The following is a 70,000-nucleotide window of genomic DNA, read 5'->3' on the forward strand; positions in this document are numbered from 1 at the left end:
CACTTTACCGCCTCTCCCTCCTTTAGTTATGGTCCTTAACTTTCTTCCACCTTTTTTGTTAAAAATGTATTAGTACTTTCCCATTGAAATGATTATGTTTACCAAAGTATGTGTACACATGTGAACAGAAGACTAGATGTAAACATAACTTTAAAGTAGTAAGAAACATAAGAATTTACGATAATAAAGAAAGAAAAAATTCCCATTATTATAGATCATTTGAGATCAATAACGTACTTCTTTCTTGAGGTCCAGAGCCGATCGTGATTTTACGCTATATCGAAGATTTAGTAGTATGTCTCCGCTTACAGACTGGCTTCTAGAGCATTCCGGATAGCAACGTAATCTAGGATGTAGAATGTCTCTTAAAAAGATAAAAAGATATTTTCAATTATATTGCAGACCCTGTAGTTTACCTGTTCCTATCCTTAAAACCTAAAAGTTTCAAAGTGGTATTTGGGAATATGTTCATTACTTAGAGAGACAGCCAGACAGCTAGCCTAAAGGAGTTAATGTATGACAATTAACCTCTTCGCTTTTAAGTATAAACTCTCTACATTACTTAGGGACTAAAAGTGACGACCTTATCCTATCTCTCTTGCAAAGGAGACACTTAAATGACGACTGTCTTCACTATCGTTTTAAAAGGGTACATTCGTGAAGAAAGACGAATTAGAACAAACCAGGAGGGCAGAAGTTAATGGAAATGACTGTATTTTTCGGATTTATCGACTCTTTGTAGAACAGCTAGAATGTATACACATTAAAACAAGTAAGAAATTATAGTAGGGCGAGGCCGACCACATAATACCCTACACCTGTTAGAAAAATAAAATGTGATTTAGTTTTCATAATAAAGCATTTAAGTTGAATTGTACCTTGCCTTGAATTATACTTAAGCAATTTATTGTTGAATTTGAAGGGGACTTTAAATAGGGGCTATGGTCAAATGAGACCCTATAATTATAAAATTCATCAAGGCTAGTATAGAACTTGGTTTTGCAGCTTTTTGTCAAGACACGAGTATATAATTATGAACTTTAAAACACCATTCGTCGGGATCAGTTGTATGGGGGCTAGGTGAAATAATAGACCGACGTTAACCATTTTCAATAGGCGTCGTCTCCGGTACTATAGAAGATCATCTGCCGAATTTCATTGAATTATCTTCAAAATTGCGACCTGTAGTTTGATTACAAGGTTTACATGTACGGACGGACATAGCTAAATCGACTCAGAAAGTGATTCTAAGCCGATTGGTATACTTTAAGGTATTATTATTGTGCGTTATAAACATCAGCACAAACCCAATATACCCTCCCCACTAAAGTAGTGTAGGGTATAAATGTAAATAATCTACAACTAATTTTCTGTCCACATGTAGTATATATTTACACAGTAGTTAATATGTATTTGTTTTGTGTCTGCTTTAGTCTACTCATCAAAAATGAATAAAAACCCATCAGTATACAGTTATGATAACAAAATAAAGAATTTTGGAATAGTCTTGACTATTTAATCACTTCGATAATCCTGTTTTAACAGGTTCTCTGTAGACTTTTTCATAGTGACAGTTGAGCACAATTATAGTGGCTAGTACACCTTTCTTGAAGTCGTAAGTAATAAGTGTAGGAGATATTGCTTCTAACAAAAATACCTTTTGTATTCGTTTTCCTTAGGGTATATAATATATGCGTTTTTAATGTCTCTGTCAAATTTAATTAAAATTTTTATTGACTGTGGTTATTCCTAAAAATATGGACTATTAAAATTTGTTTTAGAATATTTAATTTGTAATACTTATGTATACGTATGCATATAAGAGTACATTAGACTAGCTTTTAAGAAACAGGAGCTTGAGAAATTAAATTTTCCACAATCTGTTTTAATGTTTCATCAGTATCATATGTCCAGTATTGAAAATAGGTAAAATTTCTCGTCTCGAAAAAAAATACCTGAATATAATTTGGCTTGGATGGATCTAATGTACATGAATAATTATGAAGTACATTTATTTTGATTAACACTCATTGGCGCCATTTACATAAACCAACTGCAGTCCAATTAAAAAAATATATATTTCAAAATTTGTGTTAACAATTATTATCACACAGCCAAATCACAGACAATTGTAAATTTGTATGTATTTATGTTATACAAAATATATTTAAAGGATTTCCTGGCGCCTGGGAAAACAAGGCGTATATTTTTTAAAGTTGTCTACTTTTTATCAGACGTCTAGTTATAAAAAATTTATGTTTCAAGTAATATTATACAAATTTTAATAATAGGCGAGGTGGTAAGTTTTTAAAATACATACATAGGTAGTTAGTTAATTAATTAGTTAGTTAGTTAGTTAGTTAGTTAGTTAGTTAGTTAGTTAGTAGTTAGTTAGTTAGTTAGTTAGTTAGTTAGTTAGTTAGTTAGTTAGTTAGTTAGTTAGTTAGTTGGTTAGTTAGTTAGATAGTTAGTTAATTAGTTAGTTAGTTAGTTAGTTAGTTAGTTAGTTAGTTAGTTAGTTAGTTAGTTAGTTAGTTAGTTAGTTAGTTAGTTAGTTAGTTAGTTAGTTAGTTAGTTAGTAGTTAGTTAGTTAGTAGTAGTTAGTTAGTTAGTTAGTTAGTTAGTAGTTAGTTAGTTAGTTAGTTAGTTAGTTAGTTAGTTAGTTAGTTAGTTAGTTAGTTAGTTAGTAGTTAGTTAGTTAGTTAGTTAGTTAGTTAGTTAGTTAGTTAGTAGTTAGTTAGTTAGTTAGTTAGTAGTTAGTTAGTTAGTTAGTTTAGTTAGTTAGTTAGTTAGTTAGTTAGGTTAGTTAGTTAGTTAGTTAGTTAGTTAGTTAGTTAGTTAGTTAGTTAGTTAGTTAGTTAGTTAGTTAGTTAGTTAGTTAGTAGTTAGTTAGTTAGTTAGTTAGTTAGTTAGTAGTTAGTTAGTTAGTTAGTTAGTTAGTTAGTTAGTTAGTTAGTTAGTTAGTTAGTTAGTTAGTTAGTTAGTTAGTTAGTTAGTTAGTTAGTTAGTTAGTTAGTTAGTTAGTTAGTTAGTTAGTTAGTAGTTAGTTAGTTAGTTAGTTAGTTAGTTAGTTAGTTAGTTAGTTAGTTAGTAGTTAGTTAGTTAGTTAGTTAGTTAGTTAGTTAGTTAGTTAGTTAGTTAGTTAGTTAGTTAGTTAGTTAGTTAGTTAGTTAGTTAGTTAGTTAGTTAGTTAGTTAGTTAGTTAGTTAGTTAGTTAGTTAGTTAGTTAGTAGTTAGTTAGTTAGTTAGTTAGTTAGTTAGTTAGTTAGTTAGTTAGTTAGTTAGTTAGTTAGTTAGTTAGTTAGTTAGTTAGTTAGTTAGTTAGTTAGTTAGTTAGTTAGTTAGTTAGTTAGTTAGTTAGTTAGTTAGTTAGTTAGTTAGTTAGTTAGTTAGTTAGTTAGTTAGTTAGTTAGTTAGTTAGTTAGTTAGTTAGTTAGTTAGTTAGTTAGTTAGTTAGTTAGTTAGTTAGTTAGTAGTTAGTTAGTTAGTTAGTTAGTTAGTTAGTTAGTTAGTAGTTAGTTAGTTAGTTAGTAGTTAGTTAGTTAGTTAGTTAGTTAGTTAGTTAGTTAGTTAGTTAGTTAGTTAGTTAGTTAGTTAGTTAGTTAGTTAGTTAGTTAGTTAGTTAGTTAGTTAGTTAGTTAGTAGTTAGTTAGTTAGTTAGTTAGTTAGTTAGTTAGTTAGTTAGTTAGTTAGTTAGTTAGTTAGTTAGTTAGTTAGTTAGTTAGTTAGTTAGTTAGTTAGTTAGTTAGTTAGTTAGTTAGTTAGTTAGTTAGTTAGTTAGTTAGTTAGTTAGTTAGTTAGTTAGTTAGTTAGTTAGTAGTAGTTAGTTAGTAGTTAGTTAGTTAGTTAGTTAGTTAGTTAGTTAGTTAGTTAGTTAGTTAGTTAGTTAGTTAGTTAGTTAGTAGTTAGTTAGTTAGTTAGTAGTTAGTTAGTTAGTAGTTAGTTAGTTAGTTAGTTAGTTAGTAGTTAGTTAGTTAGTTAGTTAGTTAGTTAGTTAGTTAGTAGTTAGTAGTTAGTTAGTTAGTTAGTTAGTTAGTAGTTAGTTAGTTAGTTAGTTAGTTAGTAGTTAGTTAGTTAGTTAGTTAGTTAGTAGTTAGTTAGTTAGTTAGTTAGTAGTTAGTTAGTTAGTTAGTTAGTTAGTTAGTTAGTTAGTTAGTTAGTTAGTTAGTTAGTTAGTTAGTTAGTTAGTTAGTTAGTTAGTTAGTAGTTAGTTAGTTAGTTAGTTAGTTAGTTAGTTAGTAGTTAGTTAGTTAGTTAGTTAGTTAGTAGTTAGTTAGTTAGTTAGTTAGTTAGTTAGTTAGTTAGTTAGTTAGTTAGTTAGTTAGTTAGTTAGTTAGTTAGTTAGTTAGTTAGTTAGTTAGTTAGTTAGTTAGTAGTAGTTAGTTAGTTAGTTAGTTAGTTAGTTAGTTAGTTAGTTAGTTAGTAGTTAGTTAGTTAGTTAGTTAGTTAGTTAGTTAGTTAGTTAGTTAGTTAGTTAGTTAGTTAGTTAGTTAGTTAGTTGTTAGTTTGTTATTTACGACCATGTTGCGGACCATATATTCCCATCATTTCAGAAAGGGGCTACTCTTACGATTACTCCCTTGTAATGCGTTGATGTATTGCGTGGTCCTCACGTAGGACAGCACAATGTTAAATGAAGTATTTTTTCTATATATTTGTAATAGTTTTGGAAAATCTTTTAAATCTTCTTAAAAATCAAACAAAAACAAGTGAGAGTGTTATATTCGGCTGTGCCGAATCTCATTTACCCACCATCAAACCGTATGCCTTAAAAGGAATGCTCCCCCATAAACATCAGGGTGATATTACTCATCAAATTAACTGAAGAGGACCTTATATGAGAGATAATATAGTTGACCGTTTTTCATAAACATATTTTATACCAATTTAGGTTCATACAAAACATCTTTACATCGAATATCACTTCCCGACACTTTCCGCACGAAATTCGGTGCGAAGATTTACGTTCCTATAAACGTTTCTTATATAAAATTTCATAACTGTTCACGTATTTTTAAGTCAGCAAAGATCGTTAAAGTAATTTTCTTATGGACCGATCCTCAATACATTTGGTAGAGAGGTTTTAACTCGTATAAAAAATATGTGTGCCGAATTTCATTACTTTTCTGTATTCTGTATTTTTAAGCCAGTAATGATCGGTTAAGTAATTTTTTGAAGGGCATCTTATATGGGAAGTAGGGTCAATTATGGACCGATCCACATAAAGTTTGATAGAGAGATTTTGGCTTCATTGAAACTTATGTGTGTCGCATTTCATCACTATACTCGTATTAAGCCAGTAATGAGCGTAAGTAATTTTCTGAAGTCATATTCTGAAGGGGACCTTATATGGGCGTTAGGGTCAATTATGGACCGATCAACATAAAATTAGGTAGGGAGATTTTGGATCATATGAAACTTATGTGTGTTAAATTGTATCACTATACTCGTATTTTTAAGCCAGTAATGAGCGTAAGTAATTTTCTGAAGGGGGCCTTATATGGGGGGTAGGGTCAATTATGGACCGATCCTCATAAAATTTGGTAGGGAGATTTTGGATGTGTTACAAACTTAATGACAACATCAATATACCCCCCATCTTTTTTGATGGTGGGTATAAAAATCAAGCATACAGCGAATGAGTAATATTTAATTGTTTTAAATAATATTTATTACGTATACGTTGAGGAGATAAACAATTTCTTGGTATCACCAAATATTCCACTCTCAAATATGTAATTAGAAATTCAAGGACTTAGTAATAAAATGACAATTTTTATTTAATTATCACTTTTATGACCATATTCCCTTTTAACAAGTTAATATTTTAAGTTACACATTCAACACATATGTATGCTAAATTATTTAAATAATCAATATGCAAACCGAAAAACATGCTGATGCCCTTGAGCAATTACAAATCAATTAAATAATGTTTAAATAATTGTATGTATTTATGCTTGCACAAGACATCGTTAATTTAAAATAAAAAAATTAAATTAAAAAATATTGCAATTAAATTAATATTTAAACACCTCCAGAGTTTCTGATTTAACATTTTACAGCAACAACTGCAGTTTTACACCAACACGTGCCTTCATAACATTTAAACTCTCTCACACACACACTTATAAATTCTCGTACATATTTGACCATTACAAACAATGTTTAACTGCATTTAGTTAAAAAAAAAAACAATACAGTAATTTTCAGTTTTACTATATACATATGTACATATGTATATTATTGCTACTGGTCGGTCCATGCTGTTTATCTTCCAAAAAATGCGTCTACTGTTGAAATTGATTGTGTGAGTGAGCGAGCAAGTAAATGTGACATCTGCATCGGTTGCAGAATGTGTGTGGGATTTTAGGATTTTTTAGCTTTAACACATTGGTTTGTATGTTTTTTTTTTTTTCATACGAAAACTCACAATTTGTTTCGCACGAAGGTGGTTTCATTCATGTGGCCTTTATCTTGATTTATATCAAGTTAAAAGTATTCATTTCACTTTGGACTTTTATATTTGTGTGTGTTCGTGTGTTTATCTGTCTGCTTGAATGTATGTACGTTTATTTGTAATTGTATAAGTGAGAGTTTCCGGTTTATATGTGGGTTTTGTATTGCAATCATTTGCATAAGACTACATAATATGTAACTGTAAAAACTTTTTTACAACAGTGCTGCATATATGTTGGGGTAAATGGTACAATGTATTTTTGTATCTTTGCCCAATAAAAGAAAACCACTATGCAATATGGCTATTCTGTATATTAATGGTCGTTGGATTAAACAGATACAGTCGACAATTGAAAAAGACGAAAAGGGCAACTTTTCCCATATAAACGCATTTAAACACTTTGGCGACGATGCGTGGTCTATTGCCCTCAAATTGAATAAGTAATGTTACAGTCACTATTAGAAGTTGAACCGAGAGAAAAGCTTATTTTCGACCCACCCTGGATTATTTCAGAAACTGAAAATTGTATTCCAAAGTAATCTATAATTTAAAATCGTCAATAATTACTAGAGTCCGACCGAACTCAAAATTTCGCCGAACACCGAACATTGACCGAACCTCACATTTTACCGAACTCCGAACCCGTACCCGAACGTTCGGTCGGACACTTATAATTACTTTTAAAAAGTACTTAACATCATTATCAGTTGAACATTTAAATACGCTCACATAGTTTTTGTTTTAAAACTCTCACTCCCTTGGCGCAAAACCGGATAATATGCAATTAATTGCATGATATTTTGGGTCAATGAAATATGGACTTTTGTTTTAAATAAACATTTTATTACAAAAATCCCACACACATTTGAACAATTTATACCATTTAAACCAACTTACATGCATATTGTATCTGTGTGTGAGTTTGTACATATGTATGCAAGTGTATAAACACGTTTACATGAATAAAATATCCATCCTCACAATGGTCATGTATCTGATATGTCATAGTAAGTTGTAATTTTGTTTTTGTTTTAATAAATGTTATTTTAAATGCAGCGATAATTAAACATGACACTCAATTATTGTTAATTAGAGACTGTGTTAATTAACTTATGGGTTTTTTTTTTAATAGAATTTATTATTAGTTTGTTACATATTGTATCATAAAGGTCCCAGTCGAACTCTAAACAAATTATTTAAAATTGAAATTTAAGTTTCAATCAGTTAGATACATTTTTCTTCAAAAATATAATTTTGATAATTCTGGCCAACAAGTTTTTCCAGATGTTTAGGTCTCTAATTTGAATACGAAATATTTTTAGAATCAGTTCATTATTTGACCCTATCCACTCTAACACTTTCAGAAACAATTTTAAACAATTTATCGGATTTTTAAAAACATAGTTACGTTTTACTTCTATAAGTCATAATCTTAGATTTAAATTTATCATCTGATATCGCCCTAATTGCCATCTGACTGTCGGTAAATACATATGCTAAGCCCTGTGTGCGCAATATTTATTCTAATCCAATTTACGCATTCCGTTACTGCTCGGACTTCTGCTTGGAAGCTAGTGTTGTGATAAGGTAAACGGTGGTATATTTCTATTTCTGGGTCTTCAATGTAGAACCGCAGGCCCACGTTGTCGCCCAATTTAGAGCCATCCTTGTAGCAACGGATTCCCACAGGTATTGCTCTTATGTACCGCTTGCCCAAGACATTCTATCTGGGATCAGTGTTTCAAAGTTACCGACATATTCTGTGTCTGGTATGCGATCGGACACACACGATGATTGTGTATAGCCTTCCAATGTGTCCAGTATACATTGATGACGTTTCCTATATAGTTCGCCTAAAGTCGTTAGGTTGTAAGTGTCGCCTCACATATTATATATGTTTCAATGGGTGGAATATCTAGCAACGTTTCCATAGCCTTGATAGACATAGTATTCATGGCAGCACTTATATACAAAGAAGTCCACCAGATTATTGAAGCACAAGTTAGAATTGGTCTAATTACACTTTTATAACGCCAATGTGTCATAGTAGGACTAAATAAGACCGCATTGATCCTATCCTCTATGTGGTATCTCTATCTTAATTTCCGGCACTTAACTCTATGTGTCACCGTGATCTTCTTGCCCAGGAAACAGGGTTCAGTATTCATACTTAGAAATTTTTGTCTATATTGTGAAAAGACAGATTTTCGTCTTCGCCGGGTTGACATTGAGGCCTCTCGGTTAAGTCCAGCTCAAGGCCGTATTCAGAGCCTCTTCAGCACACAAGTAATTTATAGTTGACCCTTTATTGAAGGCGCCTTCAATGTCAATGCATACCTCCTGTGTATACAGTATGCCATCGAAGGATTCACCTATATAGTGGACATATTTTAACGCGGTTTCCACCGATCGTCCCTTTACATAAGCATGAGTCTTATATTTGAGGTCTTTGTCTAGTATACTGATTTTAACCAAACCATCAACTATCTGTTTCAAGTTCTCGAACTAACCTTGGTGTAAATTTCATCCCGCTCGGAAGACATCAGTTTTAAAAGTATGGTCACTTAACATGAAATCTCCTATATATGACAACTTTCCGAAATTCGCTCTAAATTTACTATACTTGCTCTTAGTTCCGACATTGCTGAATATAAAGCTTTTACATGTTTAAATTGAAAACGTTTATATTAAATTTAACACTTCCATCTTACAATGATATTATTTTAATAACTATAATAAATAACACAAAATTATATAAATTTTTAACAGTTTCCGTTTTATGTTAACTCCAATCAGAAAATCAAATTACGATTGCATCATGTAAAATTAATCGAAATTACATTATAAAAGTACAAGCTTGTTCAGAAAATTATTTAGAAATTGTTTAGTATAAAGATCCCCATAGACATGGAACTAAAATTCATTATTTTTACTGGATTTTTGTTGTTTACCATAGTTTCAAATACATCGGCCGATGAAGAAAAGAAAAAACTAAAATTGGTGCTAGACAAGTTGGATAAAGTCAAGGATGCTGAACATATATTAAAAACGGATATAACTTTTGATAAAGTCGGAGAAGATGAGGTCAAGATCAATGGTCAAGTTGAGCAGTCCGTAGATTTGGATGATGAATATAAGGTAAGTACTTATATACACTACTACTCAAGTATACAACTTTAGTACTGAGTTCTTTTATTTCCTTTTCAGATAAATATGGATGTTTTCCATTGCTCCGAAGAAGATGGCGAGTTTAAGAAAGTAATTGGAGTGGCTAATGTCGGTGTCTGTCAAGTCATGGCAAATCAATATAAAAAATATTTCTATGACTCGTTGAAAAATCATTCCAACGCTCCTGATCCTGACAAATGTCCGGTTACACAGGAAACCTATGTTATAAAGGATTATCCTCTAGACTCAAGCAAATTTCAGAAATTCTTACGGCCGGGATTTTATAAAATTTTAGTTTCTTTAATTCACCAGGAAGAGGAAGTCTTACAATATACAATCGAAGGTCATACAGAAGATGAGTAACTTTTTAGGAGTTTTTTATTATTTATATTTGCAAAAAAAAATCAAATAAAAAGTCGACCACACCATAAAGAAGTGAATGTCGTATTTTAAGTTTTAAAAATTCTGTATTGAGTTAACAATTTGCAGGTATGGATAGTAGATCCGAGATCAAAAAAAATGTATCACAACTGTAGCAAAGATATTCCAAATGATATACCCAACATAATATTGATATATTGGAAGACAAACAAATGGATGGTTAGAACGTTTAATGGATTGAAGCTTAAATTAGGAAATTAGTAAGTTTAGTTACACAGTTCGCTCTCAATCTAAAAGTTTCAGAATCGTGTTTAGCCCTGAAAGCTATATAAAATCCTGTTAGTGTGGAGTCTAATTAGACCCAATTCCTGGAACAAGTTCTGGGTCATTCTGATTCTGATACTACTAGCGGTTATAGGACACGTCATTAATGTATACTATACATAATGTACAACTACACAGAAACATGAGAAGTGTTTGATCGGATATCAGAGACCCAAAACTGTGGGTAATTATGAACACCGATCCCAAGATCATGGCAGAGAAAAACATTGAAGCAAATACCTGTGTGAATCCAATGCTACTAAACAGGGAAATAAAACGCTCCTGAGGACCTACATTGGAATATCAGAAACCGAGATTTACTACAATCTAACTAATCACAGGCGGAATTCCATGTTATAACGAAATGTTTAAAAGATATTGGATTACTTAGAAAAACTTAAGCGAGATAGTGCGAAAACTATCTAATATAATATAACGGACCACAAAGATCCTTTGGGGTGATACAAACGGATCCTTGTCACCGTTAAGCTTATGCAGATTAAGGAAGTCCGCGGTTATCGTAATTATACATAAACAATATTGGACGTGCAGATTCTCATGAAAGTAAATGTGGAACACTTTCTGTTATACCGATATTACATTCTTCGGATACACTAATTAGAACACTACTAGATAACGGAAGACAATATCTTTTTTTTAGATAAAATTTTCTATGAACAATAGACCCTATGACGGACTAAGTATATTCCTTCAGATCTGATGTTGTTTTCAGAGCAGACATGGAACATTTAGAGCGGGTTTTTGAGATGATAATCAAATGCCAATTAATAATCAGATTAGTTAATCTAAAAATAAATTAAATATTATGTTAATCCCCTTTGATGTTTTTGAGTACAAGATTAAACTTCGCAGTGTTGCCATACAAAACAACAGAAAACTTCACTGTTTGTTATCAAAACAATGCATATTTTATAAAAAAGAAGAAGACAATTGTAAATTTAATATGAAAATTAATGAAAACTTTAATTAAAAACAAAAAAATGTATTTTGAAGTGTCCATAATTTATACTAATCAAAAAAAAGAACATTTTAATGTTTATATTTATAAAAATTGTATTAATTTTTTTGCATCAGCTATTTACACTTTTGCATTTCGTGCTTAAGATTAAACCACCTCCATTGGGCGCTTAAACTTGCAAACAAAATTAACTAATTGAGTACTCAAAAACATCTTTCGAGGATTAATTTTAATTTAATCGCTAATCTTTCACCTAAAGATTAGCCCTTAATAGTACTTTTTATAGATTAACCGTCATTTTCACAATGTATAGTTATTTTTTAACTTTAAGATATTTTGACAGTTATCATACAAAAATTGTCTTAACTGGAAGAATAACTACCAGTTAAACGATAACGGGAGGTGGTGAAATTCGCGGTAAAAGTAAATTAGACTAATCTATAGTGTAGACAAGCTAGTCTATACACCAGTCTATTGACAAGTTTATTGACTACTTCATCGACTGATCTATTGACTAGCCTATGCACAAGTCTATATACTACCCTATGGACTAGTCTATTGACTAGTACACGCATTAAAATATGGACTAGTTAATGGACAAGTCTTTAGAGTAATGTGTAGACTACTGTATGCACTGTTTATGAAAACTTGTAATAGGTATGAAAAAGTACTTAGATTTAAATATCTGAGTACATATAAGCATCTTCTTTTTAACCTAACATAACCTACGCAAATAATAAATTTTCAATTAATTTTCAAAATTTCCATTTATTTTAATTTAAATTGTTATGTATATAAATAAACGAAAAACAATTATTCTTATATAATTGAATAATTTTACCAAAAATAAACACAATTTAAAAACATGCAACGATATAACATGATTTAATAAAATAAACAAGGATAACATTTAATAATATGAAAATTAAATTAAGTTTCAAGGACAATTTTATTAAACAAATTTGTCACTTATTAAATGTACGTATGTATATTTGTAAATATTTCTTTTTATTTTTTAAATACTTATTTAAATTATACTTATATTTTTCAATATTATTAATAATATTTGAATGCAATTAGGTATACTTTTTTTTGTAATATATTTAAATTTTTTAAGGCAATGCAATTTGATTTGTATGTTTATAGTAAGCTTGAATAAAAATCGAGTACAGTTTTAAATTTAAATATAAAATATTCTAGCTAAGAGGTAACAAACTAAAAAAAAATTATTTAAAGGAACAATCAATGGTTAAGTATATCAATTAAAATATGTTTGAAAGTAATGAAAAAATAAGGAATAATTTAAAATTAAACACATAATTTTGTTTATTATTAATTGAGCCATATTTTTAAGTTTCTAAAAATATAAAACAATAAATTCAATTTCAAATTAAATTTTTAATGTATCTTTAAACGTTCGTAAACAATTAGAATTATTTGGATAATATTATGTCTTGTTACATCGATACCTAAAAATCATTCAGAAGAGCTGTTTCATAGTGGAATTACGACGTCTAGATTTACAGATTATGACAAGTATCTAAAAAGAATTTCCTTATGTTCGAATAATTGGTAATAAGTTATTTCTAACTAACAATTTCAAACTTGTGTGTTAATTACATTACATTTTGAAAGCTTTTTCTTTCGATTTGAATTTTTAAATTGTTTTCTGAAAGATCTTATAGAAAAGTTCTAAAAATGATTTTATAATTAAATCATTTAATCTAGACTGAAATCAATTAATTTGCTTTCATTAAACTAAAATGTAATAAAATTTTAATCAACCAAATTATTTCCAGAAAACGAATTTAAAGAAATCTATAAAAAATGTCTTTTTTGAAGAAAATATTACCGGTAAGGCGGGGATAATAGATAAGAATATAAGCATATGTCTACTGAGTCTAGTAAATTGATCTTTTATTGTTCTCAAGATGATTTAATCTAAACTACAAATCTCTATTGAATTATTTATATCCTATCTTTCCTTTATTATACTGTTTTTTCATCATACTTCCTATAGTAGAAGTTAGGATATACCCAGTTTAGGTAAACTTTGATGTAGAAGATACGTTAAAGTCAGTTCTTATATTCCCAATTTCCTTTACTAACGCTAATAACAACACTATCGACAACTTCAACCATTAGCTAAACAAGTTTAAAAACATTTGTTAAAGTTTAATAAAAAATTAACAAATTTTACTAAAACAAAAGAAAAATTATTTGAAAATAAAACTAAAATTTAATATAAATATTGTCTTTATGATGTAGAAACATTAAATAGAACGAAATGAAATAGTTTAGAAATAGAAAGTAATTAATATGTTTAACAAATTTCACTACGCCTGCGATTCACTGGAATCCGAAGAACCTACAATGCTTTGCATACTTGGTTCGGACTCAGATCTTTTGTGCGTACGTCTGCCCAACATCGTTTGACCTGTAGTGGTTGTCGATTTAGGACTACTGGTGGTAGGTGTTGTGGTGACATTGGAAGTTTGTTGCAGGTCTGGTTCACTTTTTGCTAAGGCTTCTTCTACAAAACCAGCTGTAGACGAAGTAGTATTTGGTTCTAAAATGTGTTCATTTAAACAAACATCATCTAAATCCACATCACTATTGGAAAATAAGGCAGTGGCACCCAATTCCAGAGAACTCTTTACATCCAAGTCCATTTCATTGTGTGTTAAATTGGTGCCAGAAGTAGGGGTATTTGAGGAGGTTGAAGACATGTTACGTGATGATTTATTCAAGACACCCGGTGCACTGTTGCAAGATGTATTGGATAAAGTTTTGCTTACTTGTTTAGGGGTAGAAGTGTTGGCTGAAATATTTAACATATCTGTGGGTGTTAAGTCCACGGTAAGTGATCTTTGCAAGGAATAATTTCCAACACTACTACCACCTCCAACATTATCAGCAGAAGAGGGATGTGTGGGTGATGTAGCCATATCTGAACGATTATGTTTATTGACAGGCGGTGAGCTGGGTAAATTCTCCACACCCGGCATACCCATAGTGGCGGTATTTGTATTGCTACCCACAGGTGGCACATTAGTCATGGAACTTGGAGTCGATGAATTACATTTCTCATCTTGATGTTCTTTCATTAATTTACAAGCTTTACCCAAAGCACAGATAGTAAGGCATATTCTCAGACCCAAAGCAAAACCATATGCCAACAAAAACAATATCCAAGCTCCTAAATTATTAAATGACACCGCTGAGTAAATAGCTTTAATCAGCACCACAGCCAGAGGAAAAGGTATAAAACCCATACGTCTAGCCACCAAATCTGAATGATCCGAAAAGGCATGCTTCTGTCGTGTTTGAGTCATGTCATAGGCCAAGCTTGTTGTATATTCACGATAAATATATTCAGGCAATTCATTAAATCTAGTTATAAATGCATGTTTTATCCAATCTATTAGAATTTCAGTTATTAGCACCGAAAAGCAATCGGGTAACATTACACAAAACTGTGTAAAGCTCCAGTCGAACTCTTTCATTGTCTGTATCATCACTATGAAAAGTAAAACGGATAAATGGAATCTTTCACGTACATCACTGCAAGTCAATTGAAATAAATTATTCTTATCGAATTTTTTAAATACTGATCCTTTAAGTTCCACAAAATTGTTCGATATCATAATGGTTAAAAGTCCTTTGTTGTTGGAGTTTACTGCAACATTTAAAGTGGTGGCCTGGAAAAAAAAGAAATTAATTACGAGTAAAAAAATAACTAAACCACTATAGGTTAAATGATCCAACTATCAGGCCTGTCACAGAATTCCATTTCGATCGAAAGTGGAATTATCTTTCTTAATTTTCTTCTTCAAAAAAGGAAAATTACAACTTTTTCAGAATAAAACCATTTCACATTTTCAACGTGGAATTGACAATAGTGACAATAGTTTAAAGTTTTTAAGTTCTTATTGATTTATTTACAAGTTATAATTCCACTTTCGATCGGAATGGCATTATGTGGCAGGCCTGTATATTGAGAGAGATAGAGAGATGAGAGATAGAGAGACAAAAGTCATATATTAAGATTTCGGTGGTGTTAATTAATCATAATTGAATATACATCAACTCACCTGAAACATTATCAGAAAACTATGCAAGACCACATATATCAATGTAAAAATGATGTGTGTTATTAAACCAAAATGTTCACGTTTCGAGTTTTTCGGTTCTGTAGCTGTCCAAAATAATGCATCTATAGTATCCTGACCAAAAGCGGATAACAATCTATCACCCACTTCCAGCATATTATAGAATAGATATAATTTAATTATAGATTGCGATTTAATTATGTGATACACTCGATTCGTATCGACCGATAGCATTAGAAGTGTAACTGCAATCCATATAGTGCCCTTAAGTAAGTCACATATTTCCGCCGGTGTCAAAAGACGTTGTGTACGCCTCCTTAAACCCAAACAGCTGGCAATAGGACGTGTCAACATGCCCCACACAGCCAGAGCAAAACGTACCGGCAAAAATGTGTGTATGTACAGAAATGAGTCGGCACATTGCATGATGCCATAAACCATAAAACGTTCCAGGTCTCGAGGTATACGCATAAATGAATAAATCTTTTTACGCCTGGCCGTATAGCGTTCCTCATCGTGTTCAAGTAGATAGCCTCTTGTCATTTCCAATTTGAAAAAATCCATAAACGAAGGAGCTTCTGCAACAGAAATTCACTGCATTATTTTTTATGGCTTACTGATTCTTTAGTATATTCCTTTCACTTTAACCAGTCTATTAAAGTGCGACTCAAAGCAACAACAGGTTTTCTGCATTTTTCCTCACCCATAACGCACGGCACACAACTTACCCTTTTCCCCCTCTTCTGATTCTTTGGCTACTTTTGTCGCTGTATCGTTGCTGTCTTTATTATTTGTATTTACACTCCCACTAGAACGTCTGTGACTGAAGCCAGCAATTGCTGCACCGCCACCATCCACCTCATCGTACAAGTCATCGATGCGATTTTGAAAATTTAAATCACCCCGAAATCTTAACTTTTTCGATGTCATTTTCGGTTTTCTTTAGAAAAAAATTTAGCTATTCAATTATTTAATTACATTAGTACTTTTTAATGTTTTAAAAGTTGAGCAATATTAATAATTTTATAATTTTTTTATTATTTTCCAAGTTTAATCGCGAATTTATTTGTTTTTATTGAACGAGTCACTGTTTTTTTGGGGAGCAAGAAATGTTTACGAAGAAAGTATTCACAATAGAGATCAAAACAAACGTCATTGTTATTTTTCCATTCACAAACACTGTTTCCAATTAGAATAGAAATGAGTAAGTGTACTAGTGATGGGCAGGTGACAAATATTATAATAGATATTAATTTAATTCAACACAGACTATTTGTAATATTTTCATAATAATTTAAAAAAAACGTCGTTTTGGTGATTTTCGATGCGTGATAACAGCAAAATAAATAGGTGTAATCTCTCTTATATCTTCTTCCTTCTTCGATATATTAATACTTAGTTTAAAACAAATTATATATTGCCTTTATTTTACCGCAAAAACTTCAATTGTCGATATCCCAGGACATGCAAGAGATTTTTAGTATTATTGGAAAATATATGAGAAATTGTGACACATAAGTTTGTTATAAAATAAATGTTTGTTTCGAGCTTTAAATTAAAATATCTCGACTAAAAAAGAAGTAGCAGAGATTAAAAACTTATTTTAAAGTTGAGGGATTGGATAGATCATGTGATATAACAAATTTAAATAAAATATGAAAATGTCTTCGAGCTGTAATATATATCGAAAACTTAATGTGTTGGAGAAATCCTGAACCCAGATTCGGATTCAGGTTTGCTCAATTTTTAATAAAAGAATACAATGGTGCTTGTTTTAAAAATTTGGTATTATACATTAGGGTTCTATAGATGAAACGAAAAGTCGACTTTTCGACTTTTTTCATTTAGTTAAAAGTCGACTTTTCGACTTTTTTCATTTAGTTAAAAGTCGACTTTTCGACTTCTCGACTTTTTGCATTTTATGAAAAGTCGATTTTTCGACTTTCCGACTTTTTACATTTAATTAAAAGTCGACTTTTAGACTTTTCGACTATAAGTATTTTATAAATAGTCGACTTTTCGACTTTTCAAATTTTTTTTCGACTTTTTTCGACTTTTTCCGACTTTTTCCGACTTTTTTCGACTTTTTGACTTTTTTCGACTTTTCGATTTTTTCGACTTTTTGACTATTTCGACTTCTTTCGACTTTTTTTTCGACTATTTTTTGACTTTTTTTCGAGTTTTTCCGACTATTTTAGAGTTTTAGACTTTTTTTCAATTTTTTTTAAGATTTTTGACTATTTTTGACTTGTTTCTACAATTTTCGAGTTTTTGACTTTTTCCGACTTCTCGACTTTTTCCGACTTTTTACGACTTTTCAACTTTTTTCGACTTTCTTCGACTTTCTTCTACTTTTTTCGACTTTATTCGACTTTTTTCGACTTTTCGACTTTTATTAACAAAGTCGACTTTTCGACTTTTTTCACAGACCATAGTCGAGTTATCGACTTTTTTGGAACAAAATAGTCGACTTTGACTTTTTTCGACAAAAAGTCGATTGTTCGATTATTCGAAAGTCGATTTATAGAACCCTATTATACATGTATACTGCTCCGAAACCTATAATCTTTGATTCTTTGATTCTTTCTTCAAATATAGCAGTTCACATTTAATATTTTTAATATTTTTTTTCTTTTTTTTTTTCAATATTTCTCCAAATTGTGTTTGACTCATGCATGGTCTGAATTTTAAATCGAAATTATGAATTTTTAGTTACATACCTTTTTAACGGATATTTTCAGTCGCTTTAATCACAATTACACGAAATGTCAATGTACCCTATTGTGAATGATTAGTCTTTACTTATAAATGAAAGTTGAAAACAAAATAGCAAAAATATTTGACAGATTGATTTTAGATTTTTCTTTGCTGGCGAATTGTAGAATAAAATTCTCGTGTAAAAATTGCTTTTAAATATTTAAATTCCTATAAATACTTAAATTTGCTTAACAAAGTTAATAAAATTTACAGACTTCAGTTTTAAATACACAAATTCAATCAATGTGATTAAGCAAATCGCCGGTTAATGTTACGTGATAACATAACAAGAAGAAGCATAAATAAAAACACAAGTAAGGGTGGGGGAGCTGAAAATGAACAACAATAAATGAATCAAAACAAACATTAAGAAAAATTTACCAACAAAAGAGAATACCACAAACACGATTGCGCAGTCTGCTCCACCACAAAAAATAAGACCAAAAACAGAAATCAAGAAACACGCCAGAGACACCAGTCGCTACAAATATTTTGACATTCAGTGTCTATCAAAACGGAGTACATACGACGAGAGAAGAAGAAAAACGAATCGAAAAAGAAAAATCCATACGGGAAACAACCACAAAGTGAAATTATTAAAGAAATAAAATCGAGTGTGTGTGTAGTGAGTGCGTGAAAAATTTTCTTGCACACCAAAAGAAAAAGAAACACTCACTTCTATTTTCGATTAAAATTAAATAAATCAAAGTAATTAAATGTATTAAGGAAAATTAGTGGGAAAACGTGATTAAATTTGTGTAAAAATCTAACCACAATGGGTGAAACTACCCCGCATACACCAGCTCCATCACCTACTGATGAACATGCTGCTGCTATGGCTGCTGCAGCCAGTGGCACCACCACACAGCCAACACATTTTAAGGTGATAATTATTGGAGCTGGTATGTCTGGTCTATCGGCTGCCAATCATTTGCTGCAAAATGGCTGTGACAGCTTTTGTATATTGGAGGGACGTGGTCGCATTGGTGGTAGAATCGTCTCAATACCATTGGGACAACAGAAAGTAAGTTAAAAAGGCAATAATAAGGCCAACACCAGCAAATCTTATGTAAGACACTTTGTTTTATTTTTGCAATAATCATCATCGCTTTGAAAAAGAAGAATTACATATTTGTCTAAAAGGGATGATGATGATGGCACAATAAATAAATAAATAATGCATGTTGTATATCGAAAGTTAATTTTGTGTTATGGAATCTTCTCCCTTTTTCCTTACGAAACCAACTTGACATATTTTCAGTGTTTTATACTCAGTTTTCTTTATTATTTAGTCAGTCCACTTCTGTATATATTTTTTTTTCACTTTTCCCTTTTATAAATCTTTGTATGTATTTTTATCGCTTTCCCAAAATTTAAAATTGCGAATCTTTGGCCAGCTCTTTCTATGGCTATTTTTATAAGCATTAAAAGGGTCATATACAATATTTCCTTTTAATTTTTTTATTTAGAACAATTGTCAAGAGTTTAGATATGAAATCGCCTTCTCCGTCTGTATGATTTGTGTCTTCCGTATACGTTGTTGAATTTAATTTTAAATTACAATTTTCATCGACTGTTGCTCCACTTCTGTCTCCTTAAATGTATTCCCCTCCCATAGCATTGTGGGCTTGAAATTCTGTTGCATTTCTCACTGCGTGTATATTCGTTCAACACACATTTATTCGCACTTTTTATTGACGTCCTTGTTGTGGGTTTATTTTTCGGCAAATATGTAATCGTTTCAGTTTTCACTTTGTTGCCAATTTAATCATATACACCATTTTCTGTGTGAACACAATTTCCATTTAATTTATTTATCAACAATTAGTTTGAAATAGGGTTTTGATCTTAGGGTTATATATTAGGTATAAAAATTGGTTAATTTTTATTATTATAATGTTGCAATTGCAATAAACAAAATCGAAAACTCGGACTTATATTCGAAATATGGCTAAAATAATGTCTAAATCATCACTTTTCAGCATTAAAATCCATAATTTATATCAAAAATTTCATGAATTTGAGCTTTATTTAAAAATCTAAAATTTTAGTTAAGAATATAGATTTTTGGAAATGGTGTAGAAACCTTAAACTTGATTGATTTGTTGGTGTAATTTTGGGAAGGTTTATGACATGTGTGTCTGCTTAATATGACCTTCAGCAAAAAATATTTGTAAACTATTGTTAAATAATATAAAAATTTACCTTTTACACCTTATTATACACAGGTATATCTCTCTACAATTAAAAACAAAAACATTTAGTATTAAAGCTAACTTTCTCAAATGTGGTTTAGTAACAGTCTTGGTAATTCGATAATGTACAACATCTGTACGAGAAAAAGTTTCCTAAGGAAGATGGAATACTAACCTGTTCTTGATTGAATGTGTAGATTTGAGTTTGAAATCTAATGTAAGTCGCCTGCATGTTGAGGTTGTAATGGAGTAACATTTTCAGTGGCTATTCGTCTGATAGTACCATGTAATAGGACATTGTTTTAGATATCAAACTATAATGAAAGTTGAATGGCAACAATAAAGCATTAAAAGCAGAAATTGAGATTTATAGACAAAGAATGGACACGATTCCCAAAAGTTGTGAGTTATAACATCTACATATTAACAGGAGTTAAAAAAAGTTTCCTTGGCTAGTCCATTTTTGCACAATTAATTTGTTCTATCGAGAATTGGACCATAGATCTAATATTTTACCACAACTTCTTAGAGCTTATATATACTGCCAATAGCCCATCATTAACTTTTGACATATTGTCATGACTCCATTCTTCTTTCCCAGTAGAGGTCAGACTCACCTATGTCTCTTCGGTCTCTTTACTTTGTACACCAATTCTCAGTAGTAATACTACAGTTTAGTATTTACATCTATAGTCTTCACTTTATACTCACCAGATGTTGTTTTTGTATCCTGTTGCATCATACCAGATCTACCTTTTTGAAATTTAATAAAAGTGTCAATAATATAAATTAAATTTCCCGAATTAAATTCTTGATTGCTCTATTTCAATATTAATTTAATGTATTAAATAAACAAAACATTGTGATATTTTTAAGACTTAAGTATAAAACCACATATTTCGTAAACACAGTACCGGCCTTATAATAAATAAAAAATATGTACAATGTATCTTAAAAACCCAAAATTCCAAACATTTCAAAATGTTCTTTTAAAAATACTTAAGACATTGGCTAAAATTTTATCAAAAATACAGCTGTTTGTACTTTTCAATAATCTATCGATTAATCAAAAACTGTCATTAAATTTTAAATAGATTTCTTAATATGTTCATATATCTTCTACGAGTGAATTAACCCTTTATGGATATGAGTACACCTTGCTTTGAGGTGTTTTGAAAATTTTTTGTTAAAAAAATTGTGAAATATGTTGCGTTTTCCTTTTGAACTATAAGTAACCAGAAAGTGGTAACTGTGAACTTAAAATAACGTTCTTGCGCTCAATTGCGTGAAAGAATTAAAGATTTTGAAGTAAATCGAATGAAAATTTTCAATTCAAAAGGAATTATTTCATTAGATATAAATAGGTATAAGCTTTTATTTGCGGTTCCCTAGAGCCCAATAATAAAGGTCTCTGGAGCTCACAGTTCGCTCGTGTTCATGACTGTTGTAAATGTTTAGTCATACAATAGTCTCGGTGTAACAGCATTGGGCATTTTTCCAATGAATTGACAATAATTGTTTTCACTAAATTTTGTCTAAATGCTTGTTTGTTTACTATTTTACAATTTCTCGCTTTACTATTTATATTTTATTATTATTTTCTACGCAATAAAAAAATATTTTAAATGCGTTAATCATTTCCGTAAACATAATTGCATCTAAGATGTTTTGAATCTAAAACAACTATGTCGTAGTGTTTTATCGAATGTTTTTTATTATTCCCAGTATTTTTTGTTTACATTTATAGAGAAATACTAGTTTTTTACTTTCAATGGAATTTATAAAGACATTTGGTAACAAAACATACTGTAATTCCAATTTTTTATAGGTTTCTGTAGCAAGTTTCTATGAAAAATAGAATTTTTTATTATTTACGTTCCTCAAACTATTATACGCATAATTCTTCAAATATCCCACTTACGAATAAAAAACTGAACTTTTATTAATTTAAAAAATATAGCCTTATTTAGAATATTTTTTGCTAGAATAAAATGCCTTTAGACTTTTAATAAAAGTATAATAAATAGAAGAATACAAAAGTAGACAAATTCATTGCTAAATTTGTGGGAATAAAATGCACAAGATCGGAAAGGGGTAATAACTCGTATAATTGTCAAACGTAAAGATGTTCTAAATATTAAATAACAATAAAAAAATTATAAAATACTAATTTTTATACATACATACATATAAACAAGAAGCCTAAAATAATTCTCTGTATAAAGTAAAATGATCAACAAAATTCAAGAGTATATATTATATATAGAAAAAAAGTTTCTTGTTTTATATCAATAACAACAAACACATCGAACACTCATTGTCTGCAAATAATATGGGGTGTATAAAAAAATTAAAGCAAAAAATACAAAAAAAAACTTGTTATAAAATTTTTATATAAATAATTAGCAGTTGCCTAGGTTGTATTTCGAACATGCAATTAGGAAAGCAAAAACAAAAAAATGCAAACGATTATTTTATAATTTATATTATTTTTATTAAAAATTTGTTTTATTCAATTATCAACAACAAAATTGTGATAATTTCTTTAGTAATTAAAAGCTTGTAGTGTAGGAATGCTAAAAATTATAATCAAATAATGCAAATTAATGCTTTTTATGCGAGAAAAAAACTGAACATGAAATTGTTGACTCTCCATAACTTTACGATATTTGAAAGGGTATTTCGAAATAGGTTGTTATATAGAATTGTCTGTTTTACTTTTCACAGATTTTATTTTTAAAATATAAATACATATAAGAAATTCATTGTAAATGTACTTTTTATTCAGGTATTTTTTATTAAAATAATATTATATAAAATAATATTAAAAAAAAAACAAATAAGAAAGTATAGTCGGGCGTGACCGACCATATGATACCCTACACCAGTTATGAATATTAAATGTGATTTATTTTCATAATAAAGCATTTATCTTTTATTACCTTGTACCGATACATTTAAGCAATTTATGGATGAAAAACTAATTTTCTGAAAGAGGCTTTATATGGGGGCTAGGAGCAAATATGGACCAAGCCTGATAAAATTTTGTGGATATATTTATATGTACATAATATTTTATTGTGCTGAATTTCATCGCGATATTTGTGTTTATAAGTTAATTTTGGACATTCAAGTAATTGTTCCGATACATTTAAGCAATTTATGGATGAAAAACTAATTTTCTGAAAGAGGCTTTATATGGGAGCTAGGGGCAAATATGGATCAAGCCCGATAAAATTATGAATATATTTATATTTACATAATATTTTATTGTGCTGAATTTCATCGCGATATTTGTGTTTATAAGTTAATTTTGGACATTCAAGTAATTTTCTCAAGGGGACTTTGTATGGGTCAAATGAGGCCCGATCTCTATGAAATTTGGCAAGGTCATCAAGGCATGTATAAAACTTATTTGTGCCGCTTTTTATCAATATAAAGGTATATTTAACATAATTACGAGCTCAGAAGCCCTTTTCGGGGGGTTCTGTTGTATGGGGGCTAGGTGAAATAATGGACCGATTTTAACCATTTTCAATAAGCTTCGTCCTTGGACCAAAAAAAGCGTGTGTGCCAAATTTCATTCAATTACCTTGAAAATTGCGACCTGTACCTTGCGCACAAGGTTTACATGGACAGCCAGCCAGCCAGACGGACGGACAGACGGACATACCTTAATCGACTCAGAAAACGATTCTAAGCCGATTTGTAACATACAAAAACGAATATTTTTGTATGTTACAAACATCAGCAACAAACCCATTATACTCTGCCCACTAAAGTGGTGTAGGGTATAAAAATACTATTAATAAGTTAGCTTTTTAAATTTTATGTCCTTTTTGCCAATATGATTGTAGCAAGTACTTACCCAACTCCTTATTTGTAATCGAGCGTGCTTCCAATGTCATCTCCTTGTTAAAATAATGACTTAAAATGCTATGGTCTAAATAAATTTTAGCATCTTAACCCCTTACTTTTCAATGTAAGTTTTATACACACAGATTCAACAAATATTTTGAAATATCAAGAAATTACTTTGTAATTGATTGTACAATATTAAAAAATAGTTAAGAAGCTCTATTGGTTCTGTTACATGACCAATGTATGATACATCTATTAACTAGATAATCATTGGAAGAGACTCCAAATTAGACCATAATTTTTGATGTTAAAATGAGCTTAATAAGTTAAGCTGCAAAAACCAAAGTTATCGGTTAATCAATTAAGACCCCAAGATGTAGCCCTATGTCAACTATCATTAAGCTCCCTAATATTCCCAAGTTTGCTCATATTTTTACTAATTTTCCTGGGCTATTTATCAAAAAATAATACGAGTCTGTTCCTCAACAACAACAAATTTAGAATTTATTTTTTGTTTTCAATATAACATAAGAATGAACATTTTTGTTCGCATTTAGAGGAAGAGACCCTAATTTATTTAATAAATTAGTTTTTGTTTAGTAAAATAAACAGGTTTTTTGTTATTATTTTTGAAAAAGAAATAAAATTTTCTTAAAGACCAAACAAAGTTATTTTAAAATAATTCCATGTAATTTTTGACGATCCATTTTTCAAAATTTGTTTGTTCATTAAAGTTTTTATATATGTCCCAGCAAAAAATAATTGATGTCATACTTTACAAACGACATCTTAATCACATCTAAAAATGCGATTGCATACTTTTCGCTTTTATAAACCAAACATATACTTACAAATTAAAACACAGTTAAAAATGAGAAAAGAGTTGTAGAAAAGTCACTACAAACAACATATTCGAAGTACTTCAAATTTTGATGAAAAATCAATGAAATTTACATAAGCGTTTCATTGAAAGAATGTGGTTTATTTTTGACATACAAATATCGGATTTTTACAGCTTCTAAAGATAAGATTAGATGTAGTTCAAAGTTGTCAAAAATGAACAACATCCCTCCAATGACACACTAATGTAAAATTCATAGGTTTTTCACCTGAATTTGAAGCACTTCGGGTTACTAGTTGTGATGAAAATTCTACATCTTTTTCCACACTTTTTTTGCTGGGGTACTTTACTTTTACCACGTTTTTATATATATATTTAGCACGTATGAACTTAATATAAAATAATTTTAATTTGCCGACAACCTGATCAGCTGTTTTACGAGTATTCTTTAGTTGCTTGACTATAGGTTGATAAGCAACAGGCGCGTTAAAGCTATTATATACCCAGCAAAAAATAATTGATGTCATACTTTACAAACCACATCTTAATCACATCTTAAAATGCGATTTAATATTTTTCACTTTTATAAACCAAATATTTCCTTACAAATGAAACCCCAGTTAAAAGTGAGGAAAGAGATGTGGAAAAGTCATTAAAAATAACATATTTGAAGTACATCAAGATTTGGTGAAAGAGTAGTGAAATTTACATAAGCGTGTCATTAAGAGAATGTGTTTTATTTTTGACATCCAAATATCGGATTTTTACTGCTTCTAAAAATAAGATTAGATGTAGTTCAAAGCTGCCAAAAATGAACAACATCCCTCCAATGACACGCTAATGTAAAATTCATAGGTTTTACACCCGAATTTGAAGCACTTCGGGTTACTAGTTGTGATGAAAATTCTACATCTTTTTCCACACTTTTTTTGCTGGGATCATTAAGAGAATGTGTTTTATTTTTGACATCCAAATATCGGATTTTTACTGCTTCTAAAAATAAGATCAGATGTAGTTCAAAGTTGCCAAAAATGAACAACATCCCTCCAATGACACGCTAATGTAAAATTCATAGGTTTTACACCCCAATTTGAAGTACTTCGGGTTACTAGTTGTGATGAAAATTCTACATCTTTTTCTACACTTTTTTTGCTGGGCTATAAGTGAATTCAAAACTTTTTCTTCTCGAAATCTTCTCAAAAACTTATTTTTTAGATAATTTAACCATTAGAAGTAATTTCTTTCACTATCTGAACTTTTTATTTAAGAAAACTTGAAAGTCGGTCCTTTGATTCAGCTGTCAGGATCCATATGGTCAATCAAGCTTCGAAAAAACAAATGTTTACATAAAAATTTAAGTAAAAAGTATACTTTTCTATTACGAATTTCATTTATAATTAAAATTTTTAAAAATAAATACAAAACGCAGTTTAATAAATCTCAGCATGTGTCCCCAGTGTAATACTGTGAATCGTTTCTAATCTTATTCATAGATGCAGTAAAAATCCGATATTTGGATGTCAAAAATAAACCACATTCTTTCAATGACACGCTTATGTTAATTTAATTGGTTTTTCACCAAAATTTGATGTACTTCGAATATGTTATTTGTAGTGACTTTTCTACATCTCTTTCCTCACTTTTATCTGGGTTTTCATTTGTAAGGAAATATTTGGTTTATAAAAGCGAAAAATATATAATCGCATTTTTAGATGTGATATATATATATATTAGTCTATTTATATATATACATATGTTATTGTTATATGCATTTATTTTTAAACAACTTAAAAATGGCGATTTTTCGCTATTTTTTGGGAAAAAAGTACATTTTTTAGTTACCCAGCAAAAAAAGTGAGGAAAAAGAAGTAGAATTTTCACCACAAATAACATACTTGAAGTACTTTCGAATTTGGTGAAAAACCTATGAATTTTACATTAGCGTGTCATGCTGGGATCAATTATTTTTTGCTGGGTATCTTTAAAAATTTCTAAGATATATGTGCAAAGAGTTTACTTTTGGAAAAGCTAACATTACATGAAATATTTTAAGTAAAAAAAATTAAAAATTTTGTATATCGTAGGGACCAGGTTCATACCAGAGAACTGCAAAACTGAATTTCTTTTCCTGACTTAACCATACAATAAAATTTTTATTCAGTTCTGTGCATTCAAAAAAATTCAATATTGAATAAAATCAAATTCAAATATTTCAAAGCAACACATTTGTATAAACAAATCAAACAAAGAAAAAACAATTTGAATTATTTTATGTTCTAACACAATTTTTTATTCACACATTTGAATGAAAAAATATGGTTTTGAATAAAATCAAAACATTTAAAAATGAATGAATATAATCAGAACGTTAGGATTGAACTGATTAATGTGAATTTAAGATATACGGACATGAAAAAACTACTTTTAAAAATGTTAAATGACCAATATTAAGGGCGGGTTTTTCTGATAAAGATAATCTACATTCTTTGTTTAAACCTAGCTTAGTCTATATTTTGTGTTTTTCAGTAATTAGTTACGTTACATATAATCCCAGCAAAAAATAATTGATGTCATACTTTACAAACTACATCTTAATCACATCTTAAAATGCGATCACATATTTTTCACTTTTATAAACCAAATATTTCCTTACAAATGAAACCCCAGTTAAAAGTGAGGAAAGAGATGTGGAAAAGTCATTACAAATAACATATTTGAAGTACATCAAGATTTGGTGAAAGAGTAGTGAAATTTACCCAGCAAAAAATAATTGATGTCATACTTTACAAACCACATCTTAATCACATCTTAAAATGCGATTTAATATTTTTCACTTTTATAAACCAAATATTTCCTTACAAATGAAACCCCAGTTAAAAGTGAGGAAAGAGATGTGGAAAAGTCATTAAAAATAACATATTTGAAGTACATCAAGATTTGGTGAAAGAGTAGTGAAATTTACATAAGCGTGTCATTAAGAGAATGTGTTTTATTTTTGACATCCAAATATCGGATTTTTACTGCTTCTAAAAATAAGATTAGATGTAGTTCAAAGCTGCCAAAAATGAACAACATCCCTCCAATGACACGCTAATGTAAAATTCATAGGTTTTACACCCGAATTTGAAGCACTTCGGGTTACTAGTTGTGATGAAAATTCTACATCTTTTTCCACACTTTTTTTGCTGGGATTTTATGGTGGCTTTACAAGTAATTGGAAATGTTATAAATTTATGTGAAGAATATAATAGACAAAACGTAAATCATAATGCCACCGGTTTCATTAGAAAATACGAATGAAATTATTTTATGAAAATATTAAAGTTCTAACACATTTTATTAGATCAAATAGAATAAATATATTTGTAAACAAAGTAGTCCGACTCTTTGACAGCAGTACCTAACTCTTAGCATGTGTTAGTGTACTTTGTAAAATTGTTATTCATGTAAACTAATAAAAAATAACACAACATTTATTATTACTCTATATGTATTTACTTACTGGTATATTATCTAAAAACTAAAATAATGTAAACATTGCAAAAATCATACAATAAAAGAAAAAAAATATGATCATCTATCAGAAATATAAAAATATACAATATAAACACAGAACCATAAAAAACACCAACCTACATTTTGCATTAAATGTGGAAATAATGAATATGCGCCGCATACGCCAGCAAAATTGTTGAAGCGAAGCAAAAATATAACAGAAAACTTAACAAAAAAGTAGCTAATGACAGGTCGTTGTTTATATCAGAAGTCTGAAAGTATTTAAATTTTTATAAATAATATTTATTTTTATAAATCAAAAACTTTACATGCATTTATTAACTAAAGTGAAACTGTTTTTTCTATTATAAAAACATTCTACTAATGCTCTGCATTTTTTCATTCTCATATAATATTTTACCTCTATTTAGTGGGACGATCATTTTTTGTTCTTATTCTACAATTGTTGACTTACCTTGTTTTTAATACACTGACACTGAATTGAAGTCATCACATATTTAATAATATGATCATTAAGAATAATTAAGTCGATAACAACGTAATAAATAATCAAACAGACCAAAAAAACAAAAAAACGACGTATTAAACCGTAATATTATTTGTTCTAAGTGTTATATGCAACTAAGTCAAGAAAATATGTAAGAATATTCTTACTGGACTTTTCTTGAATATGTTCCTGTACTCAAGTCAACCTACAACAATCAATCTAATCCTTTATGATTGGACATTTCTAAGAGAGAATGCGATACATTAGTACTCACCTAGATATCATGTTACTAATATCTATACCTGAGGACTAACTGGCAACATAATACTACATTACCATCATCGCAACGGCAGTTCCCTTTATTCCTGCGGGTTGGTTATACGTAGTGCGACCTGACTTTCCGGCAGAGACATCAAGAATAGCAGATTCGAAGAACCAACCGCGATTACCGATGTATTGACACATTGTGTTCCCACGACAATTAGATCTTCGCTACGGAACGACCAGAGTCGTTCTCGGCCAAAGATTGTCATCCCAGTGACAATTGCATCAAACAAAAGTTCTTCCCTAGTAAAGAACTATTTGCCATCATGATATCATCAGGTGGGCGGGGTAGGATAACAGTAATCGCGTGCCGGCTTTTTATTGAGCTCCCAGAGATAAAAAGCGAAACGATGTGTTCCACTTTTTTGCATTCTACTGTTGTACACTACTTCTGAAGTTTCCGAGCCATCAACGTAGCCAAACCTTATTTTAACACAACTTGGCAAGCGGGGAGTAGAGTTCTTAACAATGACTTTCAATCTGTCAAAGGAAAAAGGATCGAGTCATCCCGGTACTTAAACAAGGGAAGAACGCTGTAGAGGCACTATACAACAGACCGATATATCTGCTTTAGACAGTCGCGAAGACTCTTTAGGCACTCTTCTTCCACCGGCTGTCCTGCCACTGCACAGTACAACCACAGCATTAACTGTCAAAAGAACAATTTCACATTCCTCCATTACATCCTGCAGCCCATTGAGCTCCCAGAGATATAAGGCGAAGTGTTGTTTGCAATCTTCCAGTTTTTTGCATTCTATAACACTACATGAAGTTTCCGAGCCATGAATTTAGCCAAACATTCCAAGGCAGTTGGTTCTGACGGCATGCTTATTTTAAGTTAAAATAAGCATGTGTTAAAAAATTAAAACATCTTGGCGAGCGGGGAGTCGAATTCTTAACAATGATTATCAACCTGTCAAAGGAAAAAGGGTCGAGTCATCCCGATACTTAAACAAGAGAAAAATGTGTTAGAAAAACTATACTAGAGACCGATATCTCTACTATAGGCATTCGCGAAGACTCTTTACGTTTTCTTCCTCCCTCATCTGTCCCGCCACTCAACAGCAGCTCGCCACCAGCATGGATTCCGTAAAATGCATAGTAAAACCACAGCATTAATCGCCATAAGTAATTTAGAGACAAAACCTTGAGTTGAACAAGTTGTGTAATGAGTTCTATCGTCGCACTTTTTTAACTTCTACCATCACTATTGACGGCATGTTTACCTCTTTAGCTCAAGTCACTGCAATTATGCACAAAAACAACGTCCTCAAAGTGCTAATCTTGTTGACCCTCAACAAACAATTAGCGCATCAGTAGTCAATTATACTGCTCCTCTTCGCTGGGTTATACTCTGTAGAGGAATGTTCAAAGCTGTCAAAATGTTGCACTACGGACTGTAATTGTCTGTATGCAAATAACTACTGAACTCCAGTTACACTAGGAAACAAAGGTACTCTCAGTCAAGTAACATTGTCATGCTGACTAATCAGTTCTTCCTGGGATGTCCATGGACTAATCTATTAGAAGTAGCCCAATTACTAAGCTTGACCCATGAATGTATTAAATCACTTTGAACGTATTGATAGGTAAGAAGAAAAGTGCCTAACTTATTTCGTTCAGTTTCCAGAGCGAGCAAGTTTCATGTAACATCTCCTCTTTATCTTCATTATAAATATATGGAAACTTATGTATTCCAAATAAAATCAATGATATGTAATAAAATAGGCAAATTTACAATATCCCTTTTTCTGATTTAACACATAAACCACAATTTTCTACTGAGTATTTTTTAGTCATAATTATTCGTTCTATTTATGAGCCTGTCTAATAAAAAACTTATTTAAAAACCATATACCGATGTGCATACACTTTGACATAGAATTTACTGTAGATTCATTATACCTTTGTTTAATTACTTGTTGCTCGTTATTGTGTTTATTTTTATATAGTATTTCTGTTGGGTGAAATCAGAATTCCAACATGAAATCATTGTTGCAAGTTTTCTACACTCGTATCTTAAGAAAAATTATTGTTTTATATAAAATTATTTTTATTTTAAACTTTTGATATAAGAAAAAGTTTAATGAACCCCATTGTATAAAAGTAAATATGTTTACATATAAACTTATTTTTTAATGCAATAAATGCATTAATAATTCCCTTCTTTTCTAATTAATCTCTCTGTAACATTTTTTAAAGTTTTTGTAGTTGTTGTTTTTATAAGTTTTTTTTTGTAATTTTAAATCTTATAAAATGAATGTGATTGCAGTGTATTACGAAGTCAGCGTTTAATTTATTGTTTGTTAAATAATTATATTTAATGATAATTTTTTCCGCTGATTTGTGTGTTTACTTTGAGGCAATGACAATTCGTTTTTATGCTTCAACAAATACTTTATTTACAAAGTTTAATTTAGTAGATTGATGAGAAAGATTGTACATTTCATACCTAAATTTGTTTTTAGAAAAAAGACAGAGGCTTGGCCTCCTTCTCGCAACCGCAACAAAGAATAAATTGTTATAGGCTTTGCACATTTTAAATTGATACATTCCATAAAAAAATTAGCTTTAAAGTTTACTAAAGATAATTAGCATTCGTTCATAACAAGTGCTTTTGTCTGAGATCATTTACTTTGAAATTTAAACGAAACAAGTGCATATAATTGAAACACATGACCACAGACACTAAATATTTTTAATTGTTTATAAACACACCAGCAAATAAAGAGTACTTGGGCCAATTTTATGAATTTATTATAATTACAAATTCTAATTTTCCATAAAACACTTTAGAACAATATGAATAAATCTTGAATAAAAATAAAATATGTATAACTTTGCAGGTCGAATTGGGTGCTAATTGGATTCATGGCGTTTTGGGTAATCCCATTTTTGAAATCGCTGTGCAACATGGTCTAGTCAGTGTGGTTAATGTGCCGAAACCGCACAAAGTTGTGGCCACTACAGAAGATGGCCTACAAGTTCCTTTCAGTATACTGCAGGAAATCTATGAGGCGTATGTGTGTTTTTTACGTCGATGTGATGAATATTTCCTGTGCCAGTACAGCCCACCGCCCGACATAAACAGTGTGGGTGAACACATCAATTACGAAATACAAATCTATTTGAGTTCAGTCGAAGATCCCAAAGAGAAACGCTTAAAACAATTGATTTTCAATTGTTTGTTAAAGCGTGAGACTTGTATAACGGGCTGTACCGATATGAATGAAGTAGATCTCTTAGAATTAGGTGAGTAATAAATAAACAATAAATATAAAACGTTTTCTTAACTTATTTTATCATTTATAACTATAGGTAGTTATACGGAATTACAAGGTGGCAATATAGTGTTGCCTGCCGGTTATAGTTCTATTTTAAGACCACTCACTGCGCAAATACCCAAAGAGGCTATAATAACAAAATGTCCGGTAAAGAAAATCCATTGGAAACGAAAAAAGACCTTAACCGGTCTAGATACCGTAGATGAATCGTCTGAGTATGAAAACGATTCGGATGATTCGGAAAAGACAGTTACTGAATTTCCTACAGCAACTGGCAAGGAAGGTACACCGTCGACTTCCAAAACATCGCGTGGTGCCTCTGTAGAATCAGATGGCAATGGCGACTATCCTGTACGGGTTACATGCGAAGATGGTCGTGTATTTTATGCAGAACATGTGATATGTACCATACCGTTGGGTGTTTTAAAACAGTGTCATAAATCGCTCTTCGATCCCGAATTACCACATTACAAACAGGAATCTATTGAGCACTTAATGTTTGGCACCGTAGACAAAATATATCTCGAGTATGAGCGTCCGTTTTTAAGCGCTGACATTTCGGAAGTTATGCTACTGTGGGATGATGATAAATACGAAATGCATGCCACCGATGAAGAGCGCAGTACACCGGAATATTTAAGTAAAAATTGGTATAAGAAAATCTATTCGTTTGCCAAAATATCGGATGTTTTACTATTGGGTTGGGTGTCGGGCCGTGAAGCTGAATATATGGAAACTCTTCCCTCGGAAGTGGTTGCTGAAAAGTGTACGGAGATATTAAGAAGTTTCCTGCAGGATCCATATGTGCCGAAACCAAAGAGATGTGTGTGGTGAGTAGATTTGCAAACTAATCAGCTGAAATTATTCCGCCTGACTATCAGACTGCATGGGTTACATCCAGCCATTTTCCATAAAACACTGTATTTTAGCACAATGACAAGTTATATTCTTTATTGTGTATATTTCCTTCCTCAACATCCTTGCCTAACCTCCAACAGTTCATTATGATATTTATTAGTAAAAGCTATAAGTGAATAATTATCTATCAATGAGACAAAGTAAAGTAGGGCTGATTGTGCAGTTAAATATTCAATGGGTATCAAGTGACCCCGACCACAAGCATTTGTTAGGTACGACATGGTCCTTGCATGACCAGTAGGTTTGTAGCTACATTCCGACCTCAGTTGTGCCATAACTATTCTGGTTTCCCTAGGAGGTTTTCTTGTATAACGGCGCTGGGCTAGCTCTATATATACGATATTCATGTGGTATCCTGCGATCGCGATATTAACGACATTTCTATAAATATCGTTCAACGTTTTCGCATACGAGAGTCGATTCAACGAAGTCGTCGTGTGCAAATAGAAAGATCACTTAGGTAACTTTGTCAGGCTGCAAAGGTTCTAAATACTATTCCCTGTCGATACACTGAAAAATTTGGAACCAAATCTTCCTTCAGTCTATCGGGAGATTTACGTATATATACGGACAGCAAAGCTGGAATCGAAAACCTAGCAGTTGTTTTTACGACATCTAGGTTAACCGAGTAATGCCGGGTATCTCTTAATGAGATAGCGAGACATTTTAAGATAACGCTAATATGGGTTCCTGCACATAGTAATTGCATGGGAAATTGTATTGCTGACTTGCCAGGAACGGTGTGATGAGAGGGAAAAATGAAATCGACGCCTTCACTAGTATTTCTCTTACTAACAGTAAGACACTTATTCAAAATAAACTATATAAAATGACTCAGATCAGATGGTTTAGTGAAACTTCGAGGTCAACCTGGCCACTATATGATGCCCCTAAGTCTAGCTTTGGTTTAACTTTGGAAGTTTTGAGTAGTTTTTTATAGGAAAGGACTCCTATGACCAACGTCCAAGCTACATCGACTTTACACGTCCAGGAAGTGCAGAGTCTTGCTGACGACTTCGCCCCAGTCTAGATGGATTTGGTTGACAGCAACTACAACCAGAATAATGTGTTTCCGATCGCCTTTCAGATCGCTAGATATTCACTTGAGAGACACTACAATCTTCTAGTTGTCTAAAGAACTTCGTTATATCTATGTCAGCAATGTACACATATTGGGACCGTCAGCCTTTCGAACAGTTTATCGAATCCAAGCCAAACTTTCCTATTTGAAAACTCCATTAAAGGTGTTTCGAACACCAAGTTAAGTTTCTTTTAACTGTCTAGTAAGAAACTCGACTTAAAAAAGTTCTATAATTCGACATAAGTTTAAATTTTTGAAAAATATTTAGATCTTTAATTTTTTTATTCATGTAACTATACAGAATCCTAGATTTTCTAATTTTAAATTCCACATATTCGATGTCTGCTTTAAAATTATATATTTTATAACTTTCTTTAAAAACTTGTTCTTTATTCTTACAGCACAAGTTGGAAATCTCAGCCTTATACAATGGGTTCATATACCTCAATACCTTTAGGTGCTTTACAAGAAGACATTGAAAATTTGGCCCAACCTTTATACGCTAGTCCTCACGCCTTAAAGGTAAGAAATTAATGCAACTTAATTAGAATCAATAATATTAAAGAATCTTTCCTTTACCTTTAGCCCGCTATTTTATTTGCTGGCGAGCATACCCATTCCAATTTTTATTCTACCGTACACGGTGCCTATTTAAGTGGCCGTACTGCAGCCCAATATTTATTGGCCAACGATGAACCAGATGAGATTATATTAGAATCAGATGGTAGTGATTTAAGTGCTTGGATACAAGGCATAGCTTTGGATTAAGTACTTCAAAAACAAACGAAAAAAATAACACAGACACTTAAACAAGAAATTAGCACAAAAAATCTTTAAGTTATTTTTATTAGTTTTTGTTAAAAATTTCGCATGTGGCTAATTTTAGTAGTGGAGCTAATGTTTTTTTTTTTTTTTTAACTCAAAAACAAAAAAAGAAACAATATACCACTAATACCACTCTTAATTCTATTTACTTAAAGGTCATATTAATTTAAAGGCTAGGAGAAATGGAAATTAAATGTTTTCCTCTCGTAATGTAAAGTTTTTTAAGAAATTTGTTAAGAAAAGAGAATATATTTTCAAAATCAATCGATAAAAGTCACTAATATTTTAGGTAAAATTTTTGTATGAGTAAAGTATAATTAAAATAAAACAGATAATTATGTATGTATTTATTTTTTTGCTATTTACATTAACATATTTTATAAAAATTTATCATTTCTTGCAAAACTATTGTAGTCGAATTTTATAAAAAGAAAAAAAAAATTATTGTATTCTTTATTTTTATTTGAATAATTTAGTAGAATTATGCAAAATTGTATTCTATCTTATTAATTATTTTATGTTTTCTTTTGTTTGTTTAGTTCATTTTTTTTGTATTTGTACGCGTATAATTTATGTTGTTTTATTTTAGGATTTTTTTTATTTTTCTCTCTAGTGGTGCTTTTATAAAGTGCATTTTTTATATATGCCGTGATATTATTTCCTTTTTTATTTTACTTTTTTCAAACTAAATGAAACCAATTTAACAACTGAAAGTAACAATTACTTAAAAAGTCTTTAAAATACCGCATAGTTTTATGTTCTATTAGGATTATTTTAGTTTTATTGCAATTTTCATTAATTTATTATGTCCCCTAAAGAATTTTATTTTAGTTTCTCAATGTCTGCTTGTATTAAATATTCTTATTTATAATTTTCTTTATTTGTAAATTTATATTTAAAAAAAATTGTGTTATTTTGCTTAATTTTCTTAATAAAATGCACACACATCTCTTCTGTTGTAAAAAAACCCTTGCTACACAAATTGTTGGTAATTTTTTTAATTTTGAGGAATATTAGCTGTGTTTTTTACGAAATTTATTATTCAGTACAAATTTTAATAGTTATAAATTTCATACGTAGCCTTAGTTATATATTAATAATTTTTTAAAATTGTTTATAAAATATTGAATTTAATAAGTAATTAACAATTGTCAGTTATCAATTTTTGATAAATTTTCAAAAAATTTGTTCCAAAGTCTGAATTTATTTATCTTTAATTTAATTGGAAATGATTACAAAAATTATATTTCCATACTAATGTTAAGTAGATATGAATTTCGGAAAAAACACAGCTCATATGAATTTCTTTTGAAATTTGTGGAAAATTTGTAACGGATTTTATGTTTTAAATGTTTTTTAAAATATTATTTTCAATAATGAAGGAAATACTTTTTAAATTTTGGATTTAACAAGTTTGTTTAAAAGAGCTTTTAAGTTTTTAAAAATCTACGAAATTTAAAACAGTTTGAAAATATATATTTGACCGGAAATTAAAATAGAGACACCACATGGAGGAGCTGATCAACAATTCACATCAGGGCTGGGCGCTATTTAGGGGAACCATAGGCATAAAATGGAACCTTAGTCGCACCATGACACCAAAGAATAAATAGAGCAATTCTAACTTAAGCTTCAATAATCCAGTAGAATTCTTTGCACAAAAAGTGTAATATCAAACTACTACAGGGAGTTCAGCGTACATGTTACTTGGGTATAAGTGGTGCCATGAGTACTACATCTACCAAGGCTCTGAAGAGATAGAATGTAATCGTCAAGCGGAACATTAGACAAATTGTACCTGTAGGAATCCGTTTCTACACAGATGTCTCTAAATTGGAGACCCAGAAACAGAAATATACAATCCTTTATCTAATCACAACACTAGTTTGTAGGCAGAAGCCCAAGCAATAACAGAATGCGTATATTGAATTAGAACAAATGAGACGACCACAGGGCTTAAACCTATTTTCCGACAGTCAGAAGGCAATTAGAGCGATGTCAGGTGATAAAATTTAATTTAAGACCGTATTGGATTATAAGAAAGATCTAACAGCATACTCTACCACTACAAGAGGTAAGATTTACATCATATGGGTACCAGGCCACTCTGGAGAAGTCGGCAACGAAAGAGCGAAGGGTGCTCGAGATAGTTAAGATAGCTTTATTTCACTGCCTAAGGGCTGGGGCACGGGATGTTGTCAGTCGCCATGTCGTTTCTTCTGGTTTCGTTATCATCTTCCGCAACAACAACAAGAACAGGCTGGACTGTCTTTAATTTATTTTCATAAATATTTTTTTTCAAGTTTCCTGACTCTTTAACTACTGGCTATTTTGGTTTACCTATGATCTTGTTAAATTAAGCAAAAAAAAAAAACTTAAACAACAAAAAACGTCTGAAGACAAAAATGTAACGCTAATGAATGATTTTAGTCAAGTGACTGATTAATTTTCTGTTGATATTAGTGTAGTGAATGCATAAATTAGTGTCAAAACCATTTCGAAAATATATGACAGTTTTTAATGTTTTGTCTCTACTCTAATTTCGTTTTTATTTATTTTTTTCTATTGCTGGGAGATTAACGAAAGAGGAAAAGGAAACCCCCATGTTGTCAGTGTTGTGTTGCGTCGATGTCTCTGCAACTGTATACTTAGTTTTGGTTGAAAGCTTATGTGTTTAAGCTTAAGAAGTATTTAAATTGTTAATTTTTTTCTCTGTTCATTTGGTTGGTCTAAAACATGACGACAAGATTATTGTAGTCACGCAAGTAGCTTCTGTTTTGAATATTTTTTTTTCATAATTTCAAGCTGTCTCTCTGTTCCTCTGTCTGTCTGTCCGTATGTCTGTCATTATTATCTGTTCACATTTTCCAATTAATATTGATAAATATAAATTTAGAAATTACATATTTTTAAAACTTTTACTTTCGAAAGCAGTATTATGATTTCAAAATAATTGGAATATTTCTCTGAATATGTGGATTATGTCTAACAACACAGGCCAACGAAATTAAGGTTTGTGAAAACTTTTGAAACCAATTCAACTGATTTTAATGTAGTTCAAGCTGCTTAAACCGAATATGATATCTGTTTTTTTCTATCACCCACCATTTTCTGGCAAAATGAGATCGAATATTTTGTTCATATATAACAGACATTTTATATAATTATAAAAATATATTTACGTTTAAAGGTTAATTTGAATTTTTTCACTGTCATCATAAATACGGGTCTTCATTATATATTTATCCTAAGTTCCATTTAAATCGGTTGAAAACAAACTAATATTTCACTATGGTTTCAAGAGGATTTTTCAATATTGCATTGCTTGAGTTTTACCTTCACAGTTTATGGGTTAACATTATTAGATTTTACTAAAACTTCGGATATATGTGTCATATTATCTTAAATTGTATTATCTGAAAAAGTTTTATATAAAATGGATAACAGTAAAGAATAAAACCTGTTTTCCAGATAAGTGTTTTTTGACACTAAAGGATCGGAGAAATTTGTAATAACTTTTACTTTTTTTAACCAATTTTGGAATGATAATCGAATAAATATTTCAAAAATATAAATTAAGTGGTAAAATTTTTGCAAAAACTACTTTCCACTTCAGAGCCGTTAACGTAGTCCTACCAACTGAAATTCTTCCAGAAAGCATTTTTATAACTTTAAGTTATAAAAGAGACAGCCACAATTCGCAACACCTGAAAAATTACAGAATTTTATATTTAGGACTCAAGTATACAGTCAGAAGAACTAAAAGATGAAAATGTGGAAAATTGGTGGGTGATACGACTTTTATATTTCCATATTCGGAATCAGCACTCCAAATAACACTAGAATTAGTGAAAATTATTTAAAAAGTTTTTTTTTTCATCGTTGGCCTGTGTAATTTTTATAATTACGACTTGTTTAGTCGTTAAGATTGCTGTTGTTCGACAGTGATCGACAGTTTGCTGGGTTGACAACCATTGGCCGAGTATGGCTCGGGTTGTTCCGGAGCGAAGATCAGTCGTGGGAACGTCGCTTAGGTTGTCGTGGGGTCCATTGTGATTCCCTTCGTAGGGTGTAAAGGTCTAAATGTGGAGAAATAAAACAGTAAAAAAACGAAAAGAACATAAATAAAGAGGAGAAAGGAATAAAAAACAGGTCGATTCCCAAGGGCTTCCAACCTAGAAGTTTTAACAAATCGATTCCCTAAAGAAAGAATTGTGAGAGAATCTGAGTCTCCCTATATACCCAGTCGAAGAAATTACTAATTCCCTTGATAAAACCTAGTAGACTGTGAGATTTGAAATTTTTCTCAGTTTGACACGAAATCTCAAGTAATGGCGACATCACTTGTTCCAAAGTTGCTGTTCGGGAAGTTTTTCGGTTTTAATTAGGATGGCGGTACATCAAGCACTCATATTGCCTGGTTGATACATGTTTGTCCGGAAAGACCCTACCAACCGACCTACATATTCTTTGGTCTCCACCAGAAATAAGTCTTGTAGTTTTAATGTTGGAGAACAGTATATATTTGAGTTTAAATGGGCTCCAAAACGTTATATCTTGAGTATTTTATGGTCAGTAAAAACATAACCCCACTCTGAAGTAAAACGAAAGCATGCGTTTAATGAAGTCAATAACAGTTATACGAAGTAGTGCATTAAATTAGTGCGGGTGAAAAGTAACTCTGTCGAAAGCTCGGCAACAAGCACTAGCATGATCGTCCATAAGTGATAAAAACGATGACGCGAGTGTTGTTCCCCAACTCAGACCTGAATTACAACAGGTTTGGAAAGTTATGTTAAAAGAAATTCTAAAATAGTTTCACAAGTATGTTCCAGATAAAGGTTTCTTATTTAGGGGCATAAGGAAAATTCTAGGGTATCCCACGTTGGTTTAATGGACATCCTCCGAAAAATGAGGATTTATTTTCTTGTTCTAAACATTTATTTAATTTTATATATATTTGTAATATTTTAATTATTTACAAGTTAATTATTTTACAAGTCTAATTAATATCTTTTTATATAAAAATAATAAGTTTATTTAAAGCAAGCTTGTATTTTAGATTTCAGTTAAATTTTTGTTCTAAAATATAAATAATAAATACATAATTTTTAATGAAACAAATACCAAAAATCTTTGTATAAAGTATATTTTTATCTATTGTTATTTCTAAGAAGAACGCAAATACATACAGATTCTTCAAATAAAATTAATAATTTCTTTTAGATTTTAAACAAATAAATTGATTATTTGTTTTGAAACAAAATAAAAAGTTAAAATTTTGGTTATTTTTGTGTTATAAAAAAGTTTATATACATATTTAGCAGAAATTTGAAATACTAATTAAATGTAAAATATGTTGAAATTATGCTAAATAAACGAACAGACAAAATCACGCTGATAATTATTAAATAAAAATTATTTAAAAGAAATACCATTTAATATTTGTATGTGTTTTATTTTCATTTCAAAATTTCAAAATTTCAAAATTTTCTCTAATTTTTTATCTTTTCTTAGACAATACACCAATTTGTCATATATTTATGTAATATTAAGTGTTAAAAATCTAAAAATAACAACATTTCTTGACTTTTATGAGTTAAACTTCAAAAACGCACACTATCGCTTTTCGTCAGCGGTCGTATTTGTAATTAATCTGCAATGTAAAATGTTGACAATTTTTTACATCCCTAAAGTATACTTCACTTATCCCCTATTCACAATCACATTACACTCATCAACATATAAATAAGGAAATTAATTTATAAAAATATTAAGAAAATTTCGATATTCTACAGAACTGAGTCTGTAATTCAAATAATTCGAGTTACTGAACCCGACATTATCACTGATACCAAGTAGTCAAAGAAAACTAACTATAAGGTCTGACCTTTTGAACTTCCTTTGATTTAAAGGCGTTCCCACGACAATTGGATCTTCGCTCAGAAACGAACCGAGTCATACTCGACCAAAGATTGTCAACCCAGTGACATCTGGACATCTGAACTATCGGCCACAGTCGAACTGTTACAACAACAACCTTTTGAACTCCAATATCTGTTAAAACAAAAATCATTTCTAAAATATTTAAATTACCACAAATCTCACCAAAACTAAAGAGAAATGCAAAATAAAAACAAAATCATTTTCAATTACACATTTATTTAAAACATATAAAAAAATATTAATTATTTACATTATTATTATTTTACAAATTATTACAATAATTTATACATAAACAATTTAATAAAGCTATAATCACAATTTTCAATTAAAACATAAATTTCGAAATTTTAAACCAAATATTTTAAGTAACACTCCCACTGTACCAATAAAATAAACATTAACTTTTACGAGACCACATAAAAATTATCGCTTATTTCACCGCATACAGTTGTAATACATACATACTTTTAAGCATAAAAACTGATTTTCAAAATCAACTTAAACTGGGAACAATTCATCATGGGTAAAGTTTTCTAAAATTTTACGAGCAATAGCAATGAATTTCTTTTCCAAAGCACGTTCTATGGGTCCAATCAATTCATTGGTGAAAACTTCGAAATTTTGATTGATTGTATCGTTGACTACATCACCCAAAGTTTTATCGCCATTAAAGAGATTTTCCAAACGTATGCGTCCTTTACCGGTGCGAATTTTCACATCTAAATCGGAAATGGTTAAAAATTCCTCATCATTGACCTTTTTGGCATCGAAAATGATTTTAACGAAAGCATAAAAATTAGCTGGAAAGAAAAGAATAAAATTATTATTGAAAGCTTAATTTTTTTCGAGTATTTTGAACTTACTGAAATTTCCAGTAAAAGGCCCATTGCCTCTTAAAGGTAACGCTAAAATTTGACCATTTATATCATATTGACCTTCTCCCTGTAGACGAGGTAAGTTGAGTTCAAAGTCGAAACGCATGCCATTGTTGGAAGCTCTGTAGAAAGACATTAATCAGTTAATAAAAGCTTTATTAATATTAATTCCAAGGAAAAAGTTTATTTGTTCCAACTAACAAAGGTGCAAATCGAAACTTTTATTCGGGACACAATAATCTGAGTGATCGACAGGGTTTAATATCTAGGTGTAATACAAGATCGGAATGTATATGGAAATACTATTTATGTATAACTTAAATGAAAACATAACAAATCATATAGATTTTGGTTGCTATGTAGGAGAATATTAGATCCAAAATGAAACGACATATTGGTTTTATAAAAGAGCAATTAAACCAATTCTAACGTAAGCTTATATAATTTGATGGACTGTTTTTTGAACAAAAACATAATAGTAGAACCATGAGCACTACGTCGATCAATTCACTAGACATATTGCTAGATATTCAATAGAACGCATGTCGTCTCTTGTAACTAGGCGGATTATCCAATATCGGATATAGTTCAGATCATCAGTGTATATACATATGGAAAATCATGATCAAATGGGACATTAGAGCTAATACGCATGGGAATCTGCAACTATACTAACTGCTCTAAGCTGAAGTCCAGGAGGAAGTCCATACTATTACTGAAAGTCTAAAATGGGTTAGATTAAATATGATTCAGCTAGATGGAAAAACAGTCAAAGGACATTATACACTAAAAGGCCAATGAAGGCTTTATCAACCGAAAAGCTTAGAGTGTAAACCGATGTTTCTTCCGGTAGTAAGTTCTGTATAATATGGGTAACAGAACTCTCGAGGATTACATATGCCGATAAAATTTGAAAAAAGACCGAATCTGACCACAGATTTTCTTCTTCACATCTGGGAATTTGAGATATCGTGTCCTAAAAAAAGGAAATTTTCAACCTTTTTGAGACGTTATAACACCTCCAAAACAACTTTATTTATAAAGTGTTGTATCGAATCCCAGATAGAGTTATAGTGAAATTCTGAGTCCAGATTCGGATTCAGCTAAATCCTTTAGAAAAAGTACACTTCGGTCTCTGGGTTAAAAATTTGTCGGCCTATGTTATTGGTAACGAAAGAGCCAATACTATTAAAAACAGAGAGCTTAAAGAAGTTAACCTGAACAAATGCAGAACCGGTGGATCCATTTTGAAAACATAAGTATCACACTCAACCACAGGAAGGAGCCCAAAAATATTATGAAACAACCCAAACAAAGGAGAACGAGACGTTTCCCCAGTGGAAGCAAGTCCTAGTTAGTTAGGATTACGGGACACACACAACAATGGAATACTTTCTCAGTCATTGAAAGCTTTTATCGAAATTAGATTTTGGGATCAAAACTCAGTCTCTTGCACTTGATTGAAAAGTTTTAAGGAATTACGTCTAGGAGACGTACTGAATAAATAATTATGTAACTTCTAATTTAGAAGTTCTAAATTATTATTAGGTCCAATTTGGACCTGATTGGCCCACTATAGGCGCGGCAAAAGTTATGCAAAGTAGGACATCTCGAGTAAGTTACATTTTAAAAACGATTCCCTTACTTCCTTCCGATTCAAAAAAATTACATATATAGAATCTCCTCATCGAGCACAATAAAAAATCGGACTAACTGTTTAGAAGACACAAAATTATTGCCCTCTATTTTCAATACCACAGTTCTATGTTTTAAAAGTTTAACTTACACCGATTGAATTTGTAAACGAAATAAGTATAACTAGTGCCTGGTCCCTAGAAAGATTTTCACAACTGAGTTTCAAAGAATGGGATTTAGAACCAATCTAACATTTTCGCAGGATTCTATAACAAATTTTCATACGTACTTAAGTTTCTTAATTTCGAAATTCGATGCTCCATAGATATTTAAATCTATAGCCTTGACATTAATACCCGCACTGCCACCTTCCAAAATGTTGAGATCACCTATATAGAGTGGTTCCATGGCTGGTACATTTAATTCTTTAATACCGTCCTTGAGGTAGGGTCGCATATTGTGTACCGTATTCTTAACACATTCATTTAACTTGGGATCATTGCGCGAGCAAACTTTTATGTAATCAGCTGTTGTAAAATATTAAAAAAGTAATAAATATATAAGTTAAATTAATATATTACAAAAATAAAGGCATAAATAATTGTTATTACGAGAAAAGCTTAGTTAATAAATATTATAATAGAGAAATTTTATTACAAAGAATTTGCATAAAGTGTGAACTTAGTTGAGGTTATAATTTAGAGGGAAGGATACCTAAAATTTTATGATTAGTTTGAATCAAATCAAAATATTTAGCTAAAATTTTTACAAATCATTTTATATAAAAAGTCCACTGCGTCTTTCATATGTGATAAGAAATTGAAACCTTTACTTTGACATTAACATTAATGATTTTCATGCTTTTCCGATTTAAACCGATCTTTTGAAGGTATTGCTTCAAATACATGATTTCAAATTATATTTTCTGTATATCCGAATATATTATAAAGACAATTTGAAGAAATTAGAAAAAAGATTCACCACTTACGCAATGGAACTGCCTGGGTTCCAGCAATTAGTAAAATCGACAAAGCTGTTACGAGTACCTTCATATTGATTAAGCGGTTTTTATGCTGCAATAAAAAAAAGAAATTATTTATAAAAATTTATCATTAAAATCGCAGAAATTTAGTGGTTAAAATTAAATTGTTTATTTTTCTCATTTATCGCACTCTGTCGTATAAATTACTACAATTATAAAAAGTAATCAATCGCATTTGTTTAAACATATAAAGTGTTGAATTTGTTTAATTGCAAAATTAATTTTACTACAATTATAATTAATGCTAAGACGAATAATTACTACTGTTGCAAACGTGATAATCGTGTGAAATTCTATTCACGTTTTAATCATTTTCAATGAATTCAATAAATATCTCGTTTATTTTTTTTCGTTAAAAGAATATTACGAATTCAAGAAAGTGTGTTTATTGTTTTATTTTTATTGGAATTACACTGATCTGTAGTTTTTTAGGTGGAATTAATCGTTTAGATTCAGTATATTTATTTACATTGTCATTTTGTAAAAGTATTAGAAATATTTTGAATAACACAAATATTGACTTTTATTTCCTCTATAAATGTATAGCATAATAATGAATTCGTAAAATGTAAATATTTGAGATCTTATAGAAGACTTGGATCGAATATACTAATATTAACACTGGTTGATAAAAGTTTTTCTTGTCTTCGAAACTTCTCTTATAATTATACCCTACACCACCATAGTGGCGAGAGTATTATGGGTTTGTGCTGATGTTTCTAGAGCACAAAAATATGTGTCCTACTTCCACCTTAAAGTATACCGATTGACTCAAAATCACTTTCGAGTCGATTAAGACAGTTCCGTCCGGCTAGCTGGCAGTCCATTTAAATCTTGTGCGCTAGTTACAGGTCGCAATTTTCAAGATATTTTGATTATTATTTATTATTTCACCTAGCCCCCATACAACCAGACCTTTTGATTTGGGCCTTTTAGCTCATAACTACAACAAATATACAAGTATATCTTCAGAAATCGGCACAACACAGTTTTTTATAAGCATAAATGACATTTTCCTTTTTTTGTACTGATCGGCCCTCAATTGAGTATAGCCCCCATAAAACCTTCCCTATAAAAAATGTCCTTACAGTACATATTATTATTGCGTTGAAATTTATCATAACTATATGTATACAAAAAATCCTCCTCCAGATATGGATGAGAATCGGCCCATATTTGTCTTTTTCATCTACATGGTGAGCTTCTTTGGCGACTCAACACCGCTCCTGTGTGTTTTTTACACGCAGGTGGCAATTTTTGTACATGATTCTGCCGGCACATGTACAAGCACTTTGCTTAAGAAATCGAGCTATTTAATCTTTTACCATAGGTATCATGAGTCAAGTTCCATCAAATCCCGACAAGGAAATAGCAATCACAAGTTTAGAGCCAATAGAAGGGGCGTACCCAACATCAAACCACACTACTGAGATGGCTCTGTTGCTTCGGCAACAACACCTAGGGACGTAATTGGTGGTACGAGCACGGATCCATTTTTAATTTACAAGACTTATTTCAGTGGTCACAAGGACCTACTGTGATAAGTTGAGCATTAGCATTATTAAGGTATTAACAGCTCCATTCCGCCAAAAACATTTCACTCCATCCGTCACACCTCAAAAACATTCAGAATCCCTCTCTTCCATCAGAGATACAAGTATCGCACACCGACTTCTTACCCAATTTTTTCATTATAAGCTCAAATCCAACAGCCTTACCCTGTGGTTTGTACCCCGAAAGGTCGGCCATGCCCGACTATAGTTCCCCACTTGTTTACAATATAGAGCTGCGTCAATAAAAACAATCGGTTAATATTTTTGATAACGTCGATCTTTTCGTGAAAAAAATACATGGACATGGCTAGATCGTCTTAGAGTCTAATGAGGACCAAATCAAGGTCAATATTTTGATGTGTTACAAACGGAATGACAAAAACAATATGCCCCCATCTTTTTTAAATGTATAAAAATGAAGTTTAAGTTCAGATGAGAAACATTTTAACAACTACTATATACATACATATGTGTATATATATGATGTTTTATTTTTAAAATCCAGCTATTTCTTTGAAAGATATTTAAAAAATAGTAAAATGTCATAAAACATTTAATGATGTTTTACTCAAAACGAAGTTTTTTGATTTATACCGGTCTTGTAGTAAATAATAAATACACCACATTAGTGGGAGGGTATATTGGATTTGTGCTGATGTTTGTAACGCATAGAATTAATGGTCCTATACCCACCTTTAAGTATACAAATCAAGATCATTTTCAAAGTCGATTAAGTCATGTCCGTCCGTCCATGTAAATCTTGTCATCAACCTACAGCTCGAAAATTTTGAAGATAATTTCATGAAATTTGGTACTTTCGACTCAAGGATGAACCCTATATATCAGTCCATTATTTCACCTAGCCACCAATATAACCGGACCCCCTAAATTGTGATTTGGAGCTCATAATTATGTCGAATATACTAATATCCCTACAAAAATAGGCACAACTGCGTTTTATACAAGCATAAAATTTGGCAAAATTAACTTTAATGTCAACAAAAATCCCTCCACCAAAGTTTGTAAGGATCGGTTAATATTTGACCCTAGCCCCCATATATAGCCTCTATTAGAAAATAATTTTTTCATAAAAAATATATCGAAATTAAGGAAAAATTCAACATAAATGCTTTATTATTAAAAATAATATACATTTTAGATATACTCATAACTGGTGTAGAGTATCATATGGTCGGCCACGCCCTTTTTTACTTGTTTTGAATGTTTTCAGTTCTTATATTTGTGTACGATATGCATACAACGATACGACGCCGATTGTGAATTGGACAATTATAAAAATTGAATTAAAAAGTTTATTGTTCTACTTTTATTTTGATCTTTTTAGGATATACCCTGCAATTTGCCGAATAGTCAATTCATTCGAAAATAACAGTCATATAGTCTAACCACCTGATTTGCTCTAATTAGAAAGTGTCATTACTTTAGTATCCCTTTTGTAAGCGAGAGTTGAGAAAATCGCCACTCAACCGTCCCCAAGTAATCTAGATAGTTGACACTTTAATAGAAAACTTAACCGAACATGTTCATTGCCATATATTGACTCCTTTGTTCAAGCTTTTTGACTGACTCTCTATAAATGGAGTGATGATTGATTACCACCTAGGACAAGTACATGTTAAAATAGTAACCCTAAGTGGTAGGTTAAATAGATAGTTCTGGACTCTCGCCCCAAACTGCTGGATTATGACTCGATGTTTTTGAAATATTTTTATATTATTTCTAAATACTAAGAAGTATCACTTATGAACAAAGGACCTTTTAGATAATTAAATTTTGTTAAAATCTTAAATTATTATTTTTTAATTAAATATGTAATAAAATTTTGTTCAACATTTTTATAAAAACCCATTAGAAATGTTCGTTTTGAGTATATTACACTTTTAAACAAATTTCACGATTTAAATTTTAATAATTATAGTTATGATTAAATAATTATTAAGTTCCATAAATTAAATATTATTTTTTATTATTTTTATTTTCTGTTGCACTTTTGTAGAATTAATTTCAAGATTTTATTTGATTACCATAATAAAAGTTTTATTAATAAGTTTTTTTTTATTTTGTAAAAGTTTTTGAAATATATTTTAATTTTTTATTGCATATTTAAAACACTCACTTTTTAGAAATTTATTTGTTATAATTATTTTCTAACAATTAAGGATAATTAATAAAATTTCAAATATCAAAAGGATTTAGAAATAATGCCGAAAGTAGTTTAACAATTATTGTTTTTTTGTTTTAATTTTCTAAATTTTGCTTAGCCAAAAACGCTCGCATTGAAATCCAAAATAAATCTAAAGAATACCGCAAACGAACTGCAACGAAAACTAACAATTCAATGCCAATTTATAGAATTTTCAAATACGGTTTACCAAACAAACAAACGCAGTCAGTCAGTCATTCTGTTAGTATGTATTTGAACATTGCACACAATGTTCACATGTCGTCTTAGAATTTTAGCAGCGACTGCTCCAACAGCATCAGCAACAAACTGTAGCTGTAGCAGAGCAGTTACTTTATCGCTAGCAACATCAATATCAGCAACAATTCACATGAAGTAAGTTTTAATTTTTTAACAGAACAGAACAAAATTCTATAAAATATCGTCTTAACAGAATTTCCAACAATTTATATATTAAAAGTAATTTTTTGTCTTTGTGTTGGTGTATAAAAGAAATAAATGTGATTTTTTTGTAATGCTTTTTATTCGTTAGAAGTGGTTTAGAACAAAAATCTGGTTGTTTGACTAACATTCGTTGTGCGAATTTTGATTTGTCCAAAAGTAAACAACCTAAACTTTATACCAACTCGTTTAGATTGAAAGATTTATTTCTGTTCTTTAAAAAATGTTTGCTATTCGTTTCTCCTTTATTTTTTTTGGTTAAAAAATCTGGTTAATATCGTTTTTGTTAATGCATTTTTTTTGTGATTTTGTTGACAACACGCAACTCTAGTTGCAAGTTTTAATCATTGCATTAAGTGTGTATGAATCTATTGTATCTTGTTAATGTCTACCCTTAAAATTTAGTACAGGCCGATTAAATTGCACGCGATTGCTCTTCCTTTCCTTTCAACTTGTTGACTGTTTTACTTTGTAATCAAAACCGCCTTAATACGATTAGATGCAGTAAGTACATGTCTACACCATTTCGGAAAATGTATTTCGAAAATCTAAAAGTGAAAGGATTTGTAAGTCCATTTTTATTTCCTAAAGATGTCAAAAAGATCTGTCGTTTATCAATAAGTAATACTAAATACATTCCAAGTTTTTAAATCAGAATCTAATGTTTATAAAATGTATGAAAAATTAATAAAAATTTAGCAATGGTCCTTATCGACACCCGTGCCTGTCCTTATCGACACCCGTGCCCAAACGTCCTACATATTTCGCCGTGGTACTTTTTCAATCTATGGGTGAGCTTGAGACGACCTCTTTTTGTGCCTTGCAAAGAACACATAGACGCCAATTTTTGTACATTATTCCGCAGGTCCATGTGCAATCACTGTCTTAGGTTCTTGAGCTTTCAAATCTTTGATCACTGCTGCAACAGTGCTTAACTTCCGAGATGCAAAAACATAATTTTCATGGGTGAGCTTGAGACGACCTCTTTTTGTGCCTTGCAAAGAACACATAGACGCCAATTTTTGTACATTATTCCGCAGGTCCATGTGCAATCACTGTCTTAGGTTCTTGAGCTTTCTAATCTTTGATCACTGCTGCAACAGTGCTTAACTTCCGAGATGCAAAAACATAATTTCCATTTACAATTACGCAGATAGTATGGGCTGTGTTGATTCGGCAATAGCACCTAGAAACGTAATCGTTAGACCGAAAGACGAAAACAGAATAAACCCTGAACATACCCTGACAAGGAAGAGAAATTCAATGTTGCCCCAGTGTAAGATACCCTACATCCATCATCATTCAACTCAGAACACATCTCATTTATCCGACACTTTCATTGAGAAAACATACCACACATTCATTCTAGATATACGGGTAGAGTGACGACCGCACATTCCGTATCTTATTTATTTGACACTAATCGATTCCAAAAGCTTAGCCCCTCAATCACTTCTCTGAGCGGTATATGTTGTCTTTTCGGAAAACTGAAATCTTTTAACTAATATTCTCTTCCCGCGATTTTGGGTTTAAACCACAGCCACCACGTACACCCCTAAGGGATCTCTCCAATAACTCGGACAAAACAAAGTCTGAAACTCACCCCTGCTGGATAACCGTTCCCGGAAGACCAGACAGGATAGGTGCTCTGGCTCTACTTCAAGTCAAATCATTCCAAGGAAAGGCTACATTTGACAGCTCCAGTTTATAGTCTCTCGAAGTGCAAAATTTACTTGGGTCATACAAATGTAACGTAAAATGGGTAAATACCATTACCATTTTACAGAATTTTATCTCGTCGTCGACCAGGACTTTGCAGATAACCATTTTAAGTTATATTACAGATGTACCGCTTTTAAATGAGTCGGAAAAGATTTTTATCATGACTTTTTTAGACTTTTAAGTTCCAGCTATACTTAAATCAGGTACATAGAAGACATATTTCTATTGGTTTAAAACTTATAGTGTTTGTGTCGGATTATAAGGTTTAAAGTTATTTCCTGAGCAGAACTGTATATGAGGGTAAGATCTATTATGGATGGATCCTCATAAAGTTTTTTACATAGATTTTGGTCGAATTTCTTTGCTAGTCATATTTTTAAGCCAGTACTAAGCGATCTTATACAGGACCAACAGATCTTATAGGACCAATGGTTTAAAAGAGATTAGATATCGATTCGTATAAAACATATATGTATCGAATTTCATTGATGTACTCGTATTTTTAAGCTTTTAATGAGCGTCATTTGCTTAAGGGTACCTTATATAGAAAGTAGGGTCAATTATGGACCAATTCTCATAAAATTTAAACCCTCTACCTGTTTCCGATCGAACCCTTTCGTTCTTTCAACAGACAAACAGACGGGCATGACTAGATCGTCTTAGAATTTAATAAGGACCCAGAATATATATTCTTTTGTGGGTCAATGATCAATATTTCGTTGGGTATAAAAATTTCGACGAATTAGCTTCATAAATTGTTTACTCCTCGATACATATGATGTTACCCAAAATATTTTTGGTTGGTCCTTCTTTAACATTAACAAAATATCTTGAGTTAAACCGATTTCAAAACTGATATCTTTTTGTTAAGTATTTTTTAAAATTATATTTCAATTTGAAAATGTTCTTATTGCAATCTATTTGAAAATTTTGAAGAGAGGTAATTTGACCGTATGCACTATTAAGATTAGTGGGGTTTAAGAGATTTGCAGTGATCAAGTTGTATATATACATAAATATTTACTTCTGATCTCCTTAATTTTTTAAAATTAACATTTGCAACACTATCATCGGAAACAGTTTTGCTTTTATTCTTATAATTATAACTTTAATTTCTATAAATTTCATATTTCGTAGAATATTTCATTCTCCATTTATTGTACACGTTTTGATAATAAACATTCATACATATTTTTGAAAAATAAATAAAAAAAGTTAATGAAGGGTTTCAAAGTGCTACAACCGATGACAGTTCCTGGCTTAAAGTTTTTATAATTTGACTATTTTTGTTAATCAATGAATATGAATTTTTTTTATGCGTTTTTAATGTTTGTCATAACAATGAAATTGAAAAAATAAATGTACAAAATGTTTGTAATAAAAAAAGTAAATAGCAATTTAAGAAAAATTTAATTTTAATTCCGCTACATTATTTGCATAAAATTGATAATGAAATTATAAAATTAAATGACGCATTTATTTTTTTAATGAAATCTTGGAAATAATTTCTTAAAATTATATTAAGACATGCATACAATTAAACTAATATAATAAGGCTTCTGTCAACATTATTGGATAAAAAAAGTTATTGCTTTTTAATACAAAAACTTACTTAAATTTTAAATTTCTTACTAAGTACATTGTATATTGAAATATATTACAACAAATAATAAATGTTGTAAGAATCATGCTATATAACAGTATTATAATCAAAATTTAATTTTCTAACTCCAAGATTTAAAAATAAAAACTATTTGAATATTTTTTTTCATCTCATCTTTTTTCTCCGCGTCATAGAAACTTCATAACACTTTTATTTTGTCGCAAAATGACGTGCACTTAATAATTGTTTATCCAGATGAGAAAAAAAAAGAAAAATTTTTACGTACATTTAATAAATCTTAAATAAGTGTATGTATGTAGTTTTCAACTTGCATGTGTATTCAAATTTTTTTTTTAATTTGTAATTAGGTACTAAATCCATAATTTACTTAAAATTTCGATGACAATAGCATATATTTAATATCTATACATACATTAAATGTGAATGAAACTAGGTTATAGACACAGTCGGACGTTGCATCCGACTTGCTTTGGTGTACATACATATGTATATGTAATTGGATTAATTTGATGTTTGAATAAGCGAATCTATCTGTGTATATCAACTAAGTATAATTAAACAGATCCTATAACGCGTGAAAAAATGTACTGTCCAAAGTAGAAGTCCAAATTTCTAACAAACTGGGGTTTCCGTCAGTACAGATTAGATATTTTCATTCTATACATACATATGTCTTACCAAATAAGAAATTTTTCTTATAAGTAGTCAATAAAATTTTATTAAATCATAATGATCATTTACCTAAAATCTAATTACTTTTCTGAAAAGTAACAACTTTGTGGACTTATATCAATATGTGTAAATTGTCAATATGTTAGCCACCCGTTGTCCTTCTAGTAAATTGTATATGGGGAATTTCATGTCAAGTGACCCAAACTAAAAAATCTATTTTGACGAAATTTGCACTAAGGTTAACACTATTGGATAGTATGTCAGACACAAATTTTCTCTATCGGTTAAGAACTGCCGGACTTATGGAGGGTCAAAGTTGGACATTTTAGTCCAACAGGACTAAAATCTTTTCATTTTTTTCAAAATGGGTCTTTTTTCATCCAAATCGGAAGACATCTTTAAATTTGGGTCACTTGACATGAAATTCCCGATATATATATATATATATATATATATATATATATATATATATATATATATATATATATATATATATATATATATATATATATATATATATATATATATATATTGTATACCCAGCAGAAAACTACCTTTTTCACTACTTCTTTATTATCATTTTAACTTATCTTTTTAACAGGGTGTTAACTTTAAAGGCAAGTACATACTTTCAAAACTCGCTTTCAAATAACAGGAACTCTGTTATAGTTCTAGTTCAGTTCTAGTTCAGTTCTAATTCAGTTCTAGTTCAGTTCTAGTTCAGTTCTACTTCAGTTCTAGTTCAGTTCTAGTTCAGTTCTACTTCAGTTCTACTACTTCAGTTCTAGTTCAGTTCTAGTTCAGTTCTAGTTCAGTTCTAGTTCAGTTCTAGTTCAGTTCTAGTTCAGTTCTAGTTCAGTTCTAGTTCAGTTCTAGTTCAGTACTAGTTTAGTTCTGGTTCAGTTCTTAGTGATATTGGCAATTATACCTTTTTCGAAAATAACCCTTAGAAGTATGAGTAAAGAACTTGGCACTCATTTACCAGGATTTTATTTTATTTGAATGGAATTATCTAGGTTTTTGGAACAAGAAAGACACTGCACAGTGGTATAGAAAAAAAAGAGGGAAATAATTCGGTAACTTCTAAACGGTTAATCCGATTTTGATGAAATTTGGTATGCACAAAGAGGAGGTGCTGTCGAGTTTAGGTTTTGAATTTGGACCTTATAGGCCAACCAGGGGCCCGGCGGGGGGTCCTCAAATTAGGACACCTCGGCTATGTTAAATTTTTAAAACGATCCTATTTCTTCATTTGAGTTCCGATTTAAAAAAAAAAAAAATTTTAAAAAAGTATTCTGCGAAATTTTTAATTTTCAAAAATTATATACAGTTTTGAAAAATAGACAAAATTACCTTTCCATTGATATATAACATGCCTACCTAATGTTTTTTAAGTGACAAATTAATTAGGGAAAACTCAACATCTTTTAGAAAATTTACCTGGCACTATTATTTTCATCCATATATGTAACAAATTTAAGAGTTAACCTTAGGATGAAAAAAAATAATAGTGCTAGGTAAATTTTCTAAAAGATGTTGAGTTTTCACAAATTAATTAGGGAAAACATTTTTTATAGTGCTCAATGAGGAGATTCTATATACGAAATTTTTTTTAAATCGGAACTCAAATGAAGAAATAGGATCGTTTTAAAAATTTAACATAGCCGAGGTGTCCTAATTTGAGGACCCCCCGCCGGGCCCCTGGTTGGCCTATAAGGTCCAAATTCAAAACCTAAACTCGACAGCACCTCCTCTTTGTGCATACCAAATTTCATCAAAATCGGATTAACCGTTTAGAAGTTACCGAATTATTTCCCTCTTTTTTTTCCTATACCACTGTGCACTGTTCGATTGTTTTGAGATTATGGAAGATAAAAAAGTGGTTATGTTCCTACTTTAACCCTATTATGTAATATTCTTAGTAATAATTACTTCAAAAGTTTGACGTCCTGAATTTCAATTTTTCCGGGAGTAAGTCGACCTACATATATAAACTAATCCATATAGGAATCATGAGTAATTTCGCTGTAAACTAGTGTAATTAATTTCGTTATCAAAACCCATAATTTTACACCTGTTCATTATTATATTTTCCAATATTTCATAATATGTGTACACCAAGTGCTAAAAACTTCAAGTTCAATCGAACTAATTTAAATAATAAAATGTTTAACGTCAAAATTATATTAACATAAATTTTCCAGAAACGATTTAATATGAAATTGTGAAATGGGAGAAATAAATCTAAATTTCAAAAGAAAAGTGTTTGTGGGTGCTTCCCATATAATTTTTTTAATATTTAGTAATAATTAAATAATTACTATTTAAACCTTCAAGGGGTTTGTTTAAACAATTACAAAAAATAATGTTGAGATGTTTTTTTCTAAAAAGTTGTAATTTTTTATATAAAGATGTCAGGCATAACTTGTAAAATGTTATTAGATAAACATAAAAAACATGAATTTAATTTTAAAGCCAGATATTGAGAGTAGATATACGCCTTATTTTCAGTAAAAAGTATTGTTAAGAATTTTGTAAAACCTTAATAATAGGGTGTAACAAAAATACTAAAAGTGAATACACCCTGAACGAGAGCTTGTGCAGTTTGTAGGTCCAGTAGAATAGTTCACAACAAAATATTATATTCAGAATATTTTTAGGTAAATATATCTCCAAGAAGAATGAAAATATGACAGATATTAAGTATTAATTTTAAAGTTGAGAGACAACAAATTATAACTAAAGTTTGTCTTGTCGCTATTACAACGTCTCAAAAAGGAAAAAAATGCCATTTTGTTTCAAAAATTCAGGACACGATATCTCAAATCCCAGATGTGATGGAGAAAATCTGAGAAATCAGATTCGTATTCAGCGCAACTCAATCCTTTAGAAAAGTATAACTTGGGGTTTCGACTTCTTTTATATTTTTCGGTCTGTATATCATAAAAAATCCTAAAAATTATGAGATATGTAAATCATGGATGTGTAATTTTCATATACCCGATAAATTCAAGATTAAAGGGTTAAATAATCATGTGTCATAATTGTTAAATATCATACTAAATCAAATTTTATTTTCTTTAATAATTATAAAACTAATAATATCTATTAGCTATTTAATAAAAAAATTAACATAAATACTTAATTTATTGCTAAAGAAATTTAAAATAAAAAAAAAAAACTTTAATTAAATCAGAAAATTAAAATTTCTGCGAATTTTTTAATTTTATATTCTACTACTAATTAATTTAAGCTTAAACTATAATTTATTTAAATAGTTTTCGCCCGTTTAACGATTAATTAAAACTAATTAAGATTAACCCACTGTTCTAGGGGAATTTTCGCAAACAGACGATCCATAAAATTCCGTATGACCAAGGTGAGTTTTGTGCGCAAAGCCGGTTTCATTTCTTTCAGCAACTCTTGGGAATTGGAATTGATGAAGAGATTTAAAGCAGCTTCTGTAAATGTTAAAAAATAAATTAATATAATTACTTAAAACAATAACTAGTAAATTAATTAAAACTTACGTATAACAGAATTGCCATTGGCAATATTATCGACACCCATTTGTATGTCCTTGACATTGAAATCCATTTTCACTTGATCGGCTGTAAGGTAAGTGCGACCATCTGGTCCCTCATGTGGCAGGGCCTTGAAATAAATTTTAGCTTTAACGCCCTCTATAATGAAAAGAAAATAACAGTATTTAGTAAAAGATAAAAAACCAAAAAAATGTTGAAATATTCTTTATAGCTAAATAAAGTTTTGACTTGTTTTTACTTTAGTTGTTTTTTTAGTTATATAGTTGTTCTTACCATATTCGCCCCAATATTCACCGGCACCAGAAGCTTTAACCAAAATTAAAACACCAGTTGAACGATACTGTGCTCTAACCTTGATGCGTGGTATTTCGCAGGTCAATTGAAATTGTAAAGATTCCAAATCGGAGCTGTAATGAAAATAGATGATAGTAGTCAATAAAAATGACGTAAAAATTTGGTTTGTATGATTTGTTTTTATTTTATGTTTTTTAGCGGTTTATATTTTATTTAGTAAACCTGTATGTATTGGTTTAGATTAACTATTTTTAAGTAAAACAAATAAGAAAGTATAATCGGACATGGTCGACTCATATGATGCCATAATTTGGAGGGCCAAGTACATATGTGTTAAATAATAGTATCGAATATTAAACTTATTTATCATTTATACTTAAGGCCATGAAATCAATTTCGAAGATTTTTACATTTTTGTCGAGGCTATGGACATTTCTATTGTCTTGCCTATGAATTCCTTCATGGACTAGCCTCTTGACTAGTTTATGGTCTAATCTATAGTCAATTAACTGCTAGTATGGTACATAACTGTTATAGACTTAATAGCTATATATATTTTATACTAAAGGGGCTATACAGTATTTTTAGATGTCAAACGGTACTTAAAAAGTATTGAATTACAACCCCCATCCTGTTTCACAGTATATTCCTATATGCCTGAAAGGAACTGCCACGACCACATACAAAGTATTCAAAGTGCTATATTTGAGACAGCTAATAGATTTTGAAATTTTGGAACTTAGGACAAACCAGATCATATCAACAGTAGTAGGCGTGGCAATATTATAAATGGCTATTATGATCTAAAAGTTAGTTTTTAAATTGAAAAAGATCTTCGAGTAAATATGGTTAGGTTAAGTTAGGTTGATAGGAGGATACATACTTCATTTAACCCAAACAAATACACCTATTCCACTATTGGGCCTGTAGTGCTCTAGAGTTTCATTGTGCTCTCTACATGCTCTACATTTGTCTGAACCCGCCTAATCCGTCTAATTTTCTATAGCTGTGTCCATAACGGTCCATTATACTAACATCAGACTTGCTCATTTTTAGGAGGTTTTTTGTTTGGGTCCCTCCATAGGATCTTTGTGGTTTTACCCATCGTTTCATTCTTTCAAGAGGATTCTCTCGCCTATATTTTTAACTCAGCCCTCGTTGCGTCAAATGGTTTTGCGTTCGTCAGGTTAACTATCTCGAGTCATAAAACCATACCTCTGGGAGAGTATTCGGCTAGAGCTTTCTTCAATCCAATACGGTCCAAGATTTAACTTTATCACTTGGTATCGTCGGTGAATATGTTAATCCCCGTTTGTGCCATACTTATTCTATTCCAATTTACACAATTCGTTATTGCTCGTACTTTTTGTCTGGGAGCTAGCGTTATGGTTATATAAACAGTAGTATATTTCTGTTTCTGGGTCATCAATATATAACAGCAGATCCGCTTTGTCCGCCCATTTAGAAGCATCTGTGTAGCAATGGATTCCTATGGGTATTTGCTCTATCGGGGATCAGCGTTTCAAAGTTCCCGACATTATCTGTGTGCTATCGGGCACATCCGATGATTGTGTATAGCCTTACAATGTGTTCAGTATACATTGATGATATGTCCTTTAACTATCTTTGGTCAGTTCACCTAAAGTTATAAGCCGTTCGACTGGATGTGTAGCCATATTTCTTATGTTTCAATGGGTAGAATATCTAGCAACGTTTCCGAAGCCTTGGTTCACGTAATATTCATGACACCACAGTTTATTGAGGCATAAGATAGAATTGGTCTAATTACACTTTTATAAAGTCAATGTGTTATAGTAGAACTAAGGCCACATTTGGTTACTATGGTTCTTCTACATAGCGCCTTCAACGATGTGCCTTGTTGATTCTATCCTATATTTTCGGTCAGAGATTACACCTAAGTATTTAACTATGTCGGTCACCAGTATCTTCTTGCCCAGGAAACAGGTTTCAATATACAATCTTTATTTTGTGAAAAGAAAGATTTTAGTCTTCGCCGGGTTAACGTTGAGGCCTCTTGGTTGGGCCCAGTTCAGACTCTTCAACAGAAGTGGTCTTGAATGGGCAGAAGAGTTGTTGTTGTGTTAATGTTATAATTTAGAAAAGAAGTTTGTAATGAAAGTGCAAATTAAAGTCAACGTAACCGATTGCAAATCTAAAACCACGTTTTATGTATGTTTAAGTATAATTGATTGTACAACTATTAAAATCCTATATTACAACAATTTTTGTAATTGCTACTGTAATTTCTGTTACAATTCTGATATTAATTTTATTTATTCAAGAAAGAGACAAATGACCAAGATGTTGGTCAAACTAGTTAATGCGTTTTTCTATGTCATGCAATAGTCAAATTGTTCTATGTCGGTTTTTAGTTATGTCTCCAAAAACGTTTAAATACAAACATTGCGGTAAGAAAAGTATATTGAATAGTTTCAGGGTCGTATAAACAAGACGTTTATTCGAATATTGTCGATTTTACTATTTCAAGTAACAAGTTTGGTAGGTTTATTTAATATTTGTGGTCCATTGTCGTTGATGCCGAAAACTATTTGCCACAGAATAATGTACGTGTCATTTGAAACGTTTTTGAAACTTTGCAAATTTGAATAAAGTTATAATAATTCAAATATGTTGTAAATTTTTTACGTAAAAATTTTAGAAAAAAAAAGACAATTCAGAAACCATGTTTATATAAAAATTTATCAATTGTTAAGAAAACTAACCTAGAAAACATCCTCTGGCCTTAGTATTTATCATAAGTGGTTTTTATTTTATTGACCATTTTCAAGCAAGGTTAATAACAAATTGATGAAAACTATTAAATTTGTAATTGAAACTATTAATAACTATGATCATGTTGCATGAATTATGAAATCTGATATTGTCATACTCCACATGCTGCGTTACTTATTTGTAATTCTATGCAATTTTTGTTTAAGAAGATTAAAAGATATCAAGGTTAAGAACAAAAACAAGTTGATTCAATAAATATTTTGTTTTCAGATAGACAGCTATTAAAATTAACAAGTCATTTTTAAAGAAAATAATAGAAACTTCAATGACAACAAGTGTTACGGAGAAGAGATACCAGATTGACAGACAAACAGGCAGAAGGGAATGACTTTGCAAGATTAGAACTAAGATTTATATTATTTAATACAATTTATTTTATTTATTGTTGATTTATTTGTTTATTTATAATTAACTAATTGTTAGTTTAGCAAAAATAAATTCTAAATATCATGATAATTAATTGTCAAAGGATTTGAAATTATAAACAAAGAAAAGCACAAAGTTTATTGTGAGAGATCATTAAGACAATGTTTTTTAATAGTTAATAAACTGGGGGAAAAAACTTAATTGGATATCTTAAATTTGACTTCATTTGTTTATAAAAGTATTTTCTAAGTATAGTATTAATAATACTTTGAAAACCTGTCTTTACCAAAAAAGAACCATTTATAGGATTAGTTCCTTACCCAACTGCCTCATTTCTTCAATCCATTTTCATATAGAATTTGGTTTCATTAAAAATTCAACATTTAATATATGTATAAACAAGTAGGAAAGTATAGTCGGGCATGGCCGACCATATAATACCCTACACCATGAGTATATTTAAAAAATTTTTATTTTTCACAAAGAAACTTTTATGTTGAATTTTACGTTAATTCCAAAGTATTTAAGCAATTTATTGATAAAAAAACAAATTTTCTAAATGAGGCTTTATATAGGAGTATAGGTCAAACATGGGCCGATCCTCATTAAATTTGGGAAAAGGATATATTTTTAAATAATAGTTAATTATGTTGAGTTTCATTGCGATACAAATGGTTACAAGTCAATTTTAGACGTTTAAGACATTTTTTGAAGGGGGGTTTCTATGGGGGCTAGGGTCAAATAAGGGTTGATCATTACGAAAATCTGCAGTGTCATTTATACTTATATGAAACTTATTTGTGCCAATTTTTAGAGAGATAATAGTATATTTGACGTAATTATGGCATAAAAAGCCCAAATCGGGAGGTACGGTTGTATGGGGGCTAGGTGAAATAATGGACCGATTTCAACCATTTTCAGTAGGCTTCGTCCTTTACATGGACAGCCAGCCAGCCAGCCGGATAGACGGACGGACATGTCTTAATCGACTCAAAATGTGATTATGAGTCTATCGGTATACTTAAAGGTGGGTGTAGGTCCAATATTTTTGTGTGTTACAAACATCAGCACAAACGTATAATACCCTCCCCACTATAGTGGTGTAGGGTATAAAAAGTACCATAAAATTCCTCCCATTACTCACCGCACATTTGTCACCGTTATATTACTAACACCAAATGCCTGAATGTTACGGAATACAGCACGATAGCCATCGGGTCCGCTGCCCAATACAATGCCAATTTCATCAATATCAACAGGTTCAATCTAAATAAGAAACGTTCAACCATTAAATTACTTTTAACAAAATCGTAGTAATAAAACAATAATATTGTTTATAAACAATGAATAAACATGTTTCACACGTTTTATGTTGTTTTTTTTTTTTTTTTTTTTTTTTTTTTGCAAAACGCACCTCATAAATTTCTAATTCAGGTATGCCTTGCCTCAGATAATGCACCAATTTATTACCACTGTCACGTAAACATTCGTTTATAAATTGTTCATCGCCCGGGCACTGTTGAATGTAATAGGCTGAAATTTGAAAATAAATATTAAAACAATTAATGCAATACACTCGTTTTAGTACAAAATTTAAACTCGTAAAACTAATTTTATTTTGCAGTTAAATAGTTAAGAAATTGTTTTAATTGCAAATATGTCGATTACAATTTTAGAATTGAAATTTTGTTCATAATTTTGTAAAATACTTATAAATTTTATTTACATTAGAATGGCCCAAAACAAATGTTGCTTATAAAAAGTAACATCAACCTTATATAGGAAATGTTGGTGTAAGTCTAATAATATCCGAACTTTTGCCATTTTGAATATTTTTGGACTTACAAGAAAATCCAAAGCGTTACTTAATTTAAATATTGTTTCTAAAAAAAATATATGTATATAAAAAAATCCCAAAAACCTCTAATAGGAGCTATTTTATCTCTTTAGTGTAACCTTTAGGTAATAGCTCATTGTAGAAGCCTTAAAATGATCCCTCCGCCGACCAGACTTTAGACTAGACTATAGACTAGACTACAGACCAGACTATAGACTAGCCTATAGATTAGACTACAGACTAGCCTATATATTAGACTACAGACTAGACTATAGACTACACTATACACTAGACTAGACTATAGACTGGACTATAGACTAGACTATAGACTAGACTATAGACTAGACTATAGACTAGACTATAGACTAGACTATAGACTAGACTATAGACTAGACTATAGACTAGACTATAGACTAGACTATAGACTAGACTATAGACTAGACTATAGAGTAGACTAGACTAGACTATAGAGTAGACTATAGACTAGACTATAGACTAGACTATAGACTAGACTATAGACTAGACTATAGACTAAACTATAGACTAGACTATAGACTAGACTATAGACTAGACTATAGACTAGACTATAGACTAGATTATAGACTAGACTATAGACTAGACAATATATCCCGAAGATGACATTTAGGGAGACTAAGAGCATAAAGAGTATTTGTGACAAGAAGGCAAAGGGTTCCATGCTGTATATTGTGATAAGCACAAACTTTAAAATAACTATATAATTAATCTCCTTGAGAATGTAAATAGTACACCAAAATAAGCTACTTCTACACTAAATTTGGAGCTCTATAAATGAAAATGATTTGGTAATTGGCGATCCTCTCTTTGTTTCAAATAAAAATATTTCATACAATTCTAATAAAATAAAAATAAACTCATATTCGTTGATGTTTAAAATAAAAGGGTTTAATTTATCCGATTTTAGTTAAATGTTTAACAACATATTTTTTTTTTTTTTTTTGATCTGGGATAAAATACTATGAAATAATTTTATTAAATTTGTTTCTAATTAAAAAGGCAAACAATTTAACTGCACCCACATACATCAAAAAACGCCTTTAGAGTTATAAAACGGAAACTCGAATTATTTGAAAACATTTTATTAAACGGAAAACATTTCAGTCGTATGTGTGCTAAACTTAACATACTGCATTTAAATTATTCATTGAAGCAAATACAAACATTTTAATTCGTTAACAAAAACACAAAGTATTATTAACTTTAAATATAATAAAAAAAGAAAAAACAAAAAGAAAACACTAAAAATAATTATTTGAATTGGCAGTTGCTTTCTTGCACTTCAGGTTAATGAACTTATATAAAAATTTCACCAGTGTCTTTGTACAAATTTTTTTTCGTTAAAAATGGAACCATAAATCGTACCAGACAATTATGGTTACAAATTTAACGCAACAAATAAATTGGTATCATTGTTGTTATTATGGTATTGTTATTGCTACAAATATTATTATTTTATTCACATGACCAAATTGCATTTGAATGAAGTTCATTAACATGATGACAAATGATTTTGTGTGCTTCTTTTAGATCAGCATGTGGATGTTGGTTTTCGTTTGATGTTTTAAAGATATTTCCGTTTTTTGCACGTGCTTGATTCTGTTGCAAAAATAGGTTAAACTTTATAGAAACAAGTTTTAGAATAGGATTGATGTATTGCTGGTTATTTTAACATTATTTTTTTTATCACGTTTGAACTAATTTTTCTATTTTAAAGATAACACAGGCCAACGAAATTTTAAGCATAATTAAGAATCTTGTAGATTTTACAATGAAATTGATTGTTTTTAATTGTTTAGAAATGTATCGCTTAATACCTAGAAAATGGCAAAAAAATATACTGAAAACCTAATAGATGGACAATTTTGTAATGAATAAAAGATCGTTGTAATGAAATGAACCAGAATCAAAATTGCAGATCGCAATTTAAAATGTGTGTATGAAACTAAAGAGTCGCAGCTCCACATCTAAAGAGCCCATTTGGCTCGCGAGCCGTAGTATGCCGACTAGACTATAGACTAGACTGTAGACTAGACTATAGACTAGACTATAGACTAGACTATAGACTAGACTATAGACTAGACTATAAACTAGACTATAGACTAGACTATAGACTAGACTATAGACTAGACTATAGACTAGACTATAGACTAGACTATAGACTAGACGACTAGACTAGACTAGACTATAGACTAGACTATAGACTAGACTATAGACTAGACTATAGACTAGACTATAGACTAGACTATAGACTAGACTATAGACTAGACTATAGACTAGACTATAGACTAGACTATAGACTAGACTATAGACTAGACTATAGACTAGACTATAGACTAGACTATAGACTAGACTATAGACTAGACTATAGACTAGACTATAGACTAGACTATAGACTAGACTATAGACTAGACTATAGACTAGACTATAGACTAGACTATAGACTACTAGACTAGACTAGACTAGACTATAGACTAGACTATAGACTAGACTATAGACTAGACTATAGACTAGACTATAGACTAGACTATAGACTAGACTATAGACTAGACTATAGACTAGACTATAGACTAGACTATAGACTAGACTATAGACTAGACTAGACTAGACTATAGACTAGACTATAGACTAGACTATAGACTAGACTATAGACTAGACTATAGACTAGACTATAGACTAGACTATAGACTAGACTATAGACTAGACTATAGACTAGACTATAGACTAGGACTATAGACTAGGACTATAGACTAGACCTATAGACAGCTATAGACTAGACTATAGACTACTTAGACTATAGCTAGACAATAACTAGACTATAGACTAGACTATAGACTAGACTATATACTAGACTATAGACTAGACTATAGACTAGACTATAGACTAGACTATAGGACTAGACTATAGACTAGACATACTAGACTAGACTAACTATAGACTACTACTAGACTACTAGATACTAGACTGTAGACTAGACTATAGACTAGACTATAGACTAGACTATAGACTAGACTATATACTAGACTATAGACTAGACTATAGACTAGACTATAGACTAGACTATAGACTAGACTATAGACTAGACTATAGACTAGACTATAGACTATAGACTAGACTATAGACTATAGACTAGACTATAGACTAGACTATAGACTAGACTATAGACTAGACTATAGACTAGACTAGACTATAGACTAGACTATAGACTAGACTATAGACTAGACTATAGACTAGACTATAGACTAGACTATAGACTAGACTATAGACTAGACTATACTAGACTATAGACTAGACTATAGACTAGACTATAGACTAGACTATAGACTAGACTATAGACTAGACTATAGACTCTATAGACTAGACTATAGACTAGACTATAGACTAGACTATAGACTAGACTATAGACTAGACTATAGACTAGACTATAGACTAGACTATAGACTAGACTATAGACTAGACTATAGACTAGACTAGACTACTATAGACTAGACTATAGACTAGACTATAGACTAGACTATAGACTAGACTATAGACTAGACTATAGACTAGACTATAGACTAGACTATAGACTAGACTATAGACTAGACTATAGACTAGACTATAGACTAGACTATAGACTAGACGATAGACTAGACTATAGACTAGACTATAGACTAGACTATAGACTAGACTATAGACTAGACTATAGACTAGACTATAGACTAGACTATAGACTAGACTATAGACTAGACTATAGACTAGACTATAGACTAGACTATAGACTAGACTATAGACTAGACTATAGACTAGACTATAGACTAGACTATAGACTAGACTATAGACTAGACTATAGACTAGACTATAGACTAGACTATAGACTAGACTATAGACTAGACTATAGACTAGACTATAGACTAGACTATAGACTAGACTATAGACTAGACTATAGACTAGACTATAGACTAGACTAGACTAGACTATAGACTAGACTATAGACTAGACTAGACTATAGACTAGACTATAGACTAGACTATAGACTAGACTATACCATAAACTAGACTATAGACTATACTATAGACAAGGCTATAGACTGGACGTGGCACCGACACAGTCCAATACTAAACAGTCTCTTAATGTCGCTAAGAGCATTTCTACAAGCTAAAAGCAGACGCGAATGTTTCGTGTGACAATCCATTGCTCTGTGAGCAGCTTGACTATCGACATAAATTGTCACAACCGTCCCTGGATCGATATGATGCGTATAAGTTCCGTCGTTTCCTAGATCACTGGGATCTCTACTTGAAAGACACTACGTGTGTCAGGGAGTCTGAAGGACCGTTTTATGTCGATATAAGCGATGTAGACACCGGCACCCTTGCCGGTATCAATCTTGAAAATTCCATCAGAGGTGTGTAATTCTGCAAAGGAAATTACCTTGATCAAGTATCAGGAAAAACACTAAGTTTGGTTTCAGCTAAAAAAATTTTTAATTGATATTTATGAATCTACACCGATCCCAATTATGATATCAGAAATGTTTATTTACATAACCTGTATTTAACATTAAAATCTTCTATAATCACATTTAGAATCAATATTTTAAAACTTACGCTGTTGAGCCCATGATGATCCATATAATAATGACGTAAGAACAACCAGAACTATTTTAAACATTTTAATTTGAAATTATGATTTATTTTTAACCAACAAAGATGAAAGTAAAAGTTTTTTTTTTCTGATTAATATTTTTCTATAAAACTCTCTAATTAGCACCAAACTCAAAACACAATGATTTGTTAACACCTGCTTGGAAAGACCTCAAGCAGTTAGATAGATGATGGCACAGCGAAAGTAATGTATTGAATAAATATGTAAATCTTTCAATAAGTCTTTTTGTTTTTAATTTTTTACTCGTTTTTCTAAAGAAATTCCAATAATTTCACTTTAAAATACGAAATTAGGTCACGGCACGATTTCAAGTGGTTTGCGTTGGTTTTTAATGTTTTAAAGCAGAACCTTTTTGGAATTTTTAATTTGATTTTTGTTTTCAAGCACAGTTTTTAAGTAAAGTTAAGTTGTAGTAGTTATTTTCTTTCATTAATTTATTAAATTTAATTTTTTTTTCTTCAATTCTCAACAGAAGTTTTTATTCTTGTAAGAGACAGTCCGAGGTACAACTTTCACGCGATTCACTTTGGAAATGAATTGAAATCTTCATGGGTAGAGCATTTTAACCAGGTTTAAAATACACTAAAGAAATAGTTTATACATTTTTTGTTGTTTATTTTTCTGTAAACTACTTATACATACTTCATTATCATCAAAATCATTATCAAGACCATCTTCATAATAACCATCATCGTCATTAGCAACGTCATTATCGTCATGTGAAAAGGTAAACAAAAAGACAAAGAAACAACAAAATGCACACAAATGAATAACTAAATGAATGAATGAATGAAACGAAAAGTAACTAAAAACAAAAATTAAAAGAAAAAGTTTAAGAATGAAAAATATAAAATCCGGTGCGTGTCTAAATTAACACTATGAAGACTGCAATATAAATTTTCATATGATTTCGCATGGTTTTGTTTTAATTTCGTATCGGATTTACATAATACTATAATTGAAAAATTCAATCAAATCTGATAACATCATTAGGCTGCATTGGTTACTATGTTTGGAAGTATGTTTACATGGGATAAATTAGATTCCTTATCGGTAATCCCCCCATAAATAAAAAAAATTTTGTTCACAAACTAAAATGTTTTCAAGAAACCAATTTTTAACCACTTTATGAGGTTTCTGTTATTATTTTGTTTATACTAACTCATAAGAAAAATATAGCACTTTTTACGTTTTAAAGTACTAAACTAATTTTCCTATAGATTGGACTAAAAAGTAGACTATAGACTAGACTATAGACTAGGCTATAGACTAGACTATAGACTAGACTATAGACTAGACTATAGACTAGACTATAGACTAGACTAGACTATAGACTAGACTATAGACTAGACTGTAGACTAGACTATAGAATAGACTATAGACTAGACTGTAGACTAGACTATAGACTAGACTATAGACAAGACTATAGACTAGACTATAGTCTATAGACTAGACTATAGACTAGACTATAGACTAGTCTAGTCCATAGTCTAGGCAATACTGTAGTCTATAGACTATAGACTAGTCTATAGTCTAGGCAATACTGTACTCTATAGACTATAGGCAATACTATGTACTAAACTATAGACTAGACTACAGAATGAACTATATACTAGACTATAGACTAGACATAGACTATACTACATTATAGACTATATTATAGACTAGACTATACTATAGACAAAAGTTTACAAGTTATAAAAAGTACTGAAAACATCGTGGAGTTGTTAAAATTTTTGATGAGTCTGATCTTCATATCTTCAACTATCGATCAAATCGCCAATATCCCCGTTGAAAGTCCGTCCATTTTTCTCTAAATGTTCACATGAATGTCAACGTTCTTCGTGTAAAATTTGAAGATTCTTGCTTCTAGAGTATCTCAGATATACAAATTTTTCTATATAATTCATAAGGGGATTCCAAGCCACCCCCTGATAAAAGTCCGCTTTTTTCCCCAAAATATTCAAATAAATATGAAAGTCCTTTGTGCAAAATTTTAGGTATCTAGCTCTTTTAGTTCCTTAGATAAAAGAAACTAAAATACCAAAATATTAACATGGATGCTAAAGTTCATCGTGCAAAATTTGAAGCTTTTAACTCTAATAGTTTCCAAGATAAACTAATTTTTGTATTTAATTAATATGGGAGGTCCCACGCCCCGTAACTAACTAATCATATTAAGACTTATGTGGCTCCGACAAAATTTGAGGACTCTAACTGTTATATTTTCTGAGATATACTGATTTAATATATTCTTAACATGGAAGGCCCACTATAGTCATTCCGCCCATTTTGTCCAAAAATATTCTTATGGAAAAAATAAAAAGTAGCCTATAGTTCCTTCCAGATATACAGGAAGGTAGGTACTGTTAAATCGGTCCAGCCGTTAAGCCGTCTATAGACTTAAAACAAACAAACCCACAAACTAAAAATAAACACACATTCATTTTTATATATATAAAGACGTATGTCATGGTGAAGATAACATAAATGGTCTCAGTACTAACACCATTCAGCATTATATTCCATAAATAAGTTTTTTATATATCAGTTTTAATTATCCTACTGATCGAATCGTATATGGATCATACCATAGTATTATTGAAAATTTGTTGCTTTCATCTGAGCGATTGTTGAAAAGAAGTTTTTGTCGAAATACCGCACCCACAGCGAATGATGAACTTTGTTTGGTGCAAAATGTTTGTGAGACAGCCTACTAGTGGAGCCCGGAGTAAATGAGAACCTATAAGAGAGGACTTTCCGTTCTTTAAAAGGTCAAAGAGTGCCCTGAATATTAAGCCTAGAAACATAAAATTAAGTGTGTAGAGGGCGGATTAAATGAAAATAGGAAACTATTTAATATTTTTTTGTTTACTGATTGCTACTTTTTTAAAATATTGAACCTAGAAACGTGAAATTAAGTATCTAGAGCCCAGAGTAAATAAGAACTTTTGGTACTTTTTCGTTTTTCAATAGGTACTTTTTGAATTTTCTAGTCACTCCAAAAAGGGTTAAATGTCGTATGAATTCTATAAGGAAATTCATTTTATGAGCCTTTATATACATACATGAGTATCAAATACAATAAACATTTAACGAATAAGCTTAATGTGGTTTACGTACTTTAAAAAAATGCAAAGTCAAACCGAATGTGTCAGTGTCAATTACAGTACAATTAATAATTGTTTTGAGATACGAAATCCTTTCAAAATTTAAAGTTTTGCGTAATAACAAT

General features: G+C 30.6%; 5 protein-coding genes across 5 annotated transcripts; 2 read left to right on the plus strand and 3 right to left on the minus strand.

Annotated features, from left to right (window-relative positions):
* The first annotated feature begins 9,323 nt into the window (after positions 1-9,323).
* On the plus strand, positions 9,324-10,068 carry LOC119604166. Its single transcript, XM_037956641.1, has 2 exons — positions 9,324-9,598; positions 9,668-10,068. The coding sequence occupies exons 1-2, from the start codon at positions 9,368-9,370 to the stop codon at positions 9,989-9,991; spliced, it is 555 nt and encodes a 184-aa protein (XP_037812569.1). The 5' UTR covers positions 9,324-9,367; the 3' UTR covers positions 9,992-10,068.
* A 2,330-nt stretch (positions 10,069-12,398) lies between these two features.
* On the minus strand, positions 12,399-16,513 carry LOC119604162 (protein TAPT1 homolog). Its single transcript, XM_037956638.1, has 3 exons — positions 16,153-16,513; positions 15,407-16,002; positions 12,399-15,013 (listed from the first exon to the last, which is right to left on the minus strand). Exons 1-3 carry the CDS (start codon positions 16,352-16,354, stop codon positions 13,649-13,651), a joined length of 2,163 nt encoding a protein of 720 aa, XP_037812566.1. The 5' UTR covers positions 16,355-16,513; the 3' UTR covers positions 12,399-13,648.
* A 1,734-nt stretch (positions 16,514-18,247) lies between these two features.
* Positions 18,248-36,480, plus strand: LOC119604165 (peroxisomal N(1)-acetyl-spermine/spermidine oxidase). Its single transcript, XM_037956640.1, has 5 exons — positions 18,248-19,205; positions 32,252-32,657; positions 32,724-33,519; positions 35,090-35,210; positions 35,274-36,480. Exons 1-5 carry the CDS (start codon positions 18,957-18,959, stop codon positions 35,454-35,456), a joined length of 1,755 nt encoding a protein of 584 aa, XP_037812568.1. The 5' UTR covers positions 18,248-18,956; the 3' UTR covers positions 35,457-36,480.
* Positions 36,481-41,655: 5,175 nt separating this feature from the next.
* Positions 41,656-48,901, minus strand: LOC119604167 (protein takeout). The gene is made up of 5 exons (XM_037956643.1): positions 48,702-48,901; positions 44,958-45,042; positions 44,259-44,496; positions 42,323-42,456; positions 41,656-42,259 (listed from the first exon to the last, which is right to left on the minus strand). The coding sequence occupies exons 2-5, from the start codon at positions 45,019-45,021 to the stop codon at positions 41,958-41,960; spliced, it is 738 nt and encodes a 245-aa protein (XP_037812571.1). The 5' UTR covers positions 45,022-45,042; positions 48,702-48,901; the 3' UTR covers positions 41,656-41,957.
* A 7,377-nt stretch (positions 48,902-56,278) lies between these two features.
* On the minus strand, positions 56,279-67,296 carry LOC119604164 (circadian clock-controlled protein daywake). The gene is made up of 6 exons (XM_037956639.1): positions 66,708-67,296; positions 61,660-61,778; positions 61,390-61,511; positions 57,045-57,178; positions 56,757-56,909; positions 56,279-56,687 (listed from the first exon to the last, which is right to left on the minus strand). Exons 1-6 carry the CDS (start codon positions 66,769-66,771, stop codon positions 56,533-56,535), a joined length of 747 nt encoding a protein of 248 aa, XP_037812567.1. The 5' UTR covers positions 66,772-67,296; the 3' UTR covers positions 56,279-56,532.
* Positions 67,297-70,000: the final 2,704 nt, after the last annotated feature.

The sequence above is a fragment of the Lucilia sericata genome, unplaced genomic scaffold (genome assembly GCF_015586225.1).
Source record: "Lucilia sericata isolate MDLA Ls3-8-SP2 unplaced genomic scaffold, ASM1558622v1 Contig000367F_arrow, whole genome shotgun sequence".
Classification (NCBI taxonomy): Eukaryota; Metazoa; Arthropoda; class Insecta; order Diptera; family Calliphoridae; genus Lucilia; species Lucilia sericata.

What these genes read in the sequence shown, in the direction of transcription:
- LOC119604164 (XM_037956639.1), bottom strand. Translation starts at nt 66,771, where the DNA reads ATGTTTAAAATAGTTCTGGTTGTTCTTACGTCATTATTATATGGATCA. An exon ending in ATAACGGTGACAAATGTGCG is followed by an intron (nt 57,179 to 61,389) that starts GTGAGTAATGGG and finishes TTTTCATTACAG; the next exon opens with CTCCGATTTGGAATCTTTAC. An exon ending in CAATGGCAATTCTGTTATAC is followed by an intron (nt 56,688 to 56,756) that starts GTAAGTTTTAAT and finishes TAACATTTACAG; the next exon opens with AAGCTGCTTTAAATCTCTTC.
- LOC119604167 (XM_037956643.1), bottom strand. Translation starts at nt 45,021, where the DNA reads ATGAAGGTACTCGTAACAGCTTTGTCGATTTTACTAATTGCTGGAACC. An exon ending in TTCGAAATTAAGAAACTTAA is followed by an intron (nt 42,457 to 44,258) that starts GTACGTATGAAA and finishes GTCTTTCTACAG; the next exon opens with AGCTTCCAACAATGGCATGC. An exon ending in GCCTTTTACTGGAAATTTCA is followed by an intron (nt 42,260 to 42,322) that starts GTAAGTTCAAAA and finishes TTTTCTTTCCAG; the next exon opens with CTAATTTTTATGCTTTCGTT.
- LOC119604162 (XM_037956638.1), bottom strand. Translation starts at nt 16,354, where the DNA reads ATGACATCGAAAAAGTTAAGATTTCGGGGTGATTTAAATTTTCAAAAT. An exon ending in ATCAGAAGAGGGGGAAAAGG is followed by an intron (nt 16,003 to 16,152) that starts GTAAGTTGTGTG and finishes TTTCTGTTGCAG; the next exon opens with AAGCTCCTTCGTTTATGGAT. An exon ending in GTTTTCTGATAATGTTTCAG is followed by an intron (nt 15,014 to 15,406) that starts GTGAGTTGATGT and finishes TTTTTTTTCCAG; the next exon opens with GCCACCACTTTAAATGTTGC.
- LOC119604165 (XM_037956640.1), top strand. Translation starts at nt 18,957, where the DNA reads ATGGGTGAAACTACCCCGCATACACCAGCTCCATCACCTACTGATGAA. An exon ending in AGTAGATCTCTTAGAATTAG is followed by an intron (nt 32,658 to 32,723) that starts GTGAGTAATAAA and finishes TTATAACTATAG; the next exon opens with GTAGTTATACGGAATTACAA. An exon ending in AAACCAAAGAGATGTGTGTG is followed by an intron (nt 33,520 to 35,089) that starts GTGAGTAGATTT and finishes TTATTCTTACAG; the next exon opens with CACAAGTTGGAAATCTCAGC.
- LOC119604166 (XM_037956641.1), top strand. Translation starts at nt 9,368, where the DNA reads ATGGAACTAAAATTCATTATTTTTACTGGATTTTTGTTGTTTACCATA. An exon ending in ATTTGGATGATGAATATAAG is followed by an intron (nt 9,599 to 9,667) that starts GTAAGTACTTAT and finishes TTTCCTTTTCAG; the next exon opens with ATAAATATGGATGTTTTCCA.